Source organism: Rhineura floridana, chromosome 4 (assembly GCF_030035675.1).
Source record: "Rhineura floridana isolate rRhiFlo1 chromosome 4, rRhiFlo1.hap2, whole genome shotgun sequence".
NCBI lineage: Eukaryota > Metazoa > Chordata > Lepidosauria > Squamata > Rhineuridae > Rhineura > Rhineura floridana.
In genome coordinates this window covers 37,931,344-38,003,432 of record NC_084483.1, presented here as the reverse complement: position 1 = coordinate 38,003,432, position 72,089 = coordinate 37,931,344, and the positions used below count along the sequence as shown (strand labels likewise).

Sequence of the window (72,089 nt, the reverse complement as noted above, 5' to 3'; positions counted from 1 at the left end):
TCCAACACAGACATATTTGACTGCAAAAAAGGAAATGTCTAAAAAATGAGGGGATTGGTAAAAAGGGAGTTGAAGGAAGAAATCAACACAGCCAAATCTCTACAGAAACTTTGAACAATATTCAAAATCACAAAAATAGCTTGAGACTATTCAGAATCACAGTAATACCTGAGCTACAAATGTATACCTTAGATCAGGAAAGGTACCATCAAGGCCAAGAGGATGTCAGAATGATTAATGAGCAGAGTCAAATAAGTTATTAGAAGGAAAGCATATTTCATAAAAAGGAAGAATCAGCATGGCTTTAGCAAGGATAAGCCCAGTCTAAAAGGTTAGTTAGAGTCCTCTGATGAGAAAATATTATATAAACATATGGATAATGGTGATCCAGTAGAAATTGTGTACTTGGACTTCCAAAAAGCTTTTGATAAAGTCCATCCCAAAGGACTCTTGACTAAGTTTAGTAATCCCAGGATAATAGGACAGGTCCTCTTTTGGAGCAATAACTGGTTGACAGGAAGCAGAGAGAAGGAATAAATAGGCAGTTCTCATAATATAGACATGCAAGAAGTGTGGCTCCCCAGGGATCTGTGTTGTGACTTGTGCTTTTTAATTTGGACATATATGATTTGGTGAACAATGAGACGGCTAAGTTTGCTGATGACATGAAATTGTTCAGGATAGTAAAAACAAAAAGATTACAGTAGGGCCCCACTCATACGGCAGGTTACGTTCTGGACCCCCGCTGAAAAGCGAAAACTGCTGGAAAGTGGAACTCATTACGGGAACCTCAGCCGCCATCTTGATTGATGGCAACCCTGCATGTGCAGTGTGCGCAGCTGCAAACAACAGCAGAGAAAGGTAGGTGAAGCGGGGGAATAGCGGGAGGCTTGGAAGCTCCTGTCCTGCGATCCGCGCTCCTGCCGCGGATCGCAGAAGGGGAGCAGAGGGGCCCGGGGCAGGCTGGTGCCCAAGGGCCCCGGCATGCCTGGAGCCGGCCCTGATGACATGATAGAGTTGTATAGAATTTTGTATGGTGTGGAGAAAGTGGATAGAGAGAAGTTTTTCCTCCTGCTCTCATAATACTTGAACTTCAGATCATTCAGTGAAGCTGAATATTGGAAGATTCAAGAGAGACAAAACAAGCACTTCTTCACATGGTACATAGTTCAACTATGGAATTTGCCACAACAGAATGTATTCAAAGCTACCAACATGGATGGCTTTCAAAGAGGATCAGACAAATTCATGGAGGATAAGGCTAACAATGGCTACTGGGCATGTTGGCTGTGTACTACCTCCAGTATCAAAGGCAACATGTCTCTGCATGCCAGTTGCTGTGGATCACAAGTGGGGAGAATGTTATTGCACTCTGGTTCTGCTTGCACGCTTCACATAAGTGAACATTTTGCTAGAGCCATCAGCAGGCCTCCTGTTGTAGCATTTTGCCAGCCTCCTAATTTGCACAGACTGTTAGTGAGAGCTGTGCTTAAGCCACCTATCACCAATCCAGGCTCTCATCCTTGTCACTCCAAACGCTGTATCACCTGTGTGTACCTCAGGGAGACAGCTACTTTCACAAGCACTAGGACAGGCAGGACATATTACATCAAACAGAACATCATCTGCAGGTCCTGCAATATAATTTATGTAGTTGAATGCAAAAGACCAGGATGTCATATCCAATACGTAGGAAAGACCACAAGTGACCTATGCACACACTTCAGAAACCACAAATCAGCAATCAAGAAAAAAAAGTGGAGCAACTAGTTGCAAAACATTTCAACATTGAGGGTCACAGCCTGTTGGACTTTTCTATAACAGCTTTAGAAATGCCTACAGATCCAGCAGCATTGACTAAAAGGGAGAACTTTTGGATATACTGTCTGGACACATTGGCACCACATGGCCTGAACCTGGACGACAGTACCAGCACTACTTAGCTTCTACAAATGAAGCCCCTCTGAGCATTCCATCCTCAAAGCTCTATAACTGCCACCTTGGTAACAGCACTTGTATGTTGGCAGCTGATGAAGGCCGAAGCCGAAACGTTTTGATAATACAATAAAAACCTCTGTTTTGTTAATCATGATTCCATGGGGAAGGAGAAAAGGGAAGGGAGAGTAGAGGGAAGGAAGAAGGGGGATAGGGGAGCAGAAGGAGTGGGAGGGGGAAGGGAAAGGAGGGGATTGGAAGGGGAGAAGGAGGGGGAGGGGAGAGAAGGGGGAGGGGAGGGGCAAAAGGGAGGTGATGGGAGGGCGAAGAAGGAGGGGAGGGCAGGTTTGATCATTTGCATGCTTATTGGGTTCAGTGGTATTTACTCCTGTGCAATCATGCTTTAAAATGAAATGGACTGCCTTCAAGTTGATTCCGACTTATGGCGACCCTATGAATAGGGTTTTCATGGTAAGTGGTATTCAGAGGGGGTTTACCATTGCCTTCCTCTGAGGCTGAGAGGCAGTGACTGGCCCAAGGTCACCCAGTGAGCTTCATGGCTGTGTGGGGATTCAAACCCTGGTCTCCCAGGTCGTGGTCCAACACCTTAACCACTACACCACACTGGCTCTCATAATTTAATAAACCAACATAAAATGATATAAAAATACATCAACTATTTTTTTAAAAAAAGCTAAATAGAAACAATAAAAATTAAATTAATTTTTTAAAACATCCCTGTCTTTCCTCCCAAAGGAGCCCAAGATGGCAAACAACAAAATAATAAAACAATGCAATTAAAAATAAAGTAAAACATATTTAAAATATTTTTAAATTTTTAAATAAATAAATAAACTAAAACAGTTGCATACCCTCATCGCTAATAATTTCAGGGTTGCCAGGAACACTTTCAGACATCAACAGGAAGGTTTGGTAAATTGGTAATTTTTAAAAGTTCCTCCTAAAAATATATAATGAGAGAGGCAGACACACTCCACCAGTGAGGGCTTTCTCAAATAGGGACCCACCACTGATAAGGCTCTGTCATGGGTCAATGCCAACCAGGTGACACCACTAACAGAGCCTCCCCTGCTAATTTTAGGCCTGAGATGGTTCCTATTGGGGGCAGCAGTATGTTAGCTACTTGAGTCCCAAGATGTTTAGGGTTTTGGACTAGTAGCGCATTTGATGCTAGTGCAGCAGTTTCAGGACTGGTGACACATGGTCCCATCAGGCTGCCCCACTTACAAACCTAATAGCTGCATTCCACACTGGCTGCAATGTCTTCAGAGGCAGCTCTACATAGAGTGCACTATACTAGTCCAAGTGGAAGATCACTGGAGCATGGACTCAGGTCCAGGAACAGCCATAGCTGGCAAAGCTCTCTAAGATGGGCATAAGTGCTGGAGAAGCTGCTGGAGACTCCAGTGATGGGTTATAATCCATGAGTACTCCCAGATTATGAATCTGTTCCTTCAGGGGAGTGCAACTCTCACAGAACAGGCCTTCGATCTAGTTCACAGGGACAAGAACTGCCCGCCCTTGCACTTCTGTCTTATCTAAATTCAGCCTGTTTATTGGTCCACAGTCAGCCCTGCTTCCAGAAACCAGTCCAATACCTGCACAGCCTCTCCTGATTCAGATGAAATAAAAAGATACTGCCGTGTTTCTTCAGCATATTGATGATGCTATGCTCCAAATCTCCCGACGACAGCTCCCAATGGTTGAATAGCATAGGAAAAAAATGGACCCTTGTGGAACCTCACAGCTAGCTCAAAAGCCACAGAGTTGAGCAACTGTCTCCTAATACTACGTTCTGGTAATTCTGCAAAGAATTACTATAATACAGGAGGGGGTCCCACATTGTGGTCTGCGGACCACCAGTGATGCAGGTGGTCCGTAATGTGACTGTGGATTTGTGGTTGAAGACAATATATACATCACATTAACTATTTATAATGCTTTTAAATTGTATTTTATTTCTTCTTTTATTTCTAATATTGTATTTTTAACATATTACATGGGGCTTTGTCCCTGCATGCTTTGCATGCCAACCCCCTCCTCTAGCCCCAATAATGAGAACTCTAAGTAACCCCCTTTGCCACCTCCTAGGGCCCCCAGGTGTTGCTGCATGCTGGTGGCCTCTGCCTCCTCATGCTCCTGAGTCAATCAACAAGCGTACCCCCTCCTCAGGCCATCAAGCCTTTTCTTCTCCCCAACCCCTGTTGGAATAGGCAAATGTTGCATGTTCCCTTTAAGGGATATTTGGGAATATCCCATGTATCTGTTCACCATGATGTAACTTCCTAATGGGTGGGGTTACTTACCTGGTTTCCTCCTCCTTTGTCCTGGGGAATTTCTTGCATATTCTCCGTTGCTGATCAATCCACCATTGGGAGAGGCCGCATGGCAAATGATGCTCTCTGCTGAGAGTATCAATACCAAAACACTAAGATGGACTGAATACCTTCTATTTTCTTTCATCTAAGTTACAGCCCATGTTTCTAACATATGAGGAGGTCGTGAGTAAATGTTTTTATCTTCTACCTAAGAAGATCGTGTCTGTTGTTATTTATATAGAGAAAGGTGGGGCTGGTTACATTCTCACTCTGCTGCTTGTGTTTTTATATCTCTGCTAAGAAATAGGACCAACCAAATTAGTTCCTATTTCTCTCTGGTATTTTTATAATACCAAACACCCCCTGCATGGGCCGCCGGTCCTCCTCTCGTTCCCCTAAACCTTCTCCTGCGAGGAGGAGTGAAGCAGAGGAGGGAGATGGTCAGCTGAGGCAAGCCACACAGGAAGAGTCAGGAGTGGCCGGGGCAGCATCTCAGCAATTGTGCTGCTCTCCCAACACTTATCTCCTCCTTGCCCTCCACCAGTGAAGCAAGGTGTGAGTAGGGGGCAATGGCACAGCAGGACAGCTGCTGAGAAGATGCCCCAGCCTGTCCTGATTGTTCCTCTGTGACTCACCTCAAAAGCCTCACTTGCCCACCTTGCTTACTTGCTCACTCGCCCCACATCCACCCGCCTCACGTGCCCCACACAAACCCACCCACCTCACTCGCCAGTCATCATTGCTTCCCTCAAGCCCTCACCTCACTTGCCTAACACCCACCACGTCCCACTGATGCACCATCTCCCACCCTCATTTAATGCTGTTGTACATGCTGCATGATGGCTTATAAAAATATTATCTACACAATTTTAATTCTATGGAATACAATAAAATACAATATATAAGAAATAACAGAAGCAATAAAATACAATTAAAAACCATACAGCATCTAGCACAGCACATGACAATTGCTACAACAGGCAAAAAAATCATTAAGTTTTCAAGTGGTCAATGGGGGAAAAGGTTTGGGAACCACTATAATACAGTGCCTCCAATTCCCACCCCCAAAAAGTTCTGGAAGGAAAGCTACTGAGAGTTCAAGGAGAACCAACTGGGCTGAACTCCCGCTGTCTCTCTCCTGATAAAGGTAATCAGTCAGGACAAACAAAACTGTTTCAGTGCTAAACCAGGCTGAAACCAAACTGAATTCACTAACAGGCAAAAAAACTTGCGGTTTACAAACGTACCTATAGCCCACAGCTATTTCTATCAAACTTTAAAAAGCAGGGAAATTGGGCAACTATAGTGAATGCACCAGGGGAGCAGGAGACCTGACCTCCTCTCAGAGATATTGGACCGCCCTACAAATTTGTCAAAATGCAAACACCATTTGGGTTGGTCTTCCACAGTCCAATCCACTTCCTGTGTAGCTTGGAAGAATTTGGTAACATGTGCCTCTGAGCAAAACCATACTGGTTTTGAAACAGCATTGGCCTTGGTTGATGGATGACTTTCACATTCTGTGAAATTATGGCTACCACGACTACTACTACTACGCAGAATTCTAAGTCCCCTCACCAAACTACAGTTCCTCAGCTTTCTTGGGGGGAAGGTATCACTGGTATAAGACATAACAACTCTGTTTGCTGTATCCTTAAAAGGTGATTTCAGATTACTGTGTGCCATATGTTCTGTCACACAATTTCACCATTCATCTGCACCTATTGTGTGGTGAAATTTTGCTTATTACATAACAACGTGATACAAACAAGCAGCCTGCCCCAAGGAGAGAATGCTCAGCTCAGGGTGGTTTATCCATTTCAGTCAGAGTCATTGCAACACATTTTACATTTTCATATATATGAAGGTTACAGGGAATTTGGATAGAAAAGGGAGTGGGGGCAAACAGAGATTATAAACAGAATATTGGCTGGATTATATGGCTGAATGATAAATTCTGCAATGATAAATACGATAAATTCTTTTTTACAGAGTGGAAACCATATGCTCACACTGACTGTTTGCTTAGGACAGAAAGAAAGCACTAGAGAAGAGACTGCCGGTGAAGGTGTCATTTTATAATCAGTGTGATGAAAGTCACCATCTGGGTTTCTTAATGTTGATAAAATGTCTTCACATGTCATCATTATTGCTGAACCTCAGGGTAGTTGAATTTGTATCTTCCCCCATCTTTAGTCAATCCTTTTTCATCCAATTATTTTCCTCATATTCCCAGCACCAAATTCCCTTACTGTTTTAACTGACTGGATGGGGGTGTAGACAAGCACTTTAAATATTCAGCCTCTCCAGCTTATTTTTCTATTTATGACAGTGATTGTCACTCTGTACTGAACATTTAATGGTTTTCTCTCTTATATTTACATTGATGGATTTAAAATTTCACAAACTGGAACTGTTCACACATATTTCATGTACCTTTGGACATTTTTGTGTTCATTATGAAAGCCATTTTTTAAACTGGCAAGTAATTAACAATGCATGCTTTGGGGGTTAGCTGTACATTTTAAAAAAATTATAGCCTCTTCCAGTCATTCAGAATCCATACATAATGCTTGCTTGAGGGTGGGCCAGGATGCTTAACCCTTGACCTCTTTGTGTTCATTTGAATTCCTGAACTCAAGACATCCAGCGTGCAATGTTGAGGTTCTTGATAGGGCGATCACGAAAAAGGAGGAAACAAATCCCCCTCCCTGAAAAAAGTCAAGAGGGCACAGATTTGTATTATATTTGCATATCCTAATTTATATGTATAGACACAAATACAGCAATAATTCAAACTGAAATACAATAGATCTCCCTATTGCGGGGAAGAATGTGACCAGGTGACCTGCTCAGGTACTTAACTGTTGATGGGAAACTACAAGGCCTTTCTCTCCCATTTTACGGTTACCTTTAAACTGACTTGGATTGAACAGCTCTTCAAACAGAAGATTGCACTCTGTAAAGTAGGCCATTTGGCCCCTTTAGTTCCTGAACATGGGTAAACAGCCCTGTGTTACAGCTGTACATGTAGGGACCCTCTACAGATAATGAAATGAATGTGTGTAGTTCAAGGGTAGAACATACCATGTCCCCCACCCCCACATCATGTGCATTTAATATCCAGTGACTCTTTACATAGTTTAACAAAACAGAGCTAGAAGGAGCATTAAGCAGCATTTCACATTATACAGTAAATCAGCAACCAACCTGAGTTTGCCAACAGAGAGTCACAGTCAATAGTAAAGAGTATATCTATACGTTAGGGATGTTTGCAAACACCCGTTTGTCACATTCACACTTCACTTTTTAGGTGAACACTTTAAAAGTATAATGTGTGAAGAGGCCCATAGCTGTCCAAAGGACAAATATAACAGACACCTGGAAAAACAAACTCTTCCTTTACACTGAGGTCCATTCAACAAATAGTTTTCATGGGGGGAAATGCAGAATTATCTTTTGCTCTGCTTTCCTTTTACGACCTCTTTTTATTTCAGTTTTTAAAAGGAAATATGCATGATTATTGTTTTGTAAGATGGCTATCAATTATTTAGCTGTGGAATAATTTGTATCAAACATTGTATGGAAAACACTTCTCAGGCCTGGCAAAAATACAAGTCACTCTGCCATCAGATACAGAATCATCATTAATTTTAATAAAACAGAGGAGGGAGGGAATAGACAGGTGGAACAAGCAGAGTATATCCACTTCTCCAAAGCCCTGAATGGTATCAGCTAAGGGAATTTGATTTGTGCTCCTATACAGAGGTGGAGACTGCAGTCAATATAATCAGATCTCATAACCATCATTAACTGAAATCCTTCAGCCCACTATTTGCATAACAGCTTCCTGATTTCCCACAAAGTTCTCCCGAAACCAAGGCTAAAATTCTGCTTGTGTGAAACTTAAGCTGAATACTTACCATTAAGTGGTAGATTAAACCTCCTATACTTATTTTTTTTGCTGGACCTCCAAAGTAGCATGTGGAAAGGCTTGCTGGTATCTGTGGAAATGAACTGAGATATAGTCCCTGCCCCTTTCAGAATCTCTCTTTAAAAATCCCACTAAGCTACAAAGTCCATTTTGTAAAAATAGACTTGAGGCAGAATAAGGATGGATTAATAGGTCTCTGCCATGTACATCTGCTTTATACTGTTTTTAAATTGATCTGCTGTTATTTTGAGTTCTTTTTAACTGTTCTTTTAGCTGTTTTTATTGTATTTTAGTACATTGCCTTGAGACGTGTGTAGAAGGCAATTAATTAGTTTATTAATTAATAATTGTCTCAGGCAGTGGGCATGAAGACAGTCAAACTGGTACACCCTGCTTCTCACTGGCCCCCACTCAGCCACTCAGTGGGGCAAAGCTCTCCTCCTTCCTACATCCCCAATGCTCCCATCTAACATCTCCACAACACTAGGCTCCTGTCTTCCTACAGTAACCTTCTGGTGACTGGCCTGGCCTGAAGGCACTTAAACCCTTCTTGCCGAAAGCAAGTAGGCTAGATTAAATGTTCCCTACCCAGGCTCCACCTTTTAGCTAAGATTTCTATCTTAATTTCCAATCAGATTTTTTTTAATTGCTCCAAGCAACTGTGATTGATGCTTAATGTATCATGCTTAATGACATCACTGGGGCCCGCCCCATGGCATCACTCAGGCCCACCCCTCAAATCTCAGGTTTTGGGATGCTTCTGACCTGACTACCCTAAAATAATCCGATTCATCCAGGAAAACTTGGAGCTGAGCAGCCACTACCCTTTCAATCACCTTGCCCAGAAAAGGGAGATTAGAGACTGGGCGGAAGTTGTTAAGATCCGCAGGGTCTAATGAAGTTTTTTTAAACAAAGGTCTTATCACAGACTCCTTCAACAATGTTGGCATAGAACCTTCCCTTAGGGAGGTGTTAATTAAACATGCCAACCAGCCAGCCACTCTCCCTCTGGCAGATTTGATTAACCAGGATGGGCAAGGGTCAAGGGAACAAGTAGTGGCCCTCAATTCTCCCAGAATCCTGTCCACATCCTCAGGCTTTACAAGCTGAAAAGTATCCATAGAAAAATGACCAGAGGAAGCTTCTAGGACATCTGGCACAACTGTAGTTAAAGAGGAGTCCAAGTCAGTCCGAATGTGAGCAATTTTATCTGTGAAGTGCTTCGCAAACATGTCACAGTGAGCGACTGAGGGCTCAGGGTCTAATGTATGGCCAGAGCACAAAAGACCCTGGACCACCCGGAAAAGCATCGCTGGACGACACTGAGCAATAGTGGTAGAGAAGTGCACTTTCTTTGCTGCCATCACCGCCACATGATAGGCTCGAAAATAAGCTCTAGCCTGTGTTCGATCGGAAGCAGTTTTCTCCATCGTCGCTCTAGTAGTAGTCTACTACTACTACTACTACTTCTGCTTATTATTATTATTATTACTCCTCCTCCTCTTATTATTACTTTGCTTATGTCTTTGTTAATTAAACCTTACATGGTGGCCTCTCGAGGTGACCTTTGGACATCTTTTAAAACTGCCATTATTTCAAACACCTAGGTTATAGTCTTCCATATGTTCAATCACTTGTGTGTGTGTGTGTGGTTCAGCTAAACAATGGCTTCCATTTTTTATGATGTACTTGCTTACAGTTTGTGACTGAAGTGAAAGCAGTGCATCCACCAGCATTTAAAATGTCCATGTTTGTTCATGTACAAGTATGTGTACTAGAATCAAGAAAGATACTCCCTTGACTCAGATTTAATTTCTAGAAACTGGGCAGAAGTGGAGAAACCTGAAGAATGGCCCCTGTAGCCGTTTACACAAAGACACCCACATATTTCCTCACAAAATAGAAACAAAAAAGAAACTTTGTCCCAGGTCAATGTAATGCTAAACCATAGAATTGCACTATGTGAACATGTCTTGATGAGTCTTGGGCATTATTCTGTGCTCACCATCCCCTCTCCCTCTGCCACAGCTGTGAGTGAGGGGGAGAATGGGCTCATACACTTCCTAGTTTAAGCAAAATGACAGTTGCTGTTAACATCCAAGCTGCAAACTGCTGTGTTTGTATAGTATATTGTATTGCTGCAAACTGTGTAGCAATTCGTTTAACTATGATTGAAACAAGCCCAGATTAGAAACCACTGATTGAGCGTGGCTTGTTTCAATAAACCATAGTTTAAATTAACCACAGTTTAGCCTGTTGTAGCCATAACAGCAAACTGAGGCTAGTTTAAGCCAGGAAATGGTTGCTTCCAATCTCATCCTTGCAGCCATGCTTGAGGAGGAGAGGGTAGTGTGGAGTGCTCGTGCCCAAGGCTCAAGCAGGTTTCTTTCCATAATATTAAACTTCTCTTTCGTGTTAGACAATTTTTTGTCTACAGAAAACATTATTTTACTCCTCATCTATATAATCAAACAGCTCCTTGCTTAACATTATATGGCTTATAAAATAAATGATTACCTATGTTTTTCTCCCTCCTCTAGGATGCACACCTTAACGTGGTGAGGGGGTTTGAGAGTGTCAAAGAAGCTAAGAGCAATGCTGTCAGGAGTCTAGACCAAGAGGCTAGACTCCTAGCAGGGGCATCCAAGGCAGAATGGGCAAAGCTGAGACACCAGACTAAGATGCATCCAAACTCAGAGGAAGGCAATGGTAAACCACCTCTGAATATCTCTTACCACGAAAACCCTATGAACAGAGTATCCAAAATGTAACACGAGAATGCCGGAAGGTGAGACCCCTAGATCAGATGGTTACTCAGTGAGCTACTGGGGAAGAACAATGGACAAGTACAAGTAGCGCTGTGACTAATGACACCACTGGGTCAAAGCCGAAAGGAAGCCCAGAGGCTGATGCACACAGATGTGATATGAGAGTCTGGAGTTGTATGAAGTACACAATAAGAACATGGAATGTAAGAAGCATGAACCAGGGAAAGTTAGAAATTGGCAAGCAAGAAATGGAACGTATCAACATTACAATACTTGGCGTGAGTGAATTAAAATGGACAGGAATGGGACATTTTCAATCAGGCAACTACAAAATATTTTATGCTGGAAATGAGAAATGAATAAGAAACTGGGTTGCTTTAATAGTGAGCAGTGATGTAGCAAAAGCAATTAAGTCCTATAACGCAAGGTTTGAGTGAGTGATATCAATGAGATTAAATGGGAAACCTATTAACATAACAACAACATTTTTCTCTGGAAAGATATGACCTCATAAGGAATACTTTAATGATGGCAATAATTCCAAAAATTCAAGAATCTATTTTAGTTTTCATAAAAATGTTTCCTCTCACTTCTCAGAATCTCATTAGATGTGTTGACTTTTGACGTGTACTTTAATGCTATAAATGTTTACTCAATGGGACTTACTCACAGGTAAATGTGTATAGGACTGCAGCTTACATGCATTATTTCCTAAATTCTCCTTGGGATTGAAAATAAAAACAATCATTTGCTAAAAACAGGTACCAGAACATAAACAGGGAAGGTCAGCTGGAGCATCTGTAACACCTTAGTAAATATTGCAATGAAAATTGCTGCTGCCTTCTCCCACACTCCCCACTTTTTTTTGAGAGACAGAGCACATTTCTGAAATAAGTAGTTCTTATTTTCATCTTAAACAAAGAAACCCAAGAGTAAAACCATCAACTTGTGGTGTAGCTAACATAGAATTAAAATTTCATCTCTTCGGCAATAAAAATCCTCAAGGGAACATTCATTCAAACTGTGGTACAAATTGAAAACTAAAGTTGTTATGAAATTTTAAAAGTTTAAAACTTCCAATTATATGCAGGTATGACAGATTTTAAAGACAGAAACTTTAGAAGCTGTGCCCCCCCCCTTAAGCCAAGTAAAAAGAAGAGCAATAAATGTGCCTGGATATTTGTGGGCTTAAAAGCAAAGATGATTGAAGCTCACAATTGTTCTGTCTTGCTAGATGATACCAAATCTGTGGAAAAGGATCTGATGAGGTCCATGAGATAACAATTTTGGGACTATAATGAGCAAAGCCACTAGGAAATTGCTGTGAAAATGGTGGGATTAAGGTCCATTTACTGAAGAAAATTGTGAGGAAATGGCAGGCAGATATTTGGCAAGATATTTATTGTTTCTACAAATTAGGGTTTTTTTAAGTACACTTGCTAGTTTTAAATAAGAAAAAGCAAAACTCTGTGCTTCCCATGTTCTCTCCTTGAAGTGGTGTTAATGAAAATTCTTGAGAGTCTTCTCTTTTTAACTTAATGCCATACTTAACATTAAGGAAAATAGAACAATATGATAAACTCACAATCCAGCCAGGGTCACACAAAAGCAGACTTCTGCAAGTGTATCCCTAGCTGAATAAGGAACTGTGCATGCATTCCAAGCAGCAGCCACTCAAACAGTATCATTCCCCAAATTTGGCTGCTCCTTGGGAGAGCCAGTATGGTATAGTGGTTAAGATGTTGGACTATGACCTGGGAGACAAGGGTTTGAATCCCCACACAGCCATGCAGCTCCCTCGGTGACCTTGGGCCAGTCACTGCCTCTCAGCCTCAGAGGAAGGCAATGGTAAACTATCTCTGAATACCGCTTACCATGAAAACCCTATTCATAGGGTCGCCATAAGTCAGGAGTGATTTGAAGGCAGCACATTTTTGGAATGCTTGTATGTAGGGCTCATGTACACAGGGGTTTGCTGTGTGTCTGGTGCTACTCACATCCCCTTTTAATTTGCATGGTTCACATGACGTTAGTGGCAAATAGAAGCTATCACACAGTTTTCCCCCTGTAAATCTATACTAATCCAATCCTCTGATAATACAAAAAGGAAAAAACATCTTCATTCCTTATAATTAGGGCTTGCAGATGCTGTGCTCCAATGCTTTTAGGTGGGTGTGTCAATCATTCCCCTCTCCACGTCCACTCCCTCCTCCTCCCTTTTTCATTTCATTTCCTGCGGGCTGAAGATAAACTTCCGGTGCTCTCTCCCGTCTGCAAGCCTTTTTTATGTTGCTGCAAACGGTGCCTATTTTTCTTTTCCCCCTAACTTGTGCACAAAAGCATAACACTGCTCAAACAAAGATTTGTATTTCATCTGTATTGTACTAGTGAAAACACAAATAATCGTATTTCCAGGTTGTTTGGTTTTTTTAAATGAAACTCACTGATAAAACAAACTGAGCATGCTCAGTTGCCAGGTAACCAAAGGGAGTGGAAATGCTAAATTAGAGGGTGTGGTTTTTAGGAAACTGCGTGATTGATGCTTCCCCTTAAGCGTGACTAGAAAACACTGTGTTTGCAGCTCGCATTGAGCCCTTACTGTGGATGGTGCAAACAGAAAATAGAGGTAAAAACAGTCTCTGTAGCACAAAGTTATGCTCCCATGTGGATAAGCCCTTAGTCCTTTTTGGGGGATAGTACCAATTCATTGTTTATAAGCTGGACTTAGGCTGCAGTCCTGTACCCACCTACTTGAGAGTAAGCCCCTTTAAACATAATGGGGCTTATTTACAAGGAGACATGCATATAATTGTGTTATTATCTCTATACAAAACAGCTAACTCCTAATTTTCTCAAAGCGCTACATATGTGGAACTTCACCTGCTGAGTTGGATCAAATTCCGTATCTTTTCCTGTTTATCAGCCTCCAGATTCTTTAGTAGAGAATGCTATTACAAATTAGTGGCAAGAGTCTTTGCATTCTATAAATACACCCTATATATTTATAAATACTATGCATATGTCATTCTCAGATAAATCATTTAAAGAACTACAAAAACTCATGGCAAGAGATGCATAAATGCAACCAGATACATATTTAGTAAATATATGATGTGTCGCTCTCTAAGACAATCATTTAACTTCTAATCAGAAGTGGCACCTTGGATAGGAAAACAGGACCTAATAATTGCTGGGGTGGGGGAGGGGAAAAATAGCAATACAGTAGGGCCCTGCTTTACAGCGCTTTGCTTTACAGCGTTCTGCTAATACACCGGTTGTGAATTGTAGAAAGGCCCTGCTTTACAGCGCTTGTTCCGCTTTTATGCCATTTTTTTGCTGCCGGGCACCATTTTGGTCAATGTAAGTCAATGGGATCCGCTTTACAGCGGTTTTCGTTTTACAGCAGGGGTCCGGAACGTAACCCGCTGTATGAGTGGGGCCCTACTGTAGTAGTTAGTTATACTTTACCAGAGCCTGGTATTCCAGGCCCCTTCCAATATCAGCTACAAGGCTATCAGGCATGAGGACAAAACTGAGGCTAAATTGCAGATCATGTGTGGGTATGTTTATTCCCCTGTATCCAGTTATTACATCTTGTGATACTTGCTAGAGCCAATCAGAAGCAGGGTTATAAGTTAATTCCTGGGCAGAATTTGATGCAGATACAATTAGAATAAAGGTACAATCCTATTCATGTGTACTTGGGAAAACATCCCATTAAACTCAGTAAGACCTACTCTGTTGTCATGCATAGATTATCTGGTCATGTTTTGCAAGTTCAGGGACCCATTAAGATCATCCATCCCTGGAGAATGGGGCAGTGTTGGATAAAAACTCAGAGGAAATCCAACTACGCATGAGGTAGAGCTCATTTTAACACCAACTTTATGATAGTGATGGAAAATAAATTACTTATCTGCTACAATTGCATGTCAGTGTCACGTAGTGGAGCTGCTCCATGTGGTTGGTGGCTTATTACACTCTGCCACACGTGTGTGAAAGGGGAGTCATGTGACCAATTTAAAAGACGTCTCAGGATAAAATAGCTCATGTTGATTCTAGATTGGTCTCCATGGCCTATGCTGTTATTGGTACTATGATGCCAATATGGTGCCAATATTGTCAAGGTTAGATGGATACTTTCCATTTGTTTAATCTGGGGACAAGGTCTTTAGACAATGTAGGCTTACTATGCCTGCATGTGATCCTTCTCCATCCTATCTGGTAGAAATGGCCAAAGGAAATTTGGCACTGAGGTTATGAATGTCTGTGTGTAAAAGTGTTGGCTCTGTGTTGAAAGAAGCTGTAGTGAGACCTCTTGTGTTTGTTGCTGATTTGGCTGGTGCTGCAACAAGGATATTGTTTTTATGCGACTGTAACCTGCTCTAGAAATCCTTGTAGCTGAAATGTGGAGGGCAAAAAAGTTATGAAATAATAAATAAAAGTACAGAGCACATGCACTCAGACACAGCATTGCATACAGATATATACTTTTACATATTATACTCATCACATGCAAAAGAAAAGAGAGAGCTGCAGCTTTGAAATGAAAACTATCTTGGTTATTTTTATTATTCATTTATTTTTCAACAATTGTGTTCCTTACCAGCATGAGCAAGTTTTTTTCACCATTGAACTTTTGTAGAGTCACCATAGTCTGAAGCATGGGCCTGAGTGGACCTTCACTGGTCATCCCTGACTTAAAGGGAAAGCACACAAATGGCATACTAACTCACTTTTTAAAAAATGACTGTGAGATGGGTAGGACGGCACCGCAATACTTAGAGGGGTGTTCAATGATACAATTCCAAATAAAGTTAGATGACAAAGTGGGGGAAATGCAGTGAAAATGCACTCCAAGCCAACTGCTAGCAGAAGAGAGTGAAAAATGAAACTCTCCCTGTAGTGTGGCAATTTCCCATCTATTTTTCCTTGTCTTGAATCATGTAGCACCTGATGTTGCTAGAGGCTTTATTTATCATGCCCTTCATTGTGGCATTCCAACTCCAGCTTTCACTTAAAGCCATTAATATGTATCTAACAATCTGCAAGTCCAGTCTTGTTATAAGCGAAGCTGAAACAAATAGGGCTTTCTCAAGGTTAAGTAAATTCAAGCATTTCTGATTACTGGAAACTGACAGTCACATTGGGTTGTATGCAGCTAAGTCCTACTCAGAGTATACCCATTTAAATTAATAAAAAAATTAGTCAAGTCTGTTAACTTCAGTGGATCTACTCTGAGTAGGTTTAGCATTCAATACTATCCTGTATTAAAATTTTAAACTGAGATATCCATGAAACTACTACTTAGCTTCAACAGACATCTCCTTCAAGTTCTAGGGTTGCCAGGTTCAGGGCCTGAGACTGATCCTGTATCTTTAGGAGAAGAGAAAGTGAGCCAAGTGCAGGTGTTCTTGCAATACTGTAATGGGAACCACAAGGTGGAATTCTCCCTTCGCCCTGCACAACTTGTAAAGATACAGAATTTATTTATTTATTTATTTATTTTATTTAATTTATATACCGCCCTAAGACAAAAAGGCTCTCTGGGCGGTGTACATCAGAAATAAAACAAGCACAATATATAAATACAATAGATATAACAGAATAAAAAAAACAAACAAACAAGCAAGGAACCAAACTACACCAAAGTACAACAATAATGCAATACTGTTAAAATACACTATAAAATACACATAAGATACAGTTTAAAATGCCTGGGAGTATAAAAAAGTTTTCACCTGGCGCTGAAAAGATAGCAGCGTCAGTGCCAGGCGCACCTCATCAGGGAGACTATTCCACAGTTCGGGGGCCACCACTGAAAAGGCCCTAGTTCTAGTCATTACCCTCCGAGCTTCTCGATGGGATGGTACTTGGAGGAGGGCCTTAGATGTTGAGCGCAGTGTACAGGTAGGTTCGTACTGGGAGAGGCGTTCCACCAGATATTGCGGTCCCATGCCGTGTAGGGCTTTATAGGTCAAAACCAGCACTTTGAATTTAGCCTGGAAACAAATAGGAAGCCAGTGCAGACGGGCCAGAACAGGTGTTATATGGGCGGACCTTTTGATCTGCGTCAATAATCTGGCCGCTGCATTCTGGACTAACTGTAGTTTCCGAACTGTCTTCAAGGGCAGCCCAATGTAGAGCGCATTACAGTAGTCCAATCTAGAAGTTACCAGAGCATGAACAACTGAGGCGAGGTCATCACTGTCCAGATAGGGACGTAGCTGGGCTACCAATCGAAGATGGTAAAAAGCATTCCGTGCCACCGAGGCCACCTGGGCCTCGAGAGACAAGGAAGGATCGAAAAGAACTCCCAAGCTACGAACCTGTTCCTTCAAGGGGAGTGTAACCCCATCAAGAACAGGATGAACATCCACCATCTGGGCAGTGAAGGCACTCACCAACAGCGTCTCGGTCTTGTCTGGATTGAGCTTCAGTTTGTTCGCTCCCATCCAGTCCATTATCGCGGCCAGGCAACGGTTTAGCACGTTAACAGCCTTACCTGAAGAGGATGAAAAGGAGAAGTAGAGTTGCGTGTCATCAGCGTACTGATGACAACGCACCCCAAAACTCCTGATGACCGCACCCAGCGGCTTCATGTAGATGTTAAAAAGCATGGGGGACAGTACCGATCCCTGCGGGACTCCACAATGGAGAGTCCAGGGTGTCGAGCAATGTTCCCCAAGCACTACCTTCTGGCGACGACCCACCAAGTAGGAGCGGAGCCACTGCCAAGCAGTACCCCCAACTCCCAACTCCGTGAGTCTTCCCAGAAGGATACCATGGTCGATGGTATCAAAAGCCGCTGAGAGATCAAGGAGAATCAATAGAGTCACACTCCCCCTTTCCCTCTCCCGACAAAGGTCATCATACAGGGCGACCAAGGCTGTTTCAGTGCCAAAACCGGGCCTAAAACCGGATTGAAATGGATCAAGATAATCAGTGTCATCCAAGAGCCCCTGGAGCTGGCCAGCAACCACCCGTTCCAGGACCTTGCCCAGGAACGGAACATTCGCCACAGGTCTATAGTTGTTCAAATTATCTGGGTCCAAGGAGGGTTTCTTCAGGAGTGGTCTCACCACTGCCTCTTTTAGGCAGTCAGGAACCACTCCCTCTCTTAGAGAGGCATTTATTTCCTCCTTGGCCCAGCCGGCGGTTCCGATCCTGCTAGCTTTCACCAGCCAAGAGGGGCAAGGATCCAGTACAGACGTGGTCGCCCGCACCAGTCCAAGGATCTTGTCAACATCCTCGAGCTGCACAAACTGAAACTCATCCAATAAGGATGAGTAACTCATCCAATAAGTAAGGACAAGACCGTGATCTGGATTCTTCATTAGGTCCAACTGCTATAATATTCGAGTCTAAGTCCCGGCGAATGCATGCGATCTTATCTTGGAAGTGCCCAGCAAACTCATCACAGCGGGCTACAGATGAATCTATACTATCCCGAGGGCCAGAATGTAAAAGCCCTCGTACAATTTTAAAGAGCTCCGCTGGGTGGGAGAGTGATGACTTAATAATATCAGCAAAATATCTCTTTTTTGCTGCCCTCACCGCCACTATATACTGCTTAGAACAGGCACTCACCAAGGCATAATTGCATTCATCGGGAGTTCGCCTCCATCTGCACTCAAGCCTCCTCCTCTCTTGCTTCATCGCTCTCAGCTCCGAGGTATACCATGGAGCTGTATGAGCTCTACATAGGAGGGGGCGCATGGGAGCGATCGTGTCAACCTCCTCTTGGAGGATGGGCCTGGCAACCAAGAGGTCTTCTGTCTTTAAAAGTTGTGCAGGGGGAAGAGAGAATTTCACCTTGTGATTTTCCCATTATAGCGTTGCAAGAACACCTGCACTTGGCTGACTTTCTTTTCTCTGAAAGATACAGAATCATTCTCAGGCCCAGAGCCTGGCAACCCTAGGGACCATTTAGTTTTTAGGGGAAATGGATGGTGTTTAACTCTACTTTTATTTGACTGTATCTTTGCTCCTTTTGGAGCGATACACTTCTGTGTAACTATTCCTATGTCAAACCTTTTCCTTAACCTTTAATCCTGTTTCATAAAACTTTTGTGGTCTCCTTTAATAAACCACCCCACAATTAATCCAAGTTCTACGCTATTTTGAGGTGCACTTGAGAAGACACAAGGGTGTTTTTAAAGCTGATTAGTGAGAGATAGCCTTGTAAAAAATAAATTCTTTCACCTGATGGCAGCAAGAGTTGGTGGCGGTGGGAAGGGTGGCCAAGCACAGGTGCACACTCCACTTGGCTGGAACTCCCCTCCTGCTGGCACAAGGTCCAGGAAACCTGGAGTGCCATTAGAGACTCATAATCATGGACCGATAAGAGGGCAGAATTTCATTCAAATAGTAGTGATTGAGTAGAGGGACCTAGCTGGTATATTAAAAAGTTTCAGGTTCAATACCAGTCAGGGAAAATAGCTGTTGCAGCTGAAGTCAGAGTAGAATGGCAAGGGATTTAGGAAGAGGCTCAGAAGATGCTTGGAGAAGTCTGATGTAAGTGAGAGGTTGGCCTCTGAAGGGAAGGAGATGATCCAACCCAGGACCTGATATCACTGAACCTCATATACACCTCCTTGAGTTCCATGATGGAAGAAGGATAGGTATAAATGTATTAAATAAGATGTAGAAAGTGTCAGTTGCTGGATTTGGTACCCGACTATCAAGTGCTGTGATTTATTGGCTTGCATTTCAATGTCTCTATCTGAGTTCAATTGATTTCACCCTCTCTGAGGATTTATCTTAGTCCCGCCACCATTTGCCTTCTTTTTTTTTGAAGAGTTGTGTTGCTCTGCACTCTTGCACACCTCTGGTTGCAACACTACTTAACAAAGATGTAACTCCAATAAGGACAACAATATTCCCCAGAAAAGCATAATGAATTAGTAAATGTGGCACCAATAAAAGAGCTATCTAGACTAACACAATGTAGGACTAAGCTCAGCACCAAGTGTCCATACAATTCTGGAATGACTTTTATAAAATGAAAAAGGCACTCTTCCACCTGCCAATAGTGAATCCAAGACCACTGATCTCTCTCTCTCTCTCTCTCTCTCTCTCTCTCTCTCTCTCTCTCTCTCTCTCTCTCTGTGTGTGTGTGTGTGTGTGTGTGTGTGTAAGCTGAACTAAAGAAGATCCAATAACTGAGTAATGTTTGGTTGTTTGACTCTGAGGCTTTGGAATGTGGGGTGAGATGTGGAATGGTTTGGAAATAATCAACTAGAAGAAGTGCCAGTTTAAATTTAGACACTGATAGACAGAGGATAATATCCAACTAAGTAATACTCAGAGTTAACCAACTGAAAGCAATGGACTTAAATTAGCCATGATTAACATATCTACTGAGTTCAGTGAATCTACTCTGATTATGCCTTACACACAAACAGCTCAGAGAAATGATTGTTTCCTTGTAGTTTTTTTTTTTTTACACTGCTGCTTTTGGGAACCTGAAACAGGTTCAGAAGTTTTGTTGCCTGGTTTGGGGAACCTGTTTGCTTCCAACTGTGCATGCATAGTTGTGAATAAAGCAAGTATTGCAAAGACACCATAACTATCCAGTACCATCTCATCCAAAAGAAAACAAACTCTATAGTAATGCCCCCAGAACTGTCAGGAATGGAAGTGGAAAGCAGTGTGGTGTAGTGGTTAAGGTGTTGGACTACGACCAGGGAGACCAGAGTTCAAATCCCCACATAGCCATGAAGCTCACTGGGTGACCTCGGGCCAGTCACTGCCTCTCAGCCTTGTGAAAACCCTCTTCATAGGGTCGCCATAAATTGGAATCGACTTGAAGGCAATACATTTACATTTTGGGAAATCCCAGGATTTCAATCCTAGGCTCAGGCTTCCTAGGTTCAAATACAACAATCTATGTTCTGGCTTGTGCTTGTCATTTTCAGATATCAAGGCATCCAAATAGATAGATATGACACACATTAAACTAGCAACTTGTTTTAATGAGTTCATAGTAAATTTTTACACTTAACAAATTAGCATTTGACAGAAGTTAGTTACTTAAAGATATTTGGATTTTAAAGTGTGGAAAACTGCAGTTCAAAAGACTTATTTGGTTTTCCTTATGATCTGACAGTAATAAAACCCTGTGGACATTTATCCCATAAATGTGTATTGAATTATTCCATTGCATTGCCCTCTCTTAATGAAATCTTAGCACCATTGAGAGTTGACAAGCTTTAGCCATGATTATTTCAACTACGGTAGCATGAGAAAAAGCAAACTTCAAGAAGCAGAAATGTGTTTTGATATTTATTTTAATCGTGGAATAACATGTCTGTTCTAATTAGAGATGCGCCTTCCAGGCAGATGTTCAAATCAAGTGGGAATTCATATGCCAACCATGAGATTAATGGGCTTACATGTTAATGAAGCACTGATTCTATGATGAGGAATAAGAGCACCATCAAGTGATGGGTGAAGTATGTGCTTTCAAAATTGCAAGACTCTACACTTCAAACCATGCTTTTGAGCTCATTTTACTCATTCCTGCCCTAGGCAGTTGTCAGGTCTGGCCATCAGCAACAGTCCGAATGAGATAGGACGGAAGAGCAATCAGGATCAGAGTGCAAGCCAGATGTAAGGCCTGGAGAATAAGCAAGGAGTCACGACCAAAGACTTTGTAAACTACTTAGAGGTTTCTTACAATCAAGTAGTATATAATTTTTGTTAAATCAATTAATTAATAAATAGCATGCCAGTGTGGCGTAGTGGTTACAGTGTTGGATTTGAATCCCCACACAGCCATGAAGCTCACTGGGTGACCATGGGCCAGTCACAGCCTCAGAGGAAGGCAATGGTAAACCATCTCTGAATACCACTTACCATGAAAACCCTATTCATAGGTTCACCATAAGTTGGAATCTACTTGAAGGCAGTCCATTTCCATTTTCCATATCACAGGAAAGAACCAGAGTCAGGACTAAAGGGAACAACTATACACACCAGACATTCCAAAGCTCAGCTAGACTTTGTTGCTAAACTGAACTTCCACCAAGACAGGAAGTTCTCTTAGACTCCTCAATGTCCAGGAGGAGACAATGGTCAGTCCAGAATGTTCTTCATTGAGAAGTTGTAGTGATGCAGCTTGCCACATGGGGCAGCGGTCAACAGTTCTTGATAGCAGTTTACCTTATCTTTTCAGAATCCTTAGAAGTCACATAGAGTATGATACAAGTTTTGGGTACTGAATGTTGAAATGGTGTAGTACTGCATCTCTGATAAAACTATCAGTGGACTGGAAGAAGACAACAGCTCACTGGCATTTCAAGTGCTTTTGTACCTTTCATTCTTTAGATAGCCCTGTGGACCCTATTCTGTCATAAAAAGTTGTGCTATCTAAATTAGAAGAAAATGTATTCGTTTCCCATGTTTTCCAAGGAGCTGAAGGCAGTGTATATGGTTCCTCTCTCTCCTACCACACTCCATTTTTTTTCTCACAACAACCATGTGAGATAGATTAGATTGAGAGATAGGGACTGGCTGAAGATTGTCCAGTGAACTTTATGGCTCACTGGGGATTTGAACCTTGGTCTGCCCAGTTCTGATCTAGTGCTCTAACTGCTGTACTACACTGGTTCTATCCACTGATGATTATTAGAAGCTGTACTTTCCAGAATTTACATGGCTCAGTTGTATACTCAACAGAGCAGCAGAAGAAAGGAAAGAAACTACCACAATCAGAGCTCAATGGCTATTCTTCAAACAGGAGGGCTTTCTCAGTTTCTCAATTTTCAAGTAATAAAGCTGCTATTATTTAATATAAGCCTTTGTGTGTGTTTGTGTGTGTGTTTGTTAGAAAAGTAATCTCATTTTTTAAAATTAAATATTCTTAGGGTTTATCTGGCACTCAGACTTTGTTTCATTCAGTCAATGCCCATTAGGGTTTCCTTATTCTTAAATTTAAGTAGCAAAAAATCCATCCATATATCACAATCTCATGAGGACTACTGTCTTAGATTTATATGAAGCATTTGTAAAATGTTTTGCAATCTTTATTGCATTTTTTCACACTCTAAAATCAGGACTCTAGCCAGGGAGGGGCAAATGGGGGCACCACTCCCCTACAGCCGTGCTTTGCCCCCCCCCAGGATTTTTTGGGAAACTTTAAAAAAATTGTGACGTGAGAGACCATGATAAACTCCATTTCAAGAATGACAGCTTGTTTTAAGAACAGCAGCAATTTAAGAATAGGACTCTCTAAAAATTCAGTAAATAAGACAGGGCAAGTGCGCAAGAAACACCTAATCTGGAATAGCTCCAAAGCCTGCTCACTCAAGATTTCCCCTATTTTATGAAAATTCAGCTCTACCTCTCATTGCCTCCTGTGTCAAATCGCTTAGTAGGGAGGCATTTCCTACATTCCCTGGCAGCAGCAGATGCCTGGCAGGAGTAACCAGGCCTTAAAGATAAGGACTCTGCTACAGACCTGCTCTTCACCATCTTTCCTTATCTCCACTTCTCCTTTGACAGGGTACATGTTGGGAAAGGGGAAAGGATGGAGAAAGTTAGGAGCGAGCTCCTGAAGGCTTGGTTTTTCAGAGCTTTGTCTGAAAGAATCCTTAGAAAGACTCAGCGCTCTTTTCCAAGAAAGCTTGGGAAAACTGAGTTAATTATGGTGCAAACCTGGGGTTTTTTGGGGTGGGTGACAGCTCACCTGTCTCTAGGTGTTTTTAATAACAATCATTTCAGAACTGGGCAGAGCAATCCAACTGCCGGGAAGTCGGTGGAGGGGGAGCTGGCGGAAAGCTCTGTGGGATCCTCTTCCCACTCAGGTGCTGTCGCCCCGGCTGACCATGGGCTCCATTGGGAGCTGCGCACATTAGCTGGCCGGGAAGCATCCCCTCCGGCAAACAGCCCTCATGGTAAGTAAGCGCTCCCCACAGGCCTGAATAGGAATTAAAAAAAAATTTATTGTTTCAAGCAGGATCGGGACCCGGGGAAGGGTTCTGAATGTGAGGATCTCACATAGGTCCCCCACCCACCTCCTGTCATGAGCTGCCAGGCAGGGGTGGATGGGTGAGGGCAAGACAGAGGATGAGGGCGTGGACTGGGATGAATCACTTGGGGAGGGGTCTAGCAGTGAAACAGACCTAGAGGGTGCCCCAACCCCTGCCTTTGACACCACAGCCCCTGCAACTCTAGTCCCCCCACGGGAGATCAACCTGAACCATCAGACGCTTCCCAGCCATGCGCACCTCCACTTCCCATGCCTGAACTGACAGTTAGCAGCCCCCCTCCATTGGAGGAGGAAGATAAGAGACTGACAGAGGCTCCACCTTCGCCCCACACTCGAAGACGCTTGAGGCAAGAAATTCAACAGACCCAGCTAAGACGGAGTCTCCATTTGCATGTGCACTCCTACTTAAGGGGGAAACAGTTGCTGTCAAAGTCTTGGAGTCACGAAGTCATACTTAGCTAGCTTTAATACTTTAATTAAAAAGAGAAAACACCACTGTCGAGTCTGAGTCTCTCAACTTTGGGCAGGACACCTCCACCCCAGCCACACCTCCAGAATGCCCCATTTTTCAGGCTTCCACCGGCTCTCTGTCCGCTGGGCTGGCCATCCCCGGTGGACCCTTAGTGGTGCCGACAGGTTCCTAGCAGAGCCACATTGTCACCATTCAGGAGGGCTGTGTGATGTCCCTGTATATAGATATTACTGTAAATATGGTAAGTGCAGGTTTATTAAAGTATATATGGTAAGTGGACTAAGTGAGGGGGGAGTTTGGGAGTTCTGTCAGTTGTTGTGTGTTGGAGTTGGTTGTCGGTTGGATTGTATTAGGCTGGTATTGAGGCAGATTATATATGACTAGAAACATAAAGAGTAACACAATATATGTTAAATATACCTTAAGTAATCTTGTTATTTCCTGGTGTTTATAAATAAATATTTTCTTGGTTTACCAAAAGCCTGATCCTTGGCTGGGGCTTTCACAGACCAGAAGGGTGGATAGGGTATTTACCAAGCTGGAGAAAGAGTATCAAACGGTGGCAGCAGTGAAGAGATAGTGTAACATCATCAAGTATCCAGAGCAACCCAGAGCTGTATGCTTTATAGACACAAAGGGGGGTTGTGGCCTGCAAGTGCACCCAGACACAAAGTAACAATAAGCCAGAAGGAGACTAAGGCAAAGTCTCAAAGCAATATTGTGAAATAAGGAGTGGCTGGTGGTGCTGCCTAGCAGTGGGATCTTGCGAGATCTGTGCTAGAGCCGGTGAGAGAACAAATAAAAAACAGGATCCTGACTGGTGGGACCTGACAGGTGGTGGGAGCAGGAGGGTCCTGACAGGCTGCTGCTGGTGGAGCCCAGCACAGCTAGGACCCTCCTGGCACACCCAGCACTCTGCAACATCCAGTTCACCCCAGCCCAGCGGAGTTGGATTGTGCCCTAAGTCTTTAGTTACAAAGCTCAATTTAAGAACCGAATACAGTAGGGCCCCACTCATATGGCAGGTTAGGTTCCAGACCCCTGCCGAAAAGTGAAAACCGCCAAAGAGTGGATCAGCTGTAGCGTGGGCGTCGGGAACCTAACCCGGTGATTGCACTGGTGGAGGAGAAGATGAGCTGTAGCACGCTACAGCTGATCTTCCCCTCCTCCAGCATGATCAGCTGGAGTGCAGGAGTCTGATCGCCCCAGGAGCAAGGGAAGATCTACAGCTGATGTTCCCCTCCTCCAGCAAGATAAGCTGGAGTGCGGGAGTCTGATCGCCCCGAGGAGGAGAAGATCAGCTGTACCGCGCTACAGCTGATTTTCCCCTCCTCAGGCGCAATCAGCTCAAATGCAGGAGTCTGATCGTGCCAGAAGAGATCAGCTGTAGCACTTTACAGCTCATCTTCCCCTTCTCCGGCAAGATCAACTGGAGCGCGGGGAGCTCCATCCTCCCCTCCAGCTGATCTCCCCGCTGGCACTGTATTAACAGAACACCGAAAAGCGGAGCACCGAGAAGCAGGGCCCTACTGTAGTGTGTAGGGATAGAAAGATCTGTGGATTTTGGTTCTTTCAGTGTCTCATTTTCCAATATTAAATTCAGTTCTCCACATTTCTGCACCAATTTGAGTTTTTTTTAAAAAAAAAGCATGAAAATTCTCCAGCATCTTAGTTATTTTGAATTTCTCTTAATAAACACATTCTGTAGGCAGTTATCATAGAATAGTGGAGTTGGAAGGGACCTATAAGGCCATCAAGTCCAACCCCCTGCTCAATGCAGGAATCCAAATCAAAGCATTCCCAACAGATGGCTGTCCAGGTGCCTCTTGAAGGCCTCCAGTGTCAGAAAGCCCACTATCTCTCTAGGTAATTGGTTCCATTGTCGTATGGCTCTAACAGTTAGGAAGTTTTTTCTGATGTCCAGTCGAAATCTGGCTTCCTGCAAATTGAGCCCATTATTCCATGTCCTGCACTCTGGAAGGATCGAGAAGAGATCCCGGCCTCCTCTGTGTGACAACCTTTCATGTACTTAAAGAGTGCTATCATATCTCCCCTCAGTCTTCTCTTCTCCAGGCTAAACATGCCCAGTTCTTTCAATCTCTCCTCATAGGGCTTTGTTTCCAGTCCCCAGATCATCCTTGTTGCCCTCCTCTGAACCTGTTCCAGTTTGTCTGCATCCTTCTTGAAGTGCGGAGACCAGAACTGGACGCAGTATTCAAGATGAGGCCTAACCATTGCTGAATAGAGGGGAACTAATACTTCACGTGATGTGGAAACTATACTTCTGTTAATACAGCCTAATATACCATTTGCCTTTTTTGCAGCCACATGACACTGTTGGCTCATATTGTGATCCACGACAATTCCAAGATCCTTCTCACATGTCATATTGCTGAGCCAAGTATCCCCAATCGTATAACTGTGCATTTGGTTTCTTTTTCCTAAGTGTAGAACTTTGCATTTATCCCTGTTGAATTTCATTCTTATTTATTTATTTATTTATTTAATTACATTTCTAGACCGCCCTATAGCAGAAAGCTCTCAGGGCGGTGTACAACAAATAAAATCACAATTAAAATATGAGCAAGTGTGGAAAAATATATATATATATAGTACAATTATAAAACATTAATAAAATTGCCATTGAGATTTAAATTAAGATCATATTAAGTTTAAAATGTTAAATTAAAATATTTAAAAATTTACAAAATTTAAAAAGCCTGGGCGAAAAGGTAAGTTTTTACCTGGCGCCGAAAAGATAACAGAGAAGGCGCCAGGCGTATCTCGTCTGGGAGGGCATTCCATAGTTCGGGGGCCACCACCGAGAAGGACCTAGATCTAGTTGTTGATCTCCGGGCCTCTTTATGGGTTGGGACCCGGAGAAGGGCCTTCGACGTCGAGCGTAGTGAACGGGTAGGTACATAGCGAGAGAGGCGCTCCATCAGGTATTGCGGTCCGATGCCGTTTAGGGCTTTATAGGTAAGAACCAACACTTTGAATCTGGCCCGGAAACATATCGGTAGCCAGTGCAGCTGCGCCAGGACAGGTGTTATATGGTCAAATTTCTTTGTCCCAGTGAGAACTCTGGCCACAGCATTTTGCACTAGCTGAAGTTTCCGAACCGTCTTCATAGGTAGCCCCACGTAGAGTGCATTACAGTAGTCCAATCTAGAGGTTACCATAGCATGGATAACTGAGGCAAGATGCTCCTTGCTCAAATAGGGTCGTAGTTGGGCTACCAGCCGGAGCTGGTAGAATGCATTCCGTGCCACCGAGGCTACCTGAGCCTCAAGTGACAGGAGCGGATCTAATAAGACCCCCAAACTACGTACCTGTTCCTTTAGGGGGAGTGTAACCGCATCTAGGACAGGTCGAACATCAACCATCTGGGCAGAGGGTCCTCCCACCAACAGCATCTCAGTCTTGTTAGGATTGAGTTTCAGTTTATTAGCTCTCATCCAGCCCATTATCGCGGCCAGGCAGCGGTCTAGTACATCAACAGCCTCACCTGACGAAGATGAAAAGGAGTAGTAGAGCTGCGTATCATCAGCATATTGCTGGAAACGCACTCCAAAACTCCTGATGACCTCACCCAGCGGCTTCATATAGATATTAAAAAGCATGGGGGACAGAACTGAACCCTGCGGGACCCCATATTGGAGTACCCAGGGACTCGAGTAATGTTCCCCCAGCATCACCTTCTGGAGACGATTCCCGAGATAGGAGCAGAGCCACCGCCAAGCAGTGCCTCCCACTCCTAAATCCGTAAGTCGCTCCAGAAGGATACCATGGTCGATGGTATCAAACGCCGCTGAGAGATCCAGGAGAACCAACAGAGTTACACTCCCTCTGTCTTTCTCCCGACAGAGGTCATCATACAGGGCGACCAAGGCCGTTTCTGTACCAAACCCCGGCCGAAAGCCCGATTGAAATGGGTCTAGATAATCAGTTTCATCCAAGAGAGCCTGGAGTTGGCGAGCGACCACACGCTCTAGAACCTTGCCCAGGAATGGGACATTTGCTACTGGCCTATAGTTGTCCAAATTATCAGGGTCCAAGGAGGATTTTTTTAGGAGCGGTCTCACCACCGCCTGTTTCAGGCAGGGTGGGACCACTCCCTCTCGTAAAGAGGCATTAATCACCTCCTTGGCCCAGCCGGCTGTTCCATTCCTGCTAGCTTTTATTAGCCATGAGGGGCAAGGATCCAGAGCAGAAGTGGTCACCCGCACCTGTCCAAGCACCTTGTCCACATCCTCGAGCTGTACCAACTGAAACTCATCCAATAAAACAGGACAAGACTGTGCTCTGGATACCTCATTAGGATCAACTGCTACAATAATGGAGTCAAGGTCCCGGCGGATGTTCATGATCTTATCACGAAAGTGTCGCGCAAACTCATTACAGCGGGCAATTGATGGTGTTATTGCGTCCTGGGGACCAGAGTGTAAAAGTCCCCGGACAACTTTATAAAGTTCCGCTGGGCGGTTAAGGGATGACTGAATAGAGACAGCAAAGTATTGCTTCTTTGCTGCTCTCACTGCCTTCACATAGAGTTTGGTAGAGAGCTTCACAAGTGCATGATTACAGCCGTCGGGAGTTCGCCTCCATTTGCACTCAAGCCGTCTCCTTTCTTGCTTCATCACTCTTAGCTCCGGAGTAAACCAGGGAGCCAATTGAGCTCTGCAACGGAGAGGGCGCACCGGGGCGATCGTGTCAACTGCCCGAGCCATTTCCGTATTCCACAGCATGGCCAGGGTTTCGACAGGACCGGCTGTTGTTTTCAGCCCAATGCTCCAGCACATCAAGGTCCCTTTCAATTTTCTTTCTGTCTTCCATGGTATTAGCTATGCCCCCCAATTTTGTATCATCTGCAAATTTGATAAGCATGCTCTGTACCTCCTCATCCAAGTCGTTAATAAAAATGTTGAAGAGCACTGTGCCCAGGACCGAGCCCTGTGGTACCCCACTCGTTACTGCTGCCCAGTTTGAGAAGGAACCATTGATAAGCACTCTTTGAGTACGATTCTGGAGCCAACTGTGTATCCACCTGATAGTTGTTCCATCTAGCCCACATTTAGCTAGCTTGCTAATCAGAATATCATGGGGCACTTTGTCAAAAGCTTTGCTGAACTCAAGATATATTATGTCCACAGCATTCCCACAGTCTACAAGGAAGGTTACCCGGTCAAAAAATGAGATAAGATTAGTTTGGCAGGATTTGTTCTTCATAAATCCATGTTAGCTCCTAGTAATCACTGCATTGTTTTCAAGGTGCTTACAGATTGACTGCTTTATAATCTGCTCCAAAGTTTTTCCAGGGACTGATGTCAGGGTGACTGGTCTGTAGTTCCCCGGTTTCTCCTTTTTGCCCTTTCTGAAGATAGGGACAACATTAGCTCTCCTCCAGTCATCCGGCACTTCACCAGTCCTCCATGATTTCCCAAAGATAATAGACAGCGGTTCTGAGAGTTCTTCAGCCAGTTCCTTCAAGACTCTAGGATGCAGTTTATCGGGCCCTGCAGATTTGAACTCGTTCAAAGTGATTAGGTATTCCTTGACCATTTGTCTATCAATCTCAAGTTCCTATCCTGCCCCTTCTACTTCATGTTTCCTGGGAGGGTCACCGACCCTTTTTTGGGAGAAGACTGAGCCAAAGTAGGAATTGAGGACTTCTGCCTTTTCTTTGTCATCTGTTATCATTTTGCCATCCTCATTGAGTAGCTGTGCCACCATTTCTTTTCTCTGTCTTTTACTATGGACATACCTGAAGAAAGCTTTTTTGTTGCTTTTAGCATCCCTCGCTAACCTCAGCTCATTCTCAGCTTTAGCCTTCCTGACACCATCTCTGCAATTCCATGATACCTGCCTGTACTCTTCCTTTGTAGCCTGGCCTTCTTTCCACTTCCATTATGTGTCCTTTTTTGTTTTCAGGTCATCTCTAAGCTTTTTGTGAAGCCCAGGGCCAGCTCCAGGCATGCAGGGGCCTTTGGGTATCAGCTTGCCCTGGCCCCCTGGTAGATGGGTGGGTGTGCGCGTGTACACATACGCACATGTGCATGCCCCCCCACATGCCGCCATGGCCCCCCTACCTGTCTAGTCTTTACCATTGCCCTTAATGAAGATGGCGGCCACAGTTTCCCTAAGGGGAATGAAGCCTCCACCGCCATCTTTGTTGATGGCACACGTGCGTACTACATGCACACATCTCTGCCATCAACTAAGATGTCAGCAGCAGCTTCATTACCTTAGGGAAACTGCGGCCACCATCTTCATTAAGGGCAATGCTAAAAAGCCGGCTGACAGGTAAGTGGGGGGCGTGGGGGCGTGGGGGCGTGGATTGTGGAAGGGGAGCTGAGGGCCCCTCAGGGGCCCCTCAGGGGCTCCTGTAGCTCCAGGGCCCTTGGGCCAGTGCCCAACCTGGCTGCCCTTTAGAACCGGCCCTGGTGAAGCCACATTGGCTTCTTCTGTTGTTTCCCCCCCTTTTTTTTTCCTTGTTGGAATTGCTTGCCATTGCGCTTTTAGAATTTCCTTTTTTAGAAACTCCCATCCATCTTGGACTCCTTTTCTCATTAGGCTGGCTTGCCATGGAACCGTACTTACAATTGTTCTGAGTTTATTAAAATCAGCTTTCCTGAAGTCCAGGGTGCGCGTATGGCTATTCTCAGCTTTTGCTTCTTTTAAAATCAAGAATTCAAGTATGGTGTGGTCACTTTCCCCCAGAGTTCCCGTAACTGCCACTTCATCCACCAAATCATCTCTATTAGTTAGAATCAAGTCAAGAATAGCTGAGCCTCTGGTTGCTTCCTCCACTTTCTGTAGAAGAAAGTTATCTCCAACACAAGTCAGAAATTTCTTGGAGGGGCCGTGTTTGACAGAATTTGTCTCCCAACAGATATTGGGATAATTGAAATCCCCGATTACTACTACATCATGCCTCCTCGAAACATTGGCAATTTGCTTTTCAAAAGTTACATTCTCGTCTTCTCCTTGATTGGGTGGTCAGTAATAGACTCTAAGCACCACATGCCTTTTATTACGAATCTGACTAGTGTACATATTTTCCAAGCAATTTCTGGTTATATAATTATTGTTTTTATATTATTTTCACTCATATACTCATTTTTATGCACACTTTCCTTAACATATGCATATTTGTGAACATTGTTTGGTTAGCAAACTGCATCTCAAAATTTGAATATGTGCTAATTTTAAGGATGGCCCTGTGTCATATTGTTTCAGAAAGTGCAAATTTGATTGAACTTGAAATGTGAGCTGAATCAAATTGTTCGTTCATCCCTAATATTGAGTGACTATTGTTCTGGATTTCCATGAAGTTATGACCAGGAAAATATACTTTTTGAACGTTCTCCTTGTTCTACATGCTCATTGTTTTAGCAGAACCCAAATTACCTTCATATTCTTTGAATCTTATGGAAAGGGAAATAAAGCAAAATAAGATATTGCTCCCAATGGAATGATTACATGGCATAATCTGCATTTCTGCTCTATTTCAGGCTGCCTCAAGGGGACAGTGTGTTGCCAAGGTTATACTGCTATAATCATCATGTATTTATGCAAAATAAGAGCTATGTAATTGTACAACATTAAACATGATGAGATTTACAGGGAGAAAGAGAAGAGATGAACAAAGCCTCTTGTTCTCATGTTACTTTTTAAAGCCAATTTCAACCAAAGATTTCCCCCAAAAACACCTGCAAGGGCCTATGACCAGTGCCTAAATCACTCTATATAGATCAAAATGATTAACATTGCTGTTAATGTATCAAATAAGGTGGCTTTTAGATTATGCAGTGATTCTTCCTGAAAGTATTCTTTAACATAAGCAATAAAAGAGGCTTTGTTCCACTAGCTTCAAAGCCTGTATCTTGGATTTTATATGTGTGTGACCTATCACCCAAGCATGCAGCTACTAATCCACATATCAGCCTCCTGCCATTGGGTTTGCTTGTATAACTGGAGGTCCCAATTCAGTCATGTGATGCAGTTTCTCATCAGAGATGCTAAACTCTTTCATTTCCTGTTACAGGGGATGAGATGTACACATACGTTGTCATTCCAAAACTTATTTTGCAAGTTGTGAAAGCAGACCTAGACTGATTGGACACTTAGTGAACGAAATCAGATAGTTTAGGCTAGGGATACTTATTTTTGATAAAATAAGGCCTCTTTGGAAATATTACTGAAAGACTGCTTAAAAGGAGGAGGGTTCCAATTTGGATAGAGGGCCCTTTTCTCAGATAACTATAAAATGTGGCCTTTGTTTCCAATGCAAATTGCTTGTTATGGGAGAAAAGTCCAGAGCCTGAAAAGTCATAAGAGTAAACGAAATGGGGGATAAAAAATGAGAGCTAGGATTTGGGGAAAAGGAATGGTAGAGGAAAGAGAAGCACAGAGGGTATTCTCACTGATTGCAACAGGGGTAGTGAACCTGCGGGCTTCCAGATGTTATTGGACTCCAACTCCCACCAGGACCGAACAGCATTTCCAACAGTCAGGGATGGTTGACACTGTAGTTTAACAGCATCTGGAGGGCCACAGGTTCCTCACCCCTGGATTAGAACAAAAATTGAGTATATTTGATGCAAAGGGAAAAGTACTTAAGAACTATACAGCCATGAGAGTGTCTGTATACTATAGCCAGCGTGGATTTTTCACATTCTGCAATGTTAAATTGAAAATACCCCCTTTTCCATTCTGATGCTTCCCAAAAACTCATTTGAAAATGAAACCTTACAAAACTTACAGTCCTGAACTAAGAAACGCTTGCTTAACAGCCCTCTATATTTTCATGACAATACACAAAACAGTCAGAGAGAATAGAGAGTTCAAAGTCTAAAAGAGAGAGGGGAAAAAACCCAGAGCCCTTTTGGACTTTTTTCTCTCAGAGTTCTCATAATTTGTTGAAATTAATTAAAAATCAGCCATATTCACAGAGTACCTGTAATCCTGTTACTGACCTTGCCCCATACGCTGACCTTCATCTTCTGTGGTTTAAAAGTTTAAAAAATGCCTGGCTGATTTTTAATAAATTTAATAAATTTTGCATTTGACTGAATGATGTTGGGCATGCTCAGTAAGAAATAACAAGATAAAAAGTGTGAAGCATTCACTGGAAATATAAAAAGGAGGTCAAAAACCAGAATGCTGGAAAGATATGGCTTTATTCTGTGCACGAAGGCATCTAATAATTTCTTGTGTATAAAAAAGATGAATTTCTGTATAAAATATATTTTTTTGGAGAGACTCCCTCTCAGTTCACTGATTCAAAAAGGAAATTTAAAATACCTTCAAAATATATGCCACCTGCTCCTACTGAACACTCTATAATTACATTTGAGGCACTTGTACATCGGGATCTTGACAAATTAGAAAAATCCACTCAGCCCTTCTGGAGAAATCTCAATAAGATGGAACAACGCACCTTACAGGAATTATCACAAGATAACTCTATAATTATAAAACCAGCTGATAAAGGAGGGGCAATAGTGATACAAGATCTACAACAATATAAAGATGAAATATATAGACAACTAATGGATTTGACTGCTTATAAGATTTGTCCATATGATCCTACAGATAAGATTACTCAAGAGATAAGAAATGTGTTAGAAGAAGGAGTTTGTTTGGGGTACATTACAAAGGAAGAAGAAAAAATTTTATGTAAAGAAAATCCCAGAACTCCTGTATTTTATGTTCTGCCAAAAATACATAAAGAAATAAGACCTCCCCCAGGACGTCCCATTGTATCTGGATGTGGGTCAGTTCTAGAACCTTTATCTCAGTTTGTTGATTTCTTTTTAAAACCTTTCATACCATGTATTCCTTCCTATATTAGAGATTCTGCTGACTTTATTAATAAGATGCAATATGTTCATATAGATGATGCGGATCTTCTAGTTACTATGGACGTTAGATCATTATACACTAATATTCCTCAGAATGAAGCCCTTGATATCATACGTGCTACATTGGATTTAAGAACAGAGATTTATCCTCCTACCCATTTTCTTTATGATTTAGCAGAAATAGCTATGCATAACAATTATTTCAAATTTGATAATCATTTTTATTGGCAAATTAAAGGAGTAGCTATGGGATGTCCCATGGCTCCAGAAATAGCAAATCTTTATATGGCAGATTTTGAAAAAGATATCAATAATGAATCTCGTGTTGAACAATTAATAGGGTGGTGGAGATATATTGATGATGTTTTTTTGATTTGGAGAGGCACCCCAAAATCTCTCAATGATTTTGTAAGATGGGTTAATAACAAAAACACCAATATTCAATTTGATTATCAATACAATTTGGATCATATAATTTTTTTGGATTTAGACATTAAGAAACTAAACAATAGTTTACATACAAAAATTTATAAAAAACCTACAGATAAAAATACTTATTTAAAATATGATAGTTCACACCCAAAAGTATTAAGAGATAATTTACCCCATGGTCAGTTTCTTAGAATAAAACGGAACTGCACTACAGAGGAAGATTTCTTATTGCAATCTTTCTCCTTAAAAAAACAGCTATGGAATAGAGGATATCCATCCCCTATTATTGAGAATAACTTTAAAAAAGCAGCTAATAAGAAACGGGAGGAACTCTTCATTAAATCATCACAAAAAGATTCTAGCCGTGTAAACTGTATATTAACGTTTGATCATATCACTAATAAGTTAGAAAATAGTATAAGAAAACACTGGCATATAGTGGAACATCTTAAGGGCTGTCAGGAACCTCCAAGGATCTCTTATAAAAGAACAAAGAATCTTAAGGACATTCTAGTTCATAGTGATTTAAAAGATGCCACTCAACAAAGACAGAGTTTACTCCCAGGTACAACTTCTCCCCTGGGTCATCATCCCTGTGGCCACTGCATTTTTTGTAAAAACACCAGCAAAATGACAGTTTTTGTTAATCCTGCTAATCAGAAGAAATATCATTTGAGGCACTTTTCCACTTGTAATACAGGTAGAGTCATCTATATTATACAATGTGGATGTAAAAAACTGTACATAGGACAAACCTCAAGAATGGTGAAAATAAGGATAGGGGAACATTGGAGTAATTTAAGGAATAATAGAAGAGGGACGCCTCTTGTAGAACATCATAATCAGTGCCCTCATTCTATAACAGAATACAAGTTTTGGGTTTTAGAAAAGGTTTTTGGAAGAAACATAGATAATTTATTGCGTAGAGAATTATATTGGATTTTGGAACTAGACACTATGATTCCTAATGGGTTAAATGAGGAATTCAATCTGTTACCTCTACTCTAATTCAGAACAAACATAGTCAACTCAAGTCAGGTGTGGTGAAGTAATTATCAAGCAGGTTCAACTCATTACATGCTATAGAGTTCTATATTTCTTTGAATTTGGGTTTCAGTTTGCTTTACATGACAACAGCAATAAGGAAAATACTAGGTTGTCATAATACTTCACAGAAGAATTTATTTTGTAAGTATATTTTGAAAATATTGAAGCAATATTGACTGCAATATTATTCTGTGATTGGTCTTTCAGAATAAGATATGTATTTAAGTTGTTTAAGTTTTGCAACCATATTTTGATATATAATGAAAGTAACATTTGGCTGTAACTGTATCCTCCTAGAAATGAAAATGAGTGTGTTTAAGTTGTCAGTATGCATTTAAGTTGTTAGAGTTTTGTAATTATATTTTGAGAAATATGAAAGCAATTTTTGTAATTGTAACTGTGTCCTAAAAATGAACGTGTGTGTTTAAGTTGTTAGTATATGTTTTTTTAAAGAATATTCATTGTTTTATATTGTACCCCCTGATGAAGGCTTGACTACACAGGCTGAAACGCGTTGGGCTTTGATATATTTTATACAGAAATTCATCTTTTTTATACACAAGAAATTATTAGATGCCTTTGTGCACAGAATAAAGCCATATCTTTCCAGCATTCTGGTTTTTGACATGCTCAGTAAGAACCAACTGTAAGTGTTCTAAAAGTCAGACTCACAGCTGCTGGGCTTGGCTAATCAGGGGGCCACACCCACACCAGACTGATTTCACATTAGACAGTCATGGCTTCCCCTAAAGAATCCTGGGAAGTGTAGTTTCTGAAGGGTGCTAAGAGGAGACACCTATTCCCCTAAGAGAGCTCCAGTGGCCAGACTGGTTTAACAGTCAGCTGCTTTGATTGAAGGTCTGTGAGGGGAACAGGGCGTCTCCTAGCAACTCTCAGCACCCTTCACTAACTACACTTCCCAGGATTCTTTGAGAGAAGCCATGACTGTCAAAAGTGAAATAAAGGCCTGGTGTGGATGTGGCCAGGGACAGCTTTGGTTTAAATTTGGGTGGGAGGCTACATGTGCCTGCTGTAGAATAAAAAGGTGGGCGAAACCCTGAAAAGTAATGATACTGTTCACAATGTTTTCCTTTTGGAAAAGAAAGGGGCTTCTCCTCCCCCTCCCTCTCCCCTACCTGCCCCTCCCGGGTCTGTGTTGGACTACAACCTGGGAGACAAGGGTTCGAATCCCCACACAGCCATGAAGCTCACTGGGTGACCTTGGGCCAGTCACTCCCTCTCAGTCTCAGAGGAAGGCAATGGTAAACCATCTCTGAATACAGTTGACCATGTAAATCCTATTCATAGGGACACCATAAATCAGGATCAACTTGAAGGCAGCCCATTTCCATTTTCAAACATGATTGCACAGAAATGAATCGCATTGAACTCAAAGAGTATGCAACTGATCAAACCCTTCTCCTCCTTCCTATCCCCTCCCTCTTGCCCCTCCCCTCCCCTCCAATCCCCTTCCCCTCCCCATGGTTAGTTTTACAATGGGAGTAGATACCATTGAACTCAATAAGCATGCAAATGATCAAAACTGCCCTCCCCTGCCCCTTCCTTTGCTCCTCCCCCTCCAATCCCCTCCTCCCCCTCCCCCTCCTTCCGCTCCCCTCCCCCTGCTTCTCCCCATGGTCAGTTTTACCTATCCTAACCATGATTACATAGGAGTAAATCCCATTGAACTCAATAAGCATGCAAATGATCAGACCTGGCTTTCCCCTCCTTCCCCTCTCCTCTCCCTTCCTCCTCCCCTCCCCTCTTCCTTCTTCCTCCTTCCCTGCTCACTCAAGCCATCTCCCCCTCCCCCTCCCCCTCCCCCTCCCCTTCCAATCCCCTCCTTCTGCTTCCCCCTCCTCCCCCTCCCCTTCCTCCTCCCCATGGTCAGTTTTACCTATCTTAAGCATGATTGCATGGGAGTAAATCCCACTGAACTCAATAAACATGCAAATGATCAAACCTGTCCTCCTCCCCTCCCCCTCTTTCCTACTCCCATCTCCCTCCTCCCCTCTGCCCTTCCTCCCCACCCTCCTCCTCGTGCCCTCCCCATCCCCTGCGGTCAGTTTCACCTATCCTAAGCTTGATTGAAGGGGAGTAAATCCCACTGAACTCAATAAGCATGCAAATGATCAATCCATTCTCAGCAAGCTTGCACAGGATCCCATTTCTTACCTCCCAGATTAAATAGCAGAGAAATTCACTAATAGGCAAAAAACCTTTTGGTTTAAGAACTTACCTATAGCCAACAGATATCTCTATGAAACTTTAAAAAGCAGGGAAATTGGGCAGCTATAGTGAATGTACCAGGGGAGCAGGAGACCTGACCTCGTCTCTGAGATATTGTTCTGCCTACAAATTTGTCAAAATGCAAACACAATTTGGGTTGGTCTTTCATCGTCCAATCCACTTCCTGTGTAGCTTGGAAGAATTTGGTAACATGTGCCTCTGAGCATATGGTGAGTGGTGGTAACACCTGCAATCAGCCCAAATAATAGAAACAAAACATGTGCTGTGCTTGATCTTGTTTTAGCAGGTAAGAAGCAACATTATTAAGACAGTTGACATAGTTCAGATAGTCACCTTAAATATGCCTGATTTACTTTGCAATTTCAGTGAAGTTTCCTATAGGAAATTTTATTTTGCTTTTCTGTGAATATGTGAAGTACAGCAACACTTTGCAAAATTTACACTAAAAAAAGTCAAAAATAATTGTGAAATAATGGCACTGACTATTCTGCAGAATAGTCTCCAGTAGACATCAGGAGTGTCTCAGTTTGCACAAGATAAAACAATGGGAGGTGAAATATATTCTAGCAAAATTCTAGGTGTGCTGTATGTTTTTAATTGACCGTGCCCACCTTGCCTTAATGAAGTGGTTTAAACATAGCACCTACCAACATGCATCTTGGGCAGGCTAAGTTTGTTTTTTCCAACAGCTAGAGTCATTCTTGAAGTAACAACATATTGTAATCAGTCTGATTTTACATCAGACTGCAGTTTCAGATTCAGCTGATGATGCACCCAAAACAGAAATAGAACGTAACCTGCAATTTGAAACACAAAAGGCTGTTTTCACCATCATATGACATTGACCAATAAAAAGGTTTTGAAATTAATAAAAATAAATTTGACACAGGTTTCCAGTATAATGAGAGAAATAAAATTTTCTAGATTAGATTATCTGTAGTAACAAAGGAATGAAGCAAAGTAAGAAGAACACCAACAAACATACAAAAATGTATTGCCATCACTCGCCATATGCTCATATCACTCATATATGCTCAGAGGCACATGTTAACAAATTCTTCCAAGCTACACAAGAAGTGGATTGGACTATGAAAGACCAACCCAAATTGTGTTTGCATTTTGACAAATTTGTAGGGCAGAACAATATCTCAGAGAGGAGGTCAGGTCTCCTGCTCCCCTGGTGCATTCACTACAGCTGCCCAATTTCCCTGCTTTTTAAAGTTTGATAGAGATACCTGTGGGCTATAGGTACATTCTTAAACCACAAGGGTTTTCGCCTATTAGTGAATGAATAATAAAGGTGTGTTCTATTTCAACCCTCAAAATTAATGTATCTAGATCATGCTTAACTAGTTTCTCCACCCCCACAAGTTACACTTTTCTGCAGTTTATCCTCACACTTTACCCAATCCTCTTAAAAAGACATTACACATCCTTGTATGGATTATTTGCCATCATGTGGCCATTGCAAGGAAAAACTATTTAATTTACTTTTGTGTCAAATGACTGGAAATATGTAAACTAGAAACATGCAAAACTACTCTGAAGTAGGTAGAGTTATCTCAGAAAAGAATGTCTATCAAACCACTAACAGACAGTTTTGGGATGTCTGAAAGTAAAATAAAATGTCACAGTTCCTTAAAGGTTGTATATTAACAGTTTCATTTTTAATCAGTTTGATTAAACATTGCACTGCTTCAACAGAGTTATTAGTTAGGGTCATTGAAAAGGATCTCCTAAAACTTAACATTTTCCCGTTTATGCTCTTGTTTGCAGCCATTGATCTGATGCTATTTTGGGATTTCTGCTTCACAACCTGATCCTAGGCAATCAGGAAACACAGCATGAACTTGGAACATCATATGAGTCCTGCCCAGGTATTCAAAAATGAATGTGGTAAGGGGAGCACAGGAATTTGCTACTGGCTTTGCCTCTTTGTCAGATCCCCATTGACTGGTCTCATGAGAAACCTACAAGGGTAGAGCAGGCTCCCAGCTGCAGATCTATACCCTGTAATGCATGGAGGGTGGTGAGGTTGGGTGTCAGGAAACATGACAGGGGGAACTTGCATCCCTGCTCTCTCCTGACATAATTCCAATTGTGTGAGGCTTTGAATGTGTGAATAAGACTGGTATAGATGATCAGATTTGGCTGTGTGACAAAGTCAGGGAGGGCACATTAAGGCCATTTTGCATTTATTCTGAATTGATGGGGGAGGACATGCATCCCTGTCGCTAAATAGGAATGGAGACATGGTCTGTTTCAAGTCCATGTCACTTTCACAGGTGTTTATAAATCCATTCCATCCAATTTCTGTATTTAATCTGTAAAATCTATTAAAATATTTCTTAATGTATTTGCTCACAAAATGTTTCTTTTAAACAATTCTCAAAATATGTATCTTAAATACTTTTTTGTTACATTTTTTGAAGTGAGAACTGCATCACAAAATTTGAAGAAGGGCAGGATCCGCTGCAGATCATGATCTGCAGATTATTCCTGGAGCTGCAGATCAGGTTAATTCCTATGGGAATTCACAAAGATCGCATTCCTCAAGCATCTGTAATGCTTAACACACCCTCCTTACATTCGCCTTGCTGTTCCATGATGCTTTCAAATAAGGCCTGTAGAACAGGGAATGCCAACCCAATTGCTTCAGCCATTCTGCATCTTTTGAGGCCTTCCCCAAAGCATTAAAATGTAAAAGATGTTTGCTTTTCTAAGAGCACCAAAAAAACCCAAAAAAACCTTCAAAACCTTTCTTCCTTCTGTTTTTTTCAGCTCACCTCTAGGCTAGTTCAGTATATAACATTTTCTCTGGCAGTATATAACACAGGCTAATAATTAGTTTGGAAAATCATCTTAGATTGAAAACAGACATAACATTAAAAAAAAAAATCACAACAAGTTTTTCATCCATGGACTGAACCCAGCTTCAAAACTGTGTCTAACAGAAAACATGTCTAATATTCTCCTCATGCTTCAAGCAGATTTCTTGCATTTAAAAAAATATTTTAAAGTGGCATCTATGTATGTTCATACATGCATGCATGTTTATGCACCATCATATAAAAAAGAAATATGAGTTTTAAATAATTTCAAAAATAGGTGCAGAACTGTTCTGGGATGGAGGGAATGGAGGATGTGATGCAGGTGACACTAGCCAATAGTCTCCCACCAACGTTTGCTTTTTCCCAACATATGGAAAATTTCCAAAAATAATATTTTCTTTTTTAAAAAAGAGGTGGTTCCAGGATAGAAGCAGCTTTCCTTTCAGAACAGTTAATGCATTTTCTTCAACACAGCCCCTATGCCTAAAATATTATATTAATCTTCATCTTTAAATACCTTGTCTAAATCACAAAATGAACACAGATAATTTACAATGTGTTGTTGGTGCTAGTACTGAGGAGCTTTTAAAAAGATGACAATGCACAAGGGAAGAACAGATTGAAATGTGCTTAGCAAGCCACATTTTTATCAGGATTTAATGCACTGATTAATCACACTGTTATATCAACCAAAGCTGGATACCCTGTTTTCAGGCAGTCAGAATATAAATCTGTTTGATTCACATGGAACTGCATGCTACTTTTAGGCATGAAGATATAAAGTCTCCAAATGCAATGAAATACATTTTGTAACTAACAGTACACTACTATACATCTCTAATCAAAAGCAAGTCCCATTAAGTTCAGTGGGGCTTGCCCCGAGGTTAGTGGGTATAGTAGGGATAGCCAACGCAGTGACCTCCAAATATTGTTGGACTACTACTCCCACCACCAACCCCAGCCAATATGGCCAATGGTTGGGGATGATAAGAGTTGTAGGACAGTAACATCTGGAGGGCACTGCATTGTCTAACCCTGAGCAATAGGAATTCAGCCTCAGAATATAATTTTGTGCCCCTTTAAAATAATCACTTGAGAAAGTCATTGTGTTTGCATAGTTATCTATATAACACTGGGAGTGATCCAACCAAAGTGAAACACACACACACAAATTAAAAAAAACAGTGGGACTTAAAAATGTTTTAATACTGGTTGCATCATACCGTCTATGATAAAAAAAATATACAACAGAACAAATAAGTTTGATTTAAGTTAGATTTGCTTTCGGTTGGATTCCTGCACTGAACAGGACATTTAAGCACATTTCAGTCTGTACTTCCCTTGTGCACTGTACTATGTTTGGACTTGTTTTGGCCCCTTCCAACTTTACTATTCTGTTTCTATGACACTTTTGTTGTCCTTTTTTTCAGTATGAATCTATGAATGCAACTAATTCATTTTAGAAGATAATTAAGAATCAAAATGCTTTTGGTATTTGCTTCCTTTGAAGAATATTATATCCCCTCTCTCCTTTATAAAGGGTGAGGAGAGACATTATAAAGTGTGGTGGAGCTGGTCTGAACACATGTTCACTGTATTCTGAGGCATTGGTTTTCAGGGCACTGAATGTGCATTTCCACCACACTTTGGAACAGATGCTTCTTTTCACCCAAAGATTAAATATTACATTGTGGAAAACAGAATCCTTCCAGAGACTCCAGGGAATGGAACAGGAGAAGAGCCTGTCATTTTCATGGAGCAAAATGAAGTTTTAAGTGAAACCAGAGGGAAGCAGGTCAATTGATGTGACCTTGCAAACTTGATAAATAGGTCCAACCCGATTTCAGAATTCTTCATTGACCAATCCAGTGAGGAATGCCTTGAAATGGTGTTTTGTGGATTTCAGTAATTTTATTTTTCTCTCTGACATGTCCCATGAGACTCAAATAGAACTTGTGCAAAAATGACAAAAAACATACTACAGAATGCATTATTTCCCCATAATGTCTCTAAACCCCTTTTTTATGTATCCTATTAGAATTTGGGCATATAGGTGCAGATCAAGAAATCATTGCTTGATGGAATAGGTTATACTTTTCTGCAGGAGGATACCCCTGTTAAACAAATGTTCTGCCCTATCAGCTCCCACTCTCAAAAAGCACCATTATGTGCTGCCTTGAATGTTCAGTGAGAGTTGCTTTCACCCTCCATGGCAAAATATTGCAAGTGCAGTACCTAACCAGGAAGGGTTATCTATATGCAGAAGTTTCTTTCCATGTCCAGATCAAGATCTGGATGATACTGGATCTGGGAGACATGGAGTCTTCAAACATTTTCCTTCCAAATGTTAACTTTGAGTATTTAATAGTCCAGAATATGGGGAAAAAACCAAACACATTATGCCATTTACAAATACTTCAAAATAATATAAATCAATAGTGCATTAAAATGGAAAGAGGAAAAGTAAGTAAGGTAGAAATAACATAGCCTTCCCCAACTTGGTACCACTCATATTCTTTTTTGAACTACAGCTCCCATCAGCCCCAGCCAGCATGGGACATGGTCAGGAATAAGACATCTGGAGGACACCAGGTTGGGGATGGCAAAGTGAACAAAAGGAGATAGAAGTGGGGGTTTATGAGGAAAGGCAACTCACAGATCTCAAATTAAGATTAATTCAATACCCAGTTCTGTTATTGTTTCTGTTTTCTCAGAACCATGGAACAGGCTGCCATCAGATTTAGACCCATGGAAAATTTTATTGTATATTGTATATATTCTTTTATTGTATATATTGTATATATTTTTATTGTATATTGTATATATTTATGTAGGCCCTGAAAGTGTGTTCATGGTGCTCACACATTACTGCTGAAATATTACACTGCAACAAAGGATTTGTAGTCTTTAACATTGAAGTTAACATTCTGAATTGAAGTAGGTCTGAGTTTGAAAGGTTCTGCAAAAGTATTTGCTGTGGAAGTGATACAAGAAAATATTGTGAGAATATAAATAACCTGAGTACAGAGAATGACATGATTTGTCATGAAAGGGTTTTGAATAAAATGTGCAAGTCCCATTTATATAAGTCCCATTTATGTAAATACTGAGAACTTAAGGAAATTCTTAACTTTACCATTAGAATAAATGGAACTGGAAAGACATCATGGGAATACAAAATTAACACTCATTGATGTAATGAAGGCAGGTCCAGTACCAGACTTTAGCAGGCTTAGGCCCCTACTCTGTGCCCCCTCTCCCACTGGTACTACTGCTGCCCCTGGCACCGCTGCCATCAGAGCCCACACATGGTATGGCATCATGCAGCTGCTGCTCCTTGCTGCTCTCACTGCTGCTAGTCACTTACCTCCCTAAGGCTCCTAAGACCTTAACTGTCATGCCACTTCCTCTGGCTAGTTAGTTACCCATAGGCACATTGTGTTCCTTGATTATAAGATGATAAGCTTTGTTCTTAACATCTCTTGGGCTGTCATAGACTCTGTGCCTGAACTAACATGAATGCCGGGTTGGTATACCTAGCCCCACATGAAATGCCATTCTGAGACTGTAATGTGCAGTGGTGCATTCAGGGTAGAACTTTGGGGCACAGGTTCAACATCCCACAAAGCAGAATAAGCAGCAAGGGCAACTTACTGCCCTGTATTTTGAAGAAGCAGTGCTTTTGTGATGGTACTCACCAGTACAGCATACCATCACCTCTTTTTTTGCTGCCCATGGCAGTCATTTTGTATTGGCACTTTTATCAAAATATGAGCACCAGGACCTCATTTTTTTTACCAAAAAAGCACTGGAAGGAAGTCTAGTAATAATTCACATGGCTATCTAATGCTCAAGACCATTAAGTACAGAGTCTAAAATTACCTAAGTGCCCCATTGGTAATGTGAGAAAAGTTCCAGCATGAATGTGCTCAATGAGTTCAACAGGAAGCATTTTGGCAAGGCTGCCTCAAATTTAAGGAGTAATAGTCAAAGTTGTTGGAGCCTTTAAATTTGCCACAAAGCTTGCTCTTTGTGATTTTTGTCAACAGTGCCACCATGTTTAGTAATCTGTGGTACCATTTTAAAAAGTGACTGCAAGTCCAGATTTGTGGTATGATCAGCAAGTCCCTTTCCACTGATAAAAAAATTGTTTACAGCTCTCATGTGTCTGCAGGTATGTGTGAAATGGATTAATAATAATCCATTGGACAGCACAATATCATATCTAACTGGGCAATCCTACTTCAGATGTAAGTCCCAGTGAGTTCAATGGGACTTGCTGTCAAGTATGTATGAATAGGATTGAATCCTTATATACAATTTCAGCAATTATTCATTATTCAGAAGATGAAACAATTCTATGTGTAGGGAATGCTTCATATTAAAAGAAATCTGGAAACCATAATAAATTTAAAACATTGTATCAAGAATGTACAGGAATATATAAACAAAGATAAATTATATTCAGCTCAGTAAAAATATACTATTTTATAATACTGTCAATGATAGCACTTTTAACACACTCATTTCATCCATTGTTGTACAAGAGGCTGAATTGATGCATATTATCGTTCTCAAAAGTCAAAACCAACTGTGTTTATGGTTTGAAGAATGACAAGGTACATGAAAATTAGTGCAGTTGAGAGTAAACATATAAACATATGTATGAGGACTCAGTGTTCTAAAAGCAGACACAGTGAACAATTGACCCTCATTTGTTAAATTATGTAATTGCAAGTAATGACATAGCACACAGATGGAGAAAGTATCTCCTTTATGCAATTTCCGTCCGTTCATGACATTACAAGATCAAAACCCAAAAAATGTCCAAACAGGAAGTTGCTTCCAAATTATAGCTCTTCCTTTGAACCTGACATCCTGGCTTTCCTGTTCATTTTGAACAGGGATAATTGGAAAGGCTTAGGTTACAGAGTCCAGTTCTTTTGAAAACAGAGCTGTCTAGGTGAAGGTTACTTGTAACTCAGGGTTTAATCAAGGACTGAAATTTCAATGTATATACTACTGCTGGAAGAAGACGTGGGGGTGGGGGAGGAAGGGAAAGATTAAATGCTTCCTGTTTGATATACATAGGATTTCAGTCTCCAGTGTTGATTGTCATTGATAACCATTTCCCTCTATTTTTCTCCTTCATATGTCATCAATAACTTTTTCTGTGTTCTTTCCTTTGAAAATGCAGGGCTGTATAACGACAACAGTAATAATATAACCTACACCTTAACCATTCCAGTTCAGCTATAACAGCTGTATTTTAGAATTCCGTCTCCAGGGAAAATCCAATCATTCCCATTTCATAGATGCTGTTATGGTTTTGTTTTGTTTTTAAAAGCATGATATATACCCAGAGCATGTAAAACCTACTAAGTAGCAAAAGTAGCTGTCTGCCAAGGTTTTTATATACATATTTATCAAAGTTTATATGATGGCATAGATCAACTAAGTTCCCACTGATACAAGCAGCAATCAAACTGGCATAGAACATATTTTTTTCATTGAAGTTGTTGATTACATTCTTCCCCCTCCCCACCTCCTGAACTCTGTTCCCAAAAGCCAATCTGTTCAATGCAAATTGGAACCTTTTACTATTGACTGGTTTTCTCTGCTTCTCTCAGTCTACTGATACTGGAAGAAAGCCATCTAGAACTACAAGGGGCATATGCAGGGATAGAGGTTGGGGTAGAGAATGAGTATGGGCAAAGGAATGATTCAGCCTTCCACCCAATTTTCTTAATTATAGAGCCACAGGAACTCTGCAGTTAGGATAGTAGCTTTTTCTGGATTCTATCATTGCAGTTGGGGACCTGCAATAAATCATTGTATTGGCAGTAGGAATGGGAGAGAAGTTCAATTTAATTCTCATTTAAAGGAGAACCTATTTAATTCACACTTTCCGAAACAACGTGTGAACCAAAACACAGTCATCCTTTGAAATTCTCACTTCTCCAAATTTTGCAGAGCTTGGAAAAGTTACTTTTTGAACTACAACTCCCATCAGCCCAATCCAGTGGCCATGCTGGCTGGGGCTGATGGGAGTTGTAGTTCAAAAAAGTAACTTTTCCAAGCTCTGAAATTTTGCAATGTAATGTGTGCAATATACTAGGGTAGAGTGTGCATACTGATGCATATATTAATGAAAATGACATACAAAATGCATTGTATTGGGGGAAATTGTTTTGTAAAGATGAGTACGTTAGGCAAAATTGCATACAAACACGTGTATATTAGGAGAAATTCACACTAAAATGCTGATGAATTTTCATGAGGACTTTAAAAAACAATTCACAAGTGTATATTTTGCATGTATTGCATAAGCAAAGTCCAGCAAGCAGAGGCATGCTAAGAAAATCAAAAGTGTGTGTGGGAGGGGGTGAGGGGAGTAAGATATTTCTAGGCCAGGAATCACATTTGCAGTTGAAGGGTGAAATAAGACACTGACACTTCAGCTTGGGTTGAACAAGGGCCACTTTATTAAATTATAACACACAAACCCAATTTAAAGTGACCTGCAGAGGGAAAATCTAGGTGCGGGACTATCTCTAAGCAAGTAGCTTGCCATACAGCTCTTGGGCGACCAGTCCCTGCTGAGGCAAGGGCAAGCCCATCTGCTTACCCCTTACCCCTGCCACACCTTGTAGGTGTGTAGGGGGGCCTTCCCACGTCATCCCCACCCGGGGTTGCATAACCCTTGGGTAGATGAGATAAGTTAGCCCCAGAGGAAGCCCATATCCTGTCCTCGAGCCGCAAATCCTTGCTGGACAGGCCTCCGGAACCGCCAATCACCTCCAAAGGTGCCTAAGGGAGCCACCTAGCTGTCCTTAACTATTTCCCTTCCCACACCTTCCCGCCACAAAAGGGGGACAAATCTCTATTTAGTCCCCCTTTGCCCCACTGCCGAGGAGCACCTCTCGCAGACACCCCTGCAGGTCCCCAAGAAATATATCGTTACCTGTGTCAGACAGGTGAACGCCGTCTGCCCTGTAAAGTTCACCCTGCCAGTGCCGGATGCGGGGATGTGGGATTGTTAACCCACCACGTGGAAGAAGGGCCAAGCAAATCCATTGGTTGACCGTCTTCCGCGCCCGATCTATAGCCCGTGGATCCCATACACCACGCCACTCCCTCTGCGGGAGCATGTCTGACCATATCAGACGTACGCCAGGCCACCATTGCCTAATGAGCTGCATGTCAGCACATGCTTGAAAGATGAGGGCTTTACCCTTCATCAAGCCAAGGTCATTCCCGCCAAGGTGTATGACCAGTACATGCGGAGTAATCCGCATCGCGTGTACATGCGGAGTAATCCGTGTCGTGTGTTGCTGGAATAGTGTGAGTAGGAGCCCCTCCCAACGCATTCCTCGCCGGCCAAGCCACTGTATCGCCGCCCATCTGCTCAGGCCCAACTGTGAGCCGGTACTCGAGTTCGCTGCCCTTCGAGCTGCCCAAAACACCATGCTGTGGCCGCAAATTAAGATGCGTGTCTGCTCCGTTCCCGACCAGCAACCTGTCAACATAAATGTAATCGTTAAGCTTCCGCAGTCCCCATCCGTCTAAAAAGGGCGAATATAGCCCTTAAAAGCGCCAGAAAACCAACGCCCAACAGCCTGTATCTGTGCTTGGAGAAAACCAAAACTTGCCGCTGTAGAAGCAGCTCCAATTCGAAACGAATGGGTACCAAACTGTGCAGGGTTGTAGCCCATCCCCTGTAAAGCCCTTTTTGTTAAAACCCAAAACTGGTAAATGGAAAGGGGTTCCTGGTTTGCATGGTTGAATAAATATCCTGTGCCGGGCCCCCTATCTCTCAAATATGCTTGCAAAGCCCGGACAGGGCAGAGGTGGGGCACTGACGCCGGGGCCAAATGCACGCGTCGTCCTTTACTCTTTTGGTCTGTTTTAGACCTTCTCAGGACTATACAGGCACAACCTCCTTCTATGGAGATGTCTGCAAACTGGAGGGCACGTCCAGATACGTCACGCTTAGAGCACGCCACTACCTCACCAATCCTGAAAGCCCCAAAAAACAGCGTGAGGGCCACCGCATGAATTAGCTTAGTTTCATAGCTGGAGGAGCAAATTGCTTCCCATTGCTCAACCATGCGCAATAACATGTCTGGTGAAATAGGGCGACGGGAATCCGGTGTGATGGGTTGGTTGCGAGCCCACCCTGTCAACATGCGGCGGACCCTAAAGTCCCCAGCATGATCCGCAAAGCCACCAGCCTTCGCTAAAAAGGAAAGCCCTGCCAGCTTACCTTGAAGAGCACGGACTGACATGCCGCGTCGCTTACCGTCCACAAGGAACTCCATGATGTGACTCACTGGAATAGGCCACTCAGGAGCATAGCCCTTGGCAGCCCAAAAATCGTGCATCACCCTACCTGCCCTCCGGTAACTGGCAAGCGTGCTGGGGGCAATGGATAGGCTTATGGCCCTCTCTGTCAGGTCCAGGATGAGACTGAGGGACCAGACCAGTGGGTGAAAGCAATTCAGTTTTTATTAGAGTGACATCCACACAAACGCTGCGCCTTCTCATAAAGCGCCACTGACTTACAGATCCTGTGACATGGAAAGATAGTTGACAGAGTGAAGTGCACTTTCCCGCCCAACTCTTAAGTAGGACCCAAACGGGCGCGAAGCCTTTCACTCCGCCTCAATCCACCCTCAGGGGCCACCTATCTCCCCCTCCCCCTTTCTTGTCTCTTCATTCGTCATCGAGTACGCGGTGAGGGGGAAAGCGCCGGCCCCTCCCCTTTTGAAGATTCCGACTCCAGTATGGGCATAAGGGGAGGTCCGGGCGGAGGGGGAGGCGTGTGAACTTTCAAGGTTGGCTCTGAGACTCTGGCGCTCCCAGGATCTCCGTTGCTGGGCAACCCTATCTCTGGACATTCCTCTCCTTCTCCTTCGCTCAAGTCTGACAGGGGGCTCCCCTCCCCCTCGTCTTCTGACTCTAAATCCACGGGACCCCAATTCCGCATCCCGACATCATCCCCTCTTCCAGGCTGAGCCCCCCCTCCTCTACCTGGCTTGGGACGGTGGGGAAATAACTCATGAGACCGTTTCACTAACTCTGGAGCGTGCACATCAACTTCATTTTCCCAACTCCTGTCTGCAGACCCGTACCCTTTCCAATGGATCAAATACTGCAATTTCTAGCGTCTTATTCGGGAGTCCAAGATGTCCTCAACTTCGTACTCCGTCTGCTCATTTACCCTGATCGGAGCCCCTGGAGGTTCCATTGGCCGCAACTCACAGGGGGGGGGTGCTTTGGTGAGCAGAGATCGATGAAACACAGGGTGTACTTTGAATGAATCGGGTAACTTCAGCCGGTACGCCACCGGATTAATTTGAGTCTCTATTTCCAAAGGGCCCCACCCTCTTATCTTGCAGTTTTCTGCATTTGCCTGGCATGGGGAGGAAACGAGTGGACAACCATACCTGGTCTCCTGCTTGAAGGGGGGAGCCTTCTCTCCGGTGTAAATCGGCAGCTCGCTTGTACTCCGTCTTGGCTTCGTCCAGTTGTTGTTTCAGGGTCTGTTGGATGGCTTGTAACTCCTGTAGAAATTCTTCAGCGGCGGGCACCAACACTCCCTCCGAACTGCTAGGAAAGGCTTTAGGATGAAATCCATAATTTGCGAAGAATGGGGTTTGCTGAGTGCTGGAGTGTAAGGCGTTGTTGTAGGCAAACTCTGCAAAATGTAAATACGAAGTCCAGTCAGTTTGTTGATAAGAAACGTAACAGCGTAAATATTTCTCCAAAACGGCATTCAAGCGTTCCGTCTGACCGTCTGTCTGGGGGTGATGGGCAGACGAGAGTTTTAACTCCGTCTGCAGCTGCTTCCAGAGCGCCCTCCAAAACTTAGCCGTAAACTGAGTCCCTCGGTCCGAGACCACACTGTTGGGCAATCCATGCAACCGGTAAACCTCCTTGATGAATAATTTGGCCATTTCTTTCGCTTCTAAGGGCCCCGGGCAAGGGAGAAAATGTGCCATCTTGGTAAGTAGATCTACCACGACTAGAACGGCAGTCATCCCTTGTGACTTTGGTAGATCAGTTATAAAGTCCATGGAAAGGTCCTTCCAAGGCTCACTGGGGATCTTTAACGGTTGTAACAACCCTGCCGGTTTTCCCGTTTGATGTTTAGCTCGCATACAAACCGAACAGGATTTCACATAGTCCTCAACGTCCCGGCGCATCTTCGGCCACCAAAAGTCTTTAGCTATATTCTGAATGGTTTTGTAAATCCCGAAGCGTCCTGCAGTGACAGAGTCATGGCACTGGCATAGAATTTTGAGTCTTAAGTCTCCCTCTGGCACGACCCTGGCCGTTTTAAACCACAACAACCCATCTCTCCAGTAGAAATTCACCTCTGAGTCTGGATCCTGCCCCGCCTCGTGAATGTACTGCTGCATGCCCGTCCCTTCCCGTTGCGCTCTTTTGAGCTCTTCCTCCCATGAAGGTTGGCATGATCCTAGTGTTAATTTCTCCGGCGGGATCATGTACTGTGGCTGGTCCTGGGGCTCACTCTCCTTAAATTGCGGCTGCCTGGACAAGGCGTTGGCTCTCTGATTCTTGGCTTGGGCGTGATACGTAATCCTGAAGTTGAACCGGGCGAAGAACTGGAACCATCTGATCTGCCTCTGGTTCAGCTTCCTGGCCGTTTGCAGACTTTCCAGGTTCTTGTGGTCGGAACGCACTTCAATTTGATGGGAGGCTCCCTCCAAATACTGCCTCCAGTTCTCGAAAGAGTCCTTAATGGCCAGTAACTCCTTCTCCCAGACCGTGTAGTTCTTCTCTGCAGGCTTTAACTTTCTAGAGAAGTATGCGCAGGGGTACAACTCCTTTCCCTCAGGATCTCCTTGTAGCAACCCCCCCCCGATGGCAAAGTCTGAGGCATCAGCTTCCACTATGAAGGGACGGTTTGGATCAGCAAAGCGCAAAATGGGTTCGGTAGCAAATTTCTCTTTTAACTCCTCAAAAGCCTTTGTAGCGTGCTCCGTCCATTGGAACTTTTTCTTTCCCCTTAAACAGTCGGTCAGGGGAGCCGTTAGTTTGGAAAACCCCGGGATGAATTTCCTGTAGAAGTTAGCAAACCCTAGAAACCATTGCACATCCTTTTTCGTGACGGGTTGCCCCCAGTCCTTTATGCAACTCACTTTCCCTGGGTCCATCTCCACTCCTCCCGCTGAGATTCGATACCCCAGGAAGTCCAAAGACTCGAGGTCAAACCCACATTTCTCCAACTTAGCATACAGGTGGTTTTCTCTCCGTCTCTTTAACACGGTTCTTACGTGTCGGTCGTGATCCTCTTGATTCTCTGAAAACACCAGGATATCATCTAAGTAACAAATTACATACGTGTCCAGTAAGTCTCTAAATACATCGTTCATGAATTTTTGAAAAATTCCTGGACTTCCCGAAAGCCCAAACGGCATGACAAGGTATTCAAATTGACCGTAACACGTGAGGAACCCCGTTTTCCATTCATGTCCCTCCTTCATTCTGATTAGATTGTAGGCTCCCCGCAAGTCCAACTTCGTGAAAATCTTGGCTGAACGTAGCCGATCTAGCAACTCTGAGATTAAAGGCAGTGGATAGCTGTTAGGGGTGGTGATCTGATTCAGTGCGCGGTAATCATTACACGGCCTGAGCTCCCCCCCTTCTTCACGAACAACAAAGGCGCCCCGGCCGGAGACTGTGACGGGCGAATGAATCCTCGCTTCAGGTTCTTTTCCAAGAACTCTTTCAGAGCCACCCTTTCAGTCTCTGTGAGCGAGTCAATCCTTCCCGCCGGTATGCTGGCCCCTGGCACGAGATCGATCGTACAGTCGTAAGGACGGTGGGGGGGGTAAGGTTTCCGTTTCCTTTTCGTCAAACACATCTTTGAATTCCTCATACTTCGGAGGGAGCATCGCTGGCGTGCCCTCTTGTATGGCTCCCGCTAAGGTGTTCTTGATTCCTTCTGGTTGGCAGTTCTCCTGACAGTACTGAGACGTGAACCACACCACCGCCTCCTTCCAGCTTATTTTAGGCTCGTGCATGGCAAGCCAGGGCATTCCCAGAATCACCTCAAAGCTTGAAAGATCTGACACGTACAGTGAGATGAGCTCTTCATGTCCGGGAATTTGCAGCTTCAATTCCTCCGTGGCTTGCGTTACCCCCCCTGACTTCAGGGGTCTCCCATCAATGGTCTCCATGGAAAAGGGGGTGTCCAGTGTCCAGCTAGAGATGCCATAACACTTGGCCAGCTTTGCGTCGATGAAGTTGGTGGAGGCTCCACTGTCGATTAAGGCAGTAGAATTGAACATCACTCCTCTGGCAGTTGTAATCCGCACAGGTAGAACCAGCACTCCTTTGGAGGGAGGCTGGGTCATCGGGGGGCCTTTATACAATGCTGCCCCCAGTCCACCAGCCTTCACGTGGACTGGGTGTTCTAGTTTTCCGACAGCTCCGTCTTCCCCTTCTTTAGCCCACAATCTCGGGCCATATGACCCGGTTTGGAACAATAGAAACATAAGCATTCTCAGCGGCGTCTCTCTTTCTCTTCTTCCGAGAGCCTTGGTCTGCCCCCCCCTGCCCTTCGGTCGCACTACCCGTCGTTCCCGAAGTGGAGGGATTCTTGCTGCGAGGCGCCGAGGCGGAGTATCTAGGGGCCTCCTGTCTCTTCTCCAGGCGTCTCTCCTCCAGTCGGTGATCGATCTGCAGGCACAGCCAAATAAGTTCTGGCAGGTCGGTGGGGGGGGCGGTCCTGGCCAGTTCATCCAGGATCTCCGCGTTCAGTCCGCTCCGGTACATGAACATCAGGGCTGCCTCATTATAGCCAGTCTCTTGGGATAAAATTTTAAACGCATTAGTATACTCGGAAACAGTTCCTTTTTCTTGTTTCAGGGCGCCTAGCTGCCGCGCTACAGTTTCCGCTCTTTGCGGGTCTTGAAACATCTCGGTCATTTCTTGTATGAATCCTCTGTACCTTCCTAGGAGAGCATCCTTTCTCACCAGGTATGGAGTCATCCACTTTGCAGCTTCTCCCTCCAGGAGGCTGATCACGAATGCCACTTTAGCCCCATCACCCAGAAATTCTGCATTCCTGACCTCCAAGTATAGTTCACATTGAGCGACGAAGGTTGCCAACTGATCACTTTGTCCCGCATACTTTGGGGGTAATCCAATGGGCACCTTTACCGCAGCGGCTGGAGGGGCGGTTTGGATCCGATCGATCGTGGCTTTCAAGGCCTGATTATCTGTTTTCAGCGCCTTGACTGCTGCCAGCAAGGATTGAACATCCGTCTGTAAATCAGCCACATTAGTCCTCAAGAGTCTCACTTCTTCCATCTCAGAAGTGGGATTTGTTCCTCCCTCCGCTCCCTTTGACATCTTGTCCTCGTCCCGTGGAGAGAGCGTTGAGAGCGATTTAGGTGGCTCTGTCAAGCTGTCAGGTCCAGGATGAGACTGAGGGACCAGACCAGTGGGTGAAAGCAATTCAGTTTTTATTAGAGTGACATCCACACAAGCGCTGCGCCTTCTCATAAAGCGCCACTGACTTACAGATCCTGCGACATGGAAAGATAGTTGACAGAGCGAAGTGCACTTTCCCGCCCAACTCTTAAGTAGGACCCAAACGGGCGCGAAGCCTTTCACTCCACCTCAATCCACCCTCAGGGGCCACCTGTCTCCCCCTCCCCCTTTCTTGTCTCTTCATTCGTCGTCGAGTACGCGGTGAGGGGGGAAGCGCCGGCCCCTCCCCTTCTGAAGATTCCGACTCCGGTATGGGTGTAAGGGGAGGTCCGGGCGGAGGGGGAGGCGTGTGAACTTTCAAGGTTGGCTCCGAGACTCTGGCGCTCCCAGGATCTCCGTTGCTGGGCAACCCTATCTCTGGACATTCCTCTCCTTCTCCTTCGCTCAAGTCTGACAGGGGGCTCGCCTCCCCCTCGTCTTCTGACTCTAAATCCACGGGACCCCAATTCCGCGTCCCGACTCTCTCCGATTCAGCTCTCCAATCTCCCAAATCGCAAGGGGCAGTGCTTCCGGCTGAGCCCTGGCCCACGGTGCCAGCTGACGGAAACGATCCATCTGATTCCGTGACAGAGCATCAGCAACATCATTATTAATGCCAGGAACATGGCGTGCCCAAAACAAAACGTTAAAGCGCAGGCATTGGAGAACGAAGGAACGGATGAGATCCATAACCCTGGCGTTCCTAGACGCAAGGGAATTGATAACCTGGACTGTGGCCAAACTCCCCAGCCCACAAATGGACTGCCACAACTATTGGGAAGAATTCCAGAAAGGTCAGATCCTTGACTAGACCTTCTTGCACCCATGTCTGTGGCCATTGTCCCTTACACCAGGAAGACCCAAATACTACCCCAAAACCATAACCTCCAGACGCATCAGACTGCACTTGTAATTCAGCCTCTAATAGACGGTCTTGTCTCCAAAAGGATATCCCATTAAAGTCCTGTAAGAAGGAGGACCACACTGCCAGGTCAGTGCATAATGCCGCTGTAACCCGAAACCTATGGTGGGGCCGCGAAAGCCCCCCCATGGCGTCATAGACTCGCCTTAAGAATGCTCTGCCAGGTGCTATGACCCGGCATGCAAAATTAAGGTGCTCAGCTAACTCTTGGAGTGTGGAGAGAAAAACCTTCTGGGCACCTGAGACTTCTAAGATCTTCCTATGTAGAATAAGAAGTTTCTCATGTGGCAGCCTGCAGCATTGGTTGTTGGAGTCAATTTCTATGCCCAAGAAGGTCAAAACAGCCGCTGGACCCTCCGTCTTTTCCGTGGCTAAGGGAACCCCAAGTTCTTCTGTTAAGCCATGGAACTGTGTCATTAAATGTTGGCAAACGCTCGTGCCCATGCTCCTCGCAAATAAAAAATCATCTAAGTAATGCACCACCAAATCTAGCCCAGTCCGCCTTTTAAGAGCCCATTCTAAAAAGGTGCTAAAACGTTCAAAAACAGCGCACGAGATAGAGCATCCCATAGGCAATGCTCGATCCATGTAAAATTTATCATCAAAATGAAAACCCAGCAGTCCAAAGTCTGCGGGGTGGACGGGTAAAAGGCGGAAGGCGGATTTAATATCGCATTTGCCCATGTACGCACCTGGGCCACAAGCGCGCACCATGCGCATCGCAGCATCAAAAGAGGTGTAACGGACTGTGCATAGACTGTCGGGAATGAAATCATTAACCAACTGTCCATGTGGATATGACAGGTGGTGTATTAATCGAAATTCCCCTGGGGCTTTTTTAGGCACTAAACCTAATGGGGATACCCTAAAGTGAGGGAAGGGGGGTGAATGGAATGGACCAAGTACTCGCCCTGCCTGTACCTCTTTATCAATTTTCATTTGCACAAGTGCTTTCATGCCCAGGAGAGATTTTAAATTGCGGGACATGAAGGCGACTCTTGGGCCATCGTAGGGAATGCAGAAGCCTGACAAAAACCCCTGTAATAAAAAACTGGCATCCCCCACTGCCGGGTAACCGGCAAGTAAGGTCCGCAGTACATGCAGCTTAATTGGGGAGGGGCCCTTTTCCTGGAGCAACTCCAGGTGGGGGCTGCTTTCTGCCCCCTTGTTGGTCCCTACCACCACCCCTGTAGAATCTATGCCTGGGGCAGGCATTGGAAGGGTGCGCAGCTCCACAAACGGCACAGTCATGTTGATAGCGACAGGGGGTGCGTGCGCATACCCCCCGGGCATTAAATTCCCAGCACAACTGCCGTGGTTGAACCCCCTGCCCCGCATTAGCACGGGGAAAGGTAGCAGCCGGCTGCCTGCTGAGAAGATGCCCACTGTCACACCTATCCCCAGTCATAGCCCTGGCAGCAGCCATAAACTGCAGCCATAGTTCGGGTACTTTTTTTGTCCCACCGCAGGGACCTGTCACATGCCACCCGCATACGAAAGGCCTCATCGTAAGACAGCCAGGCCATCCCTGAGAACTCTACATAACCGCGATATATGATGTCCAAGTACTTCAAGAGAGACAGCCCCCTATGGGGCTGCCTTTCCATCAGCACTCCAGCATATATCAAAAATGCAGGCAGCCAGTTGGCCCAGGTACGGTCAACCCTCCGGCGCCTAGGTTTCTCAGCATCACCATCAGCATCTTTGTCCCTATCCCTCTTGGGGAGTTCCCTATATAACAAGGAAAACAGGTCCACGTACTCCCCTTGCTAAATTTTTTCTTTCATGGAAAGGAGCAAGTGAAAACCTAAAGTGACTGATGTGTCCCCAAACGGGATGGCATTAGCAGCCACAGACCCCAAAGGGTCAGAGGGAGCACCCAGACTAGCCATTGCTGTAGGTTGTAGCTGTTCCCCAGCAAGTGCGGCTGTGGGTGCAAGTCCCTCAGCTGACATAGCTGATGTCAGCACTTGTCCAGTGCCGGCATGCTGCCAGACTTGGTTGCATGCAGCCTGGAGTGGTGGCTGGGATGGTCCACCTGGAGTAGATGATACTGTCAGCAGAGTGTTAACATATGGCCCCCATGGCCTCAACCCCCAGGTTAACCCCCCAGCAGACTGAGCAGGCTGGGCAGACTCACTTGCACCCGTCAGTGGCCCAGGAGCACATGGAGCCTGGCTGTCGCTTGCAGCAGGTGACATAGTCCCTGCTGCTGCTGCTGCTGCTGTTGAAGTAGCTGCTGGCCCTTTGCTCACTATCTGGCTTGTGTCAGTGGGAGTCTCCAGAGCATCCAGTCTCGCTAAAATCAACGTAAGCACATCAGTATTAGTACCCTGATGCCTCGAACTTGACATACCCCGAGACTGAGCCAAGGTGCGTCGCTGCCCAGCCATAACCCTGGCAGAGGGTCTAGCAGTGGCTTCAGGTTCTCGGGGGGGAGCCCCCACCAACTCCCTTGTGGGTATCCCAGGAGTGGGTGAAACCCTCCTCCCCCGCTCCAAAGCCTCCAGGTGAGCCAAAATAGCTGCCCAAGGGGGGGCCTCATCGTCATCTGAAGAGCCAGGTGGCGGGAGGGGGCGCTTTTGTGGAGGCCGACAAGCCTTCCCTTTACCTTTTGCACCCCCTTTTCCCTTTTTTGATGGCATTATTATTCGAGAATATTATCAATATTATTAATGGTAATATCAACGAATCCCTTGCCAAATAATATAGGTCCCCCAAGTAATTATCAATATGATTATGACTGCACAATAAAAGGGAATATCAGGAGCTTAATGATGAAATCTTGCTTAAATTGGCTCTTGCTTAAACCACACTCAAACGGCTGCAGCAGCCACCAGGAGGCAGTGCAGCCGGAGGCCTAGGAAAACCTCCTCCCTTCCACCAGCCAAGGGGGGGGCAGTCGAAACAGTCTGGCTGCTACACCAGCGAACCGCCGCTATAATCTTCCCCCGTCCGGGGAGATCTGAGGGCTGAAACAGCCCACACTCAAAGGCCGCAGCCTAGAATGAGGCCGACTTCGCAGCCACAAAGCGCCTTAAAATGGCGCCGAACACGCGGCGATGCAAATGGCTGCCGCTCTCGTCGTCTCTGCCAACGTTCCTCGCTGTCCGTCGCGACGAAAAGAGGAAGGTAGGAGGGGCTGCCAGGCTTAAATAAGCTCTCCAGCCTCCACCCCCTTCCCTCACCAAGTCGCGTTCACGTCACAGGCGTGACGTGCGACTCTGCCCTTTTTCAAGATGGGGGCAACCGCTTCACCCCCATCTGCAACTATGCCACGCTAGTCAGCTGTGCGATGAGCGGGGCGTCATATACTTCAGTAATGAGTCAAACCAGAAGGACTTCTGAGAGGTTGGTGGAAGCATTGATCCTCCTTGTCTTGCAACATACATTAAGAAGGGATTCCAAGTACCCATAAATGTGTCTTTTGCCTTTGCTTCCCGGCTGAGCACTCATTTATATAGACCAATACTTGATCTTACAGCACTTGGGTGTCGATTCCACTTCATCAACAGCATACTTTGCCACCTAATACAGGGGTAGCCAATGTGATACCTTCCAGATTACAGCTCCCACTGTTCCTGATTATGCTTGTTCGTGCCGATGGCATTTGGAGATTTATTATAAACTTTTATATTTATATAAAAGTATCTCTATACCACCATATCATAAAATATTAGGCTGATGTACAACATCAAAACACAAAACACAATTAAAAACATTACAGATAATAATTAAAGTGACTGGCTAATAAAAAAATTAAGAGTTTTATAGCTGCAAAGGCCTGTTAGCATAAAAAGGTCTTCAAGGGGATGCCTAAAAAAGCGAGGATGCCTGTTGAATCTTTGCTGGACGGGTGTTCCACAGCATGGGACCAGCAATACTAAATGCCCGACTTCTGGTTGAGGCCAATCAGGTTTCTGTAGCATGGGGGACAACTAACAGAGCTCCTCCAGATAAGTGATTGAGCTGGGATATAAACACCCAGGCAGTCCTTAAGGGATCCTGGACTCAAGTTGTTCATGACTTCATATATAAACACAAAGCCTTGAACCTGGCTTAGTGGCATTTATTTATTTATTTGATTTATATCCTGCCCTTCCTCCCAGCAGGAGCCCAAGGCAGCAAACAAAAGCACCAAAAACACTTTAAACATCATAAAAACAGACTTTAAAATACAGTAAAACAAAACATCTTTAAAAACATTTTTTATAAGCTTTCAAGACTTTTTTTTAAAAAGGTTAAAAACATTGGTTAATTTTTTAAAAAAAACATATTAAAAAGAAATTCCAACACAGAAGCACCCTGGGATAAGGACTCAACTTAAAAGGCTTGTTGAAAGAGGAAGGTCTTCAGTAGGTGCTGAAAAGATAACAGAGATGGCACCTGTCTAATATTGAAGGGGAGGGAATTCCACAGGGTAGGTGCCACCACACTAAAGGTCCATTTCTTATGTTGTGCAAAACAGACCTCCTGATAAGATGGTATCTGTAGGAGGCCCTCACCTGCAGAGCGCAGTGACTGACTGGGTATATAAGGGATAAGATGATCTTTCAGGTATCCTGGTCCCAAGCTGTATAGGGCTTTGTACACCAAAACTAGAACCTTGAACTTGGCCCGGTAGCAAATGGGCAGCCAGTGCAATTCTTTCAGCAATGGGGTGACATGCTGGCGATACCCTGCCCCAGTGAGCAGTCTCACAGCTGCATTTTGCACCAGCTGCAACTTCCGGACCAACCTCAAGGGAAGCCCCACATGGAGTGCATTACAGTAATCCAGTCTGGAGGTTACCAGGGCACGGACAACAGTAGTCAGGCTATCCTGGTCCAGAAACAGCCACAGCTGTCTTACCAGCCAAAGCTGGTAAAAGGCACTCCTAGCCACTGAGTGCCACTGGGCTGCTAGTGACAAGGATGGATCCAGGAGCACCCCCAGACTATGAACCTGCTCTTTCAGAGGGAGTATGACCCCATCCAAGGCAGGCAACTGACCAATTATCCGAACACAGAAACCACCAACCCACAGTGCCTCCGTCTTGCTAGGATTCAGACTCAGTTTATTGGCCCTCATCCAGCCCACCACTGAATCCAGGCGGCAGTCCCAATTCAGATGTTACAGAGAAATAGAGCTGGGTATCATCAGCATACTGCTGACACCTCACCCCAAATCTCCTGCTGACCGCTCCCAAGGGCTTCATATAGATGTTAAACAGCATGGGGGACAAGATGGTATCCTGTGGCACACCACAGCACAACTGCCAGGGGGCCAAAAGATAGTCACCCAATGCTACTCTCTGAGAACGACCTTGGAAATAGGATCAGAATTACTGTAAAACAGTGCCTCCAATACCCATCTCACCAAGTTGGCCCAGAAGAATACCATGGTCAGTGGTATCAAAAGCCGCTGAGAGATCAAGTAAGAATAACAGGGTCGCACTCCCCCTGTCCTTCTCCCAATAAAGGTCATCCATCAGGGTGATCAAGGCCGATTCAGTCCCATAACCAGGCCTGAACCCAGATTTGGTCAAGATAATCTGCTTCCTCCAAGAATACTTGCAATTGCTGAGCCACAACCCTCTCAATCACCTTCTCTAAAAAGGGGGAATTTGCAACCGGTCGGTAGTTGTCACAAACCAATGGGTCCAGGGTGGGCTTTTTCAGGAGTGGTCAGATCACCACCTCTTTCAAGGTGGCTGGAACCACTCTCTTCCGCAATGATGCATTGACCACACCCTGGATCTACTCGGTCAAACCCCCTCGGCAAGGGGGTTTAATAAGCCAAGAAGGGCAAGTGTCGAAACGACATGTTGCTGACTGCATCAACGCAAGCACCTTGTCTACATCATCAGGCAGCATCAACTGAAACTGTTCCCAAGAAGTTGCAGCAGATGTTGCACTGGACACCTCATTGGGGATCACAGTAGATGTGGATGGGGCAACAAGACTGATACGGAGGCAAGCAACTTTACCCTAAAAGTGCCTTGCAACAGGGGCGTCACTAGGGCGGTGCGGCAGGTGCGGGCTGCACTGGGTGACATCACTAGACGGGGGTGACACCCAGAGCCGCCTGCCCCCCGGCACCGCCTAGGCACCGACAAGAGCCTTCGCATGGCACACCAGCTGCTAGAAGGTGGAAGCGGCGGCAGCAAGGCCTTGGTGCGCTCCCGGGCCCTGTCATTTGGCCGCGTGCTTGTAGAGGCTGCGTGCGCGCTGTGCGCGCACAATCGCAGTCACTCACAATCTCAGAGAGAAGGCACTGCAGGCCGCACCGGGTGACACCAACTCTAGTGACGCCACTGCCTTGCAAACAATTCACAGTGGGCCTCCGAAGGGTCTAAAACTCATGAGTAAACATATAAAGCATTGCACTGTTAAATTTTTGGTAGTCTAATTATTAGACTGTAATCTGTGAATGTGAAGAGTAACCATAATGTATTTTTTCACTCACAGTCTGAATCCATGGTTTCCAACTTGTATTATGATCATATGCAACACCAAACAAAGAGTTAGTGCGTAAACCTGCATATGAGTGGGCTGCTACTATAATATCTAAGATATCAAGTATTCAAATTCACAATATTGCATGATCACCATACTTATCAGAGCTTTATCAATTGTTTGTTTATTAAATTGAATTGCATACTTATCAGAGCAACATTATACATTTCTACTCTGGAATCACTAAATAATATATACACAGATAGTCCCAAAACCCATTTAATATAATTGCTATATCTCAGCCTGTCTATTCCAAAGTTTGTGTCTTCAGTCCAAGGGGAGGCTGGTCCACTGACCCGGTTCAAAATATATCTCCTTCTAAGAGAGCAAACATTATAGCAGACAGGAGGATATTTAAATAGAATTGCCACATGCACACAGGCTTGGTTCAGAACATAACACACAAGTATGGTTTGGCATTATATGAATGAGCCTCAGTCATGTACCTATCTTCCCCTCTCCTGCTTCACACATCGTTTCATGAGAAACCATAGTTTGTCGCTACATCCGAACAAGGCAGGCAATGGTTTTCACAAACCAGAATTGGGAACTTGAGTGTGAACAGTTATCTTGTTTCCAAATTACTTCTTCCTTCTTCGAGTGTTATATTTGACTTTACACTGTGTGAAAGAGTGATAGAGACAGAACAGACAAGCACGATACAGCCAATTAGAAGCTAAAGAAAATATAGGAATGCCTCAGCCCCACTGAAATAAATGAGACATCAGTGTTTGGGTAACTGGTTTTCTCTGTGCTAAATCTGTTCTGTCTTCATATCTTGGGATTGTTATACATTTCTTGGAAATAGCAGACATGTACTTCACTTTAATGAAAAGAAATCTGTTGGATTTATTGAAATACAATTCGCATCCAAAAATGCTACTATTATTGATCTCATTCAGGCCAGATCAGGAATATGACTTAGGAATTATTCAGGATAAACTGATATGGTTGACTAAAAAATTCACTTACAGGGACTGATAGCCAAAAACATAAGTAAGATTCCTTCTAGTATAGAAAAATTGTTTATTTTAATACAGTGTGTTGTGTGCAGGAGAGGCAATTAGTTGCATTCAGTTATGGCACTGTGATTTTTCTTCCTTTCTCTACATTATACTTGTCTTGTATGGAGCAAATAATTTTTTTAAAGTGCTGGCCACTCCTGGAGCCCCACCTCTTTGGCACTTTGAAAAGTCTCGCTGCACTGTTCAGATATCAGTTTCAGCCTTCATCTGTCAGCTCCTCAGTGCCTCAAGAAGCAAACTGCTTCACCTTGCTTCGTGGCCAAGTGTTAATAATGTGTGGTGGCTAGTTGAGATCATCAGTAAAGAAGACATTGTTCACAAGTAGGAATGAAAGAATCTGTCAAGGTTGGATTCTCTCAGTTTCTTATTTTTCCAATCTTAAATTCAGTTCTCCAGGTTTCTGCAACAATTTGTGATTTAAAAAAAAATCTTCATGAAAATTCTTTTGCATTTTGTGTGAATTTCCTAATAAACACATTTTTGTCTGTAGTTTTGACTAATGTACATATTTTTGCAAGCAGTTTCTCCTAATATAATGCATTTTTGTGTTAGCTTCCCCTAACATATGCATTTTTAAAAGACTGGCTTGTTGGAGGACTGCATTGCAAAATTTAGGTAAGTGTGAAATGTGAAGGATGACTGTTTCAGTTCTCGTATTGGAAAGTGTGAATTTGCTAAATTTCTCCCTCACCCCTATTACCAAGACTGATTCTGGTTATGCCCCAAATTCACTCTGAAAACTATGTGAAAGAAATCCACTGGCTGATTCTGTAATTTATAGAAAATGAGCATTTGGAGAATGCCTCTGACTGTTGAGCCTCAGCTCCCCCAGAAAGGGCAGGAAGGGGGGAAGCATGAATTTCAGGCACCTCCGCTGCCAGGAGACACAGGAGACTTGGGAGTTGTTGAGTCTGAGCGAGACCTTGGGGAGGGAAGTGAGCCTGAATTCCAGCCAGTTCCCACAGAAGGCGCGATCTCCGAGGAGGAGAGCTCGCCGCCCCCAGTTGCTGCTGAGGACCTGTTGGGGGAAGCTCCAGCAAAAGTGCCAACTCCTCTCTTACCAAGCAGTTCCTAGGATGCCACCAGCGTGACGCAGCCCCCTGATCTCGAATCCATTACTCAGGAGCAGGTGTCTTCTGATGAGCCGTTAGAGACATGTCCCCCGTCACCTCGCTCCCGCCGCCGCGAGAAATGGACAGGGCAGAGACAGGACTTGCAAAGGAGTCAGAGATTATGATCGAAAACGTTCCCTACTTAAGCTTGCCGCTTACAGTGGGGAGCTGCTGTGTCAACTTCCTTCATATGCCGCAGAGCATGTCTAGAGTGTAGTTAGGGACTTTTAGTGAGTTAGTGCAGGCTTTTCTATGAAGCGCAATGCCTTTGATGCATCCATTACTTTAATAAAACGAGATTTAATTGCACCCGCGTCTCAGCCTCGTAGTTCCGGCTCTGGATGGGACACTGACTGAGAGACAAAAATGACAACACATCAGTGAGATCCCTATTTCTATTTTGTATTCTGACGAAAGCCAATTTCCTGCTAGAGTGGCATTCCATCCCTTATAGCTTTTATTTATACTTTAGGCAAGTAAGGGTGGAAGCCTCTTTCAAGCAGTTGCATAAGTCCTCATTATTACAAAGCAACCTGGACTTTCTCTTATACTTCATCTTATCTTGACTGGTAGAAGAAAAGTGATTCTATATCGAAAAACAAACAAGTATTCTTCCTCTCTGCAGGTATTAGAGCCTGCTGCTTTAGGCTTTGGGCTGCTGGTTTTTTTGGATCACTGACTTGAGGAACATTCTATTTTTACATTCCATTCTGACTGGTGACTAGGGGCAGATCCACACTATACATTTAAAGTACATCCCATGCACAGTTAAAGCACATGCATTCCCCCAAGGAATCATGGGAACTGTAGTTGTTAAGGTTGCTAGAAATTTGTAGCTCTGTGAGTGGGAAATCACTTTAAATGTGTGTTGGATGTGCTTTAACGTTTGGTGCAGGTCTGCCTTAGATCTGTGTAAATCATGCACACTTCCATGAAAAGAATAGGTAAAGTACAATATGTAACCTTATTTACTTCAGAGTCTATTGTATTTGCCAGCTTTCTAGATCCATGGTTGGCATTTTTCAAAAAGCTCACTTTGAGGTGGCTATAGAAGGAATGTGTAAGCCCCCTTCCCCCACAATTCCTACAAAGTGAACTATCAGGAGGAAGGCCCATTGCCATCACAACCACTCCCTCCTTGTAATGTTTTTGCCTCCAAGCAAGCAACCAAAAGACGAACTTGTACCCTCAGCCCTAGCTTCAGTCTCACTTATTTGGAACCTGATCCAGATTGCAGAGCAACATAAAGGGTCAGGAGCTGAGGTTGTCAGACACCTGCTGAAAGCCCTAGGGCTCAGAAGGGACTATTGTGAAATCTACACAGCCCTACTGTGTTTGAGGGTGGTGCTCCTGCTCAGTTTGCCTGGATGCTGTTAATGAGCCCCATTTGGGGGACAGATCTGTGTGCATGCTGAAGGTGATAACCCCAGAAGCTGTGGAATGGAATGGAAGAAAAAATATGGTCAAGATATTCCGGCTCATTATGGAACTAGGCCTGAATGTCTGTTTGGAGACAGACACATTTTTTTGTTTGGAATGTGAGAAGCAGAAGTGCTGGCAAGGCCTGAGTTAAGCTAAGACAATGCACTAATATGAAGAAGGTACAAGATTTGTTAATGCATGCGGCTAGCAGTGCTGAATGTCCTTCATGAGAATCCCTATACCCCAATAAGGCTTGGGATCATGCCAGCTCCTAAAACAATGATAAACTTTCTGCAAATGTTTGTCCTATGATTTGTCATTTTTCAATACAGAACCAAGTTTAGTTATGGGCAAGGGGAGAATTGAAAAGGAACCAATCAGCAATCAAGAAAATGTTTTTGGGATGTTGAGGAACAGGGAGAAGCAGCACTTTCTTATCTGGACTCCATCTTAGCTTTAGATCTTTTCTACACAACCAGGTTTTTCTTATGTTTTTTGTGCTGTAATTTGTCCCTTCTCTGGAGCACATACACACACAGAAAAAGACTTTGCATTTGGATTCCATTCTTGCTGCTTGTAATAATTTTACATTGGGTTATTTTTTTCTGTGCTGAGTTTTCCAGACACTATTTGTACAGCTCTGACTATTTTGTTCCTTCGGTGAGGCTCAGACTTTGCTATTTTATTTTAATTTTTTTTATTTAATTTCTACCTGGATTAGTTTTCTGCTTAGATTTTTCCTGGATCCTATATCCTGGATGCCAGATCGAGCTCTACTAACATGCATCCAAGCCAATGAGAGCCTGATTCCTGGAATGTCACTCTGGCTTTGTAGCTATGTTCTTTACTCACACTAAAGACCATATAGTTGGGACAGCTGGGATAATGTAGTAAGTTTTAACTAGAGGGCTGGTACAATTTGGGCCAATGTAGGATTCAGCAATAGTTAAGCTGTAGTTAATTTTAGTCTTGCATATTGTTCTTCTGAGTGGCATTAAGTTTATAACTTAAGTTGCATAATATTCTACAATAGGGCCCAGCTTTCCGGCACTTCGCTTCCCGGCGTTCCGCTAATGCGGAGGCTTTAATTCCCCTTTTTAAAGCTGATTTTTGCGATTTTGCGGCATTTTGCGGCATTTGCGCGTGACACATCCATTATAATCAATGGGGTTCCGCTGTACAGCGATTTCCGCTTTACGGCGGGGGTCTGGAATGGAACCTGCTGTATCAGCGGGGCCCGCCTGTATTTTGTTTTTCCATACAATCATTATCGGCATATGCTGTTATTTCTCCCTTCCGCAAGATTCATTTTAGGATAATGTGCTGTTGATTTTTGTACGATATTATTATGCTCGTGTCTTTCATAAACTGAAATGTGTTTACTGGTCTTCTGTTGATGTATTTAAAATAAATATTTCCAAACAGATTTTAGCCTATTGAGCCTTTCTTGGTCACCACCCTCTCGCCTATCAGGGCAATTTAAGAACCTCATTTTCTGAAAATGCTTGCTCCAAATTCCTGTCCTGACTACGCATAGGGGTAGCTAAATACAATAGGGTTAAACAGTTGGGGATGACAATCATGTCCACACCCAGTTTGAGAGCTTCTGAGGCACCTTGCTGGCTGCTTGGGGAACAGAGAGAAGGGCTAGGAAAGGACCTTGTTCTGATTAGGGATGGACAAATCTGTCAATTTCAGATTCTCTCCATTTCTTCCTTTTCCAATTTTAAATTCAGTTCTTCACATTTCCAAATCAATGTGTGATTTTTTAAAAAAAGAAAACTGCCTCAAGAAAATTCATCAGAATTTTAGTGTTAATTTCTCCTAATATACACATTTTATGCATTTTTGTCCAATATACACATTTTTGCAGGACAATTTCTCCTAATATAATGCATTTTTGTATGGTGCTTTCACTAATATATGCATGAAACGAATACTTTTTCCTAGTATAAATGTTTTTGTAAATATTCCTTGGCTGAAATACTGTACTGCAACATTCAGAGAAGTGTGAATGTCAAAGGATAGCTGTGTTTTCAGTTTGCATATTGTTTCAGAATGTGCAAATTCGGTAGATTTGCCCTTAAATGCACACTGCATTGAGTTTCTTCCCCCATTCCTAGTTCTGACCCAGAAAAGTTATTCTTATGTTCTTAACTACAAGTGAGTGTGTGCAGCAGTGTTCTGTGAAGAGTGTTCCCCTCCTGCAACAGCAGATGGCAGAGGCCTGTTTTTCACACAAAAAACACAAAGAAACCCCAAAACCAAGTAGTGGATGTTTTTAATAGAAACCACAATACAATATTAATGTAGAGCAACCATAATACATTAAAACTGATTTGAAATAAGAGTCTTATTGCAACATATAACAGCAACAGTACATAAAAACACATACTAAATAAATAATCATAAAAGCACTAAATAAACTGAAAATATGAAATATTGTGAAGTTGTTGATGAGATATCCGGATTACATCTCATTTCAGTACTTTGTCAAAGGCAATTTAGAGGTGCCTTTTTCACAGTGTGACTTTGGGGTAATTCTACTGTTCAGAAACAGCATCAGACAAAGGAAGAGAACAGCACTTGATCGTACAGAACCTAAGGAAAGGTTGGGCCAAACAACATGGGATCCTAGCAATTAGGGGTGGGTGGGCAAAGGCTACACTGGGATCAGAACTAGGTATTGATTGGGGAGCTAGCCGGTAGAAACTGACTGTCATAACCATGAGAATAGAACCTTTTTCCAGGATTCACACTTGAACTCACAGCATCTTAATCAGTGAGATTTGTAATTAATTCATGCATGATTTAATGTGCTATTTGTAATTTGTGACACTACAAATATGCTGACAGTTAACTGGTTTCATTAAATAAAGATAATTTCATCCCATGTGAGAGACATTCTTGATCCTTAAAGGTAAAATTAACTGTAACCCTTTTCAAGATGGGCAAAGTGCTCCCCTTTAGTTGGACTGTTCTCCTGAACAAATGCATGCATGTGAAATTCAGCAACATTCATGGTGGGATGTGGGGATGGATGGGTGGTACTTGTTGTTTACAAGCTGGTCTGAGGTGGCATTTCTCTCTTTTTTAACTTTTAGGAAGCTAAAGCTGCATACATGGCAGCAACCCAGCAGCCACAGACTTTAAAACGGCCCCAGGAAGGATGTTATCTGATACTGCAATGTTGTTTTCAGGGACATTGCACCAATAAAAGTATGGCTGCCCACATGGTGGTGGTTGCAGGCTCCTGTAATGGTGATGCCAGCCCAATAAGCACATTTTTTCTTGGAAGTAAGTCTTCATGGAAAGTTGGATTCAAATTACTAGTGCATTTCCATTTTCATTATTCAGTGCAGACAAACGGATAAATGATATATGGAAAGAGCTCACAGCGCTAAGAGCAAATCACAGCTGGAAAAATATTTTCAGCAGTAATACTTTTGGTACTGCTGACAAACACAGAGCGCTCGTGTTTCAAATGCTCATTAAACTGTAGTTCCCTTAAGTCAGAGTGTCCTGAACAGCTGAGACACACTATGTTTTTGGGGGGAATGGAAGTAGGTGGGGATTAAAAGTGGAGGCGTACTTAATTTTGGATCCAAAAGATTTGATTGTAGGATGTAAGAGGAAACCATTTCTCCAATGTTTTAATTAATCATTAAAGAAAACGATCAAATTAGTTAAATTAACAAAGCTTAAACTGAAAGCATTGACTTTTTTCACACTTCCCAAGCTTAATCCAAATAAACTGAAAACTGATGGGGAGGAGGCACGCCCACATTCTCCGAGAAACGTTTAATTAAAACGTAACTTAAATAACACATCATTATTTTGATTTAATTACTTCTTGCAGCACACAAACATCTCTCCTCATGCTAGGGTGGTCCCTATCTTGGTACAGAGTTTGGGAATGGCTGCCTTTCATAATGAATTTTATGTTGGGCCTACAGTGTTCAGGGCAGTGATTCTTCTGAGCCAAGAGGCGGAGTGCCAGATATCAAGCAAGCTGGTAAATACTAGGATTGTACAATGAATAAATAGGAAAACAGACCTGAAATAGTCAACACTAAGTTTCCAATGCCAGCAATTATAAGAATCAAGTAAGAGTTTTTCACGGTGCCTCCAGATATTTTGGTCTACAACCCCCATCATTCCTGACCATTGGCTGTGCTTGCTAGGGCTAATGGGAGTTTTAATCCAAAACATCAGAAGGGCACCATGTTGGCTACCCCCAGGCTACAATGTGTTTGTTCATGTTACAACTCTATGAGGCAGTTACAGTCTGTACCATTACATATGACCAACTAAGGCTGAGAGATATTAGTCCACAATTAGTCCATAAGAAAGAGGGGCTGGAAGTCCAGGTCTCTCAAGTGCAAGTCTAGGTCTCTGTCCACCAAACCACACTAACCCAACAGCCTTGAAAGTTGCAGCCCTCCATCTTCTTTGCCTACTACTACTAAGTGCAGTCCTTCTGTAGGTGAGATGAGGCCTTTCCCTTTCATTCTAGTTGTGATGGATCACTTTTTAGAAATTAAGTATGGGGCAAACAGACACATACATACATACAAACATACATACATACAGGCATACCCCGCTTAACGTTGCTTCACTTAACGTTGCCTTGCTATAACGTACATGCTCCATACGTCCCCATACCCCACTTAACGTTCGCACGCTTCGCAATAACGTACATTTTATTGGCATGACGCCGCTGCCATCTAGTGGTGATTGCGTGCAGTACAAGTGAAGACAATTGCTTCACTTAAAGTAGATTTTCACTTAAAGTATACTCTCCGGTCCCATTGCGAAAGTTAAAGCTGGGTATGTCTGTACATACATACATACATACATACAAACATCAGAGTGGGGATGTGATGTGGTGGCCACTTACATACAACCCCAGAAAGAGGACAGAAGAGGGCACCAATAGGCATACAATTTGCATAAGCTTTTATACAACCAGGTGCACATTTAGAAATCATCACCGCAATTTAAATAGAAACGCAATACAACTCACCGCATGAAAGTATGGAAGATTGTGACCAGGAGACCAGTTTACTGCACAGCTGCTAACTCTCCTTTCTGATAGCTCTTTATACTTACACGTGACATGGACCAGGCAACCCTTGAAATAGAGGACTGTCCTCTGTAAAGTAGGGCATACAGCCACACCCAAGAGAGTGATGTTCTTTCCTTAGCATCTATTTTGTTACAGAGCATTGTGACTTCTCCTCTGGGCTGGAGGAAAAATCACCTCCACTGTATAAGAGCAATCCCCATTTGTCAAGGGCTTCGCTATGAAGGGGCTTGTCTAGGCAGGATGTAGGCATTTCACATTTAAGACCACCATGCAACTGTCTTCTCCCAGGAATGGGATCCCTCTACACCACTGAAGAATTGAAAGTCATTCATCTGTGTGCAGTTGATAAGAGGGGAATGATTATATAAATCTTGTATTCTCAAACAGCAGGACCTCTTCTTCATGCTGACATTTGGGGCATGAGAGGGGGAATTATGGTTGCACCCAGAATTTTGGGGGTTCTTTTGAGTGGGGAATGCAGCCTTCAGCCTATATAAATTGATGGAGTTGGGGAATGAAAATAAATTAATAAATTGCCGGGTGTTGGTCCTAACCTTCAGTTGTACATCCTGAGAGTACATAAAAGCTTCTTAAGCTGCAGTCCTATACTCTGGAAGTAGGGATACAAGGATCTGTCAATTTCAGTTCCCTACATTCTCATTTTTCTAATGTTAAATCCAGTTCTTCACATTTCTGCGGAATATGAGAGGGGTTTTTTTTAATCCTCATGAAAATTCTTCAGCATTTTAATGTGATGTTCTAATAAACACATTTTTGTATGCAGTTCTGACCAATGTACACATTTTTGCAAGCAATTTCTCTGAATATAATGCATTTTTTTATTTATTTATATGGTATTTCCATTAATATTTTTATCATACTTTCCGCTAATATATGCAGTTTTGTAAACATTGTTTCATTGGAGAGCTGCACTGCAAAATTCAGACAAGTGCAAATTTTGAAGAATGGCTGTGTTTTGGTTCTCAAATTGTACGAATTTCATAGATTCAGCTTTAAAAAGTAAATTGAATCAAATTTCTCCCCTGTCCCTAGCTGGGCCCATTTAATTCCATGGGACATACTTCTCAGCAGACATGTATAGCATTGCTTCTCACCAGCTTCTCTGAAGCTTATGCTCATCTGTTAGCTTTGAGGGAAGGCTGGCAGGGATTTAGATAGTGGCAATGGTGGCAGCCTCAGGGCTCTGGAACACAGATCTAAAGCAGGCCAATTTGTGTCTCACTCCAAGCTGCATTTACAGCCCTAGTGCATAATCTAAAGTAAATTATCTGATGAAGATGCAGAGGGGTGTTTAAAGCCTTGTGGTTTGGATGCACATGCATTGCTACTGTTCCATAATTTCAGGTTGCCACAACACTAAATCATAGCTATGGGCTGAAATTCCCAACATATGACAGGCCTATCAGACAGATTTGTGCCCGCCATTCTGATTTTAAACAGAATACAAGTATCCAGTTCCAGAATTAGTTTCCTTTATCATTTTCCATAAATGTTCCAAAACTCACAAACATGCCATCCATGCAACCTGAACCTACTCATGTTTACTTGGAAGCAAGACACACTCCATTTCATGGAGACTGCATTGGAATGCAGCCACAAAGTGTTTGCATATTTATTATAGACGTCC

General features: G+C 43.4%; 1 long non-coding RNA gene across 2 annotated transcripts; it reads left to right on the top strand.

The window, feature by feature from the left end:
• The first annotated feature begins 35,872 nt into the window (after window positions 1-35,872).
• LOC133384310 (uncharacterized) lies at window positions 35,873-43,913 on the top strand. Of its 2 annotated transcripts, none has more exons than XR_009762495.1 (3): window positions 35,873-35,928; window positions 39,814-39,914; window positions 43,583-43,913. It is a non-coding gene; the product is annotated as an uncharacterized LOC133384310 (long non-coding RNA). The 2 variants fall into 2 exon arrangements; XR_009762496.1 differs by having other exon boundaries at window positions 43,400-43,913.
• Window positions 43,914-72,089: the final 28,176 nt, after the last annotated feature.